Source organism: Phocoena sinus, chromosome 2 (assembly GCF_008692025.1).
Source record: "Phocoena sinus isolate mPhoSin1 chromosome 2, mPhoSin1.pri, whole genome shotgun sequence".
Lineage (NCBI taxonomy): Eukaryota > Metazoa > Chordata > Mammalia > Artiodactyla > Phocoenidae > Phocoena > Phocoena sinus.
In genome coordinates, this window is record NC_045764.1 from 127,564,675 (window position 1) to 127,636,763 (window position 72,089).

Here is a 72,089-nt window from a genome sequence, read left to right on the forward strand (position 1 = left end):
ATCTTGCCAGTCTCCCATCCCTAGTTATGAACCTTTGTCCTATGGTTAAAATGTGGCTCTGGTACTGCCAAGTGTTACTTTTAGGTACTCGAATGGAAAGTGGGGGAGGAGAAATAGGAAGTTCAGCACACTGCATTCCCTCACACCATATACGAAAATAAACTCAAAATGGTTTATAGACCTAAATGTAAGACCTGAAACCATAAAACTCCTAGAAGAGAACATAGATGGAACACTCTGACATAAGTCATAGCAATATTTTCTTGGGTCAATCTCCTAAGGCAAAAGAAATAAGAGCAAAAATAAAGAAATGGGACCTAATTAAACTTAAAACTTTTGCACAGAAAAGGAAACCATCAACAAAATGAAAAGACAACCCAAGGAATGGGTTCGTATATTTGCAAATGATGTGACCAACAAGGGGTTAACATTCAAAATATACAAAGAGCACATACAACTCAATATCAAAAAAAAAAAACCAAATAATGCAATCAAAAAAGGAGCAGAAGACTTGAATAGACATTTTTCCAAAGATGACATACAGACGGCAAACAGGCACATGAAAAGGTGCTCAACATCACTAATTATTAGAGAAATGCAAATCGAGACCACAATGAGGGACTTCCCTGGTGGCGCAGTAGTTAAGAATCCGCCTGCCAATGCAGGGCACATGGGTTCGAGTCCTGGTCCAGGAAGATCCCACATGCCGTGGAGTAACTAATCCCGTGTGCCACAGCTACTGAGCCTGCGCTCTAGAGCCCGCGAGCCACAGCTACTGAGCCCACGTGCCACAACTACTGAAGCCCACATGCCTGGAGTCCGTGCTCCACAGCAAGAGAAGCCACTGCAACAAGAAGCCCGTGCACCACAACAAAGAGTAGCCCTCTCTAGCCACAACTGGAGAAAGCCTGCGTGCAGCAACGAAGACCCAACACAGCCAAAAGAGAGAGAGAGAGAGAGGGAGAGAGAGGAAGGAAGGAAGGAAGGGAGGGAGGGAGGAAGAAAGGAAGGAAGAAAGAAAGAAAGAAACTGCAATGAGATATCACCTCACAGCTGTCAGGATGTCTACCATCAAAAAGTCTACAAATGACAAATGTCAAAGAGGGTGAGGAGAAAAGGGCACATTTTTGATGGGAATGTAAACTGGCACAGCCATTATGGAAAACAGTATAGAGGTTCCTTAAAAAACTAAAAATAGAACTACCATATGGTCTAGCAATTCTACTCCTGGGCATATATCCAGAAAAAACAAAAACACTAATTTGAAAAGATACATGAATCCCAATGATCAAAGCAACACTATTTACAATAGCCAAGACATAGAAGCAACCCAAGTGCTCACCAACAGACGATATATATATATATATATATATATATATACACATATATATATATAATGGAATATTACTCAGCCATGAAAAAGAATGAAATAATGCCATTTGCAGCAATGTGGATGGACCTAGAGTATACCATGCTTAGTGAAATAAATCAGAGAAAGACAAATACTATTCACTTATATGTGGAATCTAAAAAATGATGTAAATGAATGTATATACAAAACAGACACAGAGTCACAGACATAGAAAACAAACTTGTGATTACCAAAGGGGAGAGGAAATGGGGGAGGAACAAATTAGGGGTATGGGATTAGTAGATACAAACTATTATATATAAAATAGAGAAGCAAAAAGGATATACTGCATAGCACAGGGAATTATACCTTGTATAATTGTATCTATTACAATTGCATAATTGTATACAATTACAATTGTATCTTGTAATAACGTATAATGGAATATAATCTGCAACAATTACCGAATCACTATTTTGTAGACCTGAAACTAACACGATATTGTAAATCAACTACACTTCAATTAAAAAAAAGATACAGCACACTTTCACCTGTGTCCTATTGGTCAAACTGTGTCATGTGAGTACACCATGCTGCCAAGACAACTAGGAAATTGAGTTTTTAACTTTTATGCCTTCTTCAGTAGAGGCAGGCAAGGGAGAAGGGTGTTGGAAATGTTGGCTGGTCGGCCAGCGTGCAGTGTTTGCCACCAGTAGCTTCTGTCATCATAGTAAGGTGGTGATAATATTTAATACTGAAGGAGTGCCTTAAGTATTATGCATACTTATAATCAATTAAGAAAAATTTTTTCAAATAAAAACACTTCCCTCTCAGAATTTTTGAGAGCAAAGTGATGGAAGGCCTAACTTGGAAAGAACTAAAAAGATAATTGGATATACAAAATAATGCTGACTTCTAAACAGTTTTATGTTTAGGTTTCTACTATACCAGATTTGTGGTATTCTACCTATGTTTTAGTATTATCCTAGCGTCATAAAAAACATTTTCTATCTTAATGTAAATGTTACGCTGCACATGAACGACTGCATAATGCTTATATTTATGTCATATTTTCTTCTCTACCAGTAATATCTTAGTCAACGTTTACTGTTGACTGCAATATAAAAATGGCCATTGCCCTTGGGAATTTATAATCTAGTTGGGGAGGTTGTAGGATCATCTGTGAAAACGCATAAGCAAAGGAAATATTACACATAATTGTTTGGGAAAAGATAAGAGTATAATGTTTCAATAAATAAATATGAATAATTTGAAATTAATTTAATATGCATCAATTCTTTGAATTAAAGGGATCAATTCAGATAAGACAGAGACTATGAGGCAGAGGAAAAAAAATAGAAAAGGTGATTTGTATGATCTCAGTTGTAGTATGAGAGGTAATGCTCACAGTCTCTGCTGCACTTCATTTCTCGGGGTTGTTCTGGAGTCATAACCTCTTATATGCCTTTGGATTGCATTGAGGGATGTTATATTTAAAAGGGTAATTTGATACACAATGTATATTTATCATAGAACACACAGTTGAGAGTATGTACTACAGAATCACTCAGGGTCTTCTATGTGAGAACCTGCAGGAGAGATTCCTTATGCCCAGTATCAGGATAAACTCCTTGTCCTGAACAGCTAATAAGTTTTTACCATAAGGACAGCATAAATCCTGTAACTGGTCATGTTTTCCTCTTTGTTTTGGCCACTAAGATTCTCAGAGTCTGATGAAGGGAACCACCTTCAATAATTACAAAGCACTTACTTCATGCATTTATTTCTTGGTACTAATACTTCCTGGATTCATCATACCTATGGATGCTTGTTCTTTCTTCACTCTGATTTTTGTGTTTGCTTTTTCATCTTAAATGGATTTTAGTCACCTGCAAATACTTTTTGGAATAGGAAGAATATTTTAATTAAAAAATAAAATTGCTTACACACCCACCAAAATGCTATAACTAAAATAACTGACAATACCAAATGGTGGTGGTGATGTGGAGCAACTGCAATGCTCAAATATTGTGGGTGGGAATGAACAGCCTTTTTGGAAAAGGTCTGGCAGTTTCTTATAAAACTAAACATAGCTACTTGGGTCCCAGAAACATGAAAACATATTAATAAAATGTTCAGAGCAGCTTTATCTATAATGGAAATAGCCTATATATCCATTAATATGAGAATGGAATAATACACTGTGGTATTAGCAGAATGCAACTCAGCAATATAAAATAAATCATTGATATATAAAACATGGATGAATCTCAAAAACATTATGCTGAGCAAAAGAAACCATACACAAGAGTACATATTTTATGATTCCATTTATGTGAAATTCTAGAAGAAGCAAAACTAATCTATGGTGGAAAAAGTCAGAATATTTATAGCTTCTAAGGGCATGGAAGTGTGGATTAACTGGGATGGGGCATGAGGGAACTTTTGGGGGTAATATTAATGTTATATATATATATATATTTTTTGTTTGTTTGTTTGTTTTTCGGTACGCAGGCCTCTCACTGTTGTGGCCTCTCCCGTTGCGGAGCACAGGCTCCGGACGTGCAGGCTCAGCGGCCATGGCTCACGGGCCCAGCCGCTCCGTAGCATGTGGGATCTTCCCGGACCGGAGCACGAACCCGTGTCCCCGGCATCGGCAGGCGGACTCTCAACCACTGCGCCACCAGGGAAGCCCAATATTCTATATTTTGATAGAGGTTGGGTTACACAGGTGTATGCACTTGTTAAAACTCAGTAAATATATGCGTTTGTTGAAACTCAGCAAACGTTAAAGTGTGTATTCGTTGTGTATAAATTTTACATAAAAACTATAAACAAATACTGAATTCTAGTTAATAATAAGGAGGAAGTATTTAGGGGGAAGTGTACTGTTGTCTATAATTTAAAAAAATGCAGGGGCTTCCACTGAATGCTTCCACTGAATTTTCATGGGAGGCCTTCAGAGGAGGTACCATTTGAACTAAGACCCAAACATGGAGGAGGAATCAGCCTTGGGGAGATCTGGAAGCAAAGAGTTTAAGGAGGACTCAGCTAGTGTAAAGATCCTGAGTGGGGAGAAGAGCCAGCATGTTCCCACTATGCAGCTTTGAGATTGGGAGAGAGATCTTTTTTTTTTTAATTTATTTATTTTATTTATCTATTTTTGGCTGTGTTGGGTCTCCGCTGCTGTGTGCGGGCTTTCTCTAGTTGTGGCGAGCGGGGCTACTCTTTGTTTCGGTGCTCGGGCTTCTCATTGCAGTGGCCTCTCCGGTTGCGGAGCGTGGGCTCTAGGTGCGCGGGCTTCAGTAGTTGTGGCTCGCGGGCTCCAGAGCACAGGCTCAGTAGTTGTGGCGCACGGGCTTAGCTGCTGCGTGGCATGTGGGATCCCCCCGGACCAGGGATTGAACCCGTGTCCCCTGCATTGACAGGTGGACTATCAACCACCGCGCCACCAAGGAAGTCCCAGGAGAGAAATCATTTTTGTCACACTAAGGAAGTATTCATCTATTCCTATTCTAGGGAGAGTTTTTAATCAAGAGGTGATACTGCATTTTTAAATTCACCAATCTCTACTTTTATCTTTATTGCTTAATTCTGTTTTCCTCAGAAAAGAAACAAACAAAAATAAATAAACCTAACATACTGAGTTGTCAGAGTTTAAAGTTTTTGTTTTTTCTTTCCTTTTTATTTAGGCATAACTGTTATCAAAGACTATGAGATTCCCTGGGACCACTGTTTTAGTTGTACCTCTAAGATCTGATTAGTAGTGTTTTCATTATTGCTATATTTCAGGTATTCTGAAATGTCAATTTTTATTTTCTTTTTGATTCAAGAGTTTTCTATTAAGGATGATTAATACTATCCTTAATCTTCTATTTCTTTAGTCAATATCTGTTAATTCTCTACTGTGAACACTGGTAAGATTATGATACTGTACATCCTCTTTATCTCCCTTCCCTTTCTTTTTCCACCTAATTTTAGTTAAATTATCTATTATCTATATTATATTATTATAAAAAGATTATATCATTTTTTGGGGTAACAATTATTCCTATATTCTCATTAATTGATTTCTCAGTTTAAAGAAATTTTGTGGCCCTCAGCTAGAAAAAATGGAGAAATTAATATTCTTTACCTCCTACCTTTTTCCATTTCCCTCTCAACTTTTTTATTCACATTGTTTCCCCTTTGGCAGAGTTTTTAGCACTTACATTCGGTTCTATAATCATAATTCCCACTTTTGTTTTAGTTCTAGTTCCACAACTAAATAGATTTAGGGCTCACAGGTGGTTCTTTCCTACAGTTTTTCCGTTTATGTCTTGGTTGACTGAAATTTGTCCTCTGATAGTTTCTTCAGAAAGAGCTCTTGGAAACAGTATTTCCTGAGTGTCTGCATATTCAAAACTGCTTACTGTCTTTAGAAGTGAATGACAGTTTGGAATATATACTTTCCTTCTGGGAGAAATTTCCAGGTATCGCTACACTCTCTAATATTAAACGTTGTCACAGAGAAATCTGGGGCTAATTTGATTTTTCTCCCTTATAAATGTCTTGATTCCTCCCTTTAACCCCCAACCCCCTTGGCTGATCAAATAATATTTATTTTAAAATCTTTAAATTTCAAAGTTTGGTAAACATTCTGAGTCAAGATTTTTGTGGGATATGCTATGCAATTTCAATTTGTAAATTCGTCTTCTTTTCTTACAGGAAAGTTTTCTTGAAATATATCTTTAACTGTCTGTTCTCTTCCATTATTCATGTTGTTGTCCTCAGGTCCTTTTATTTTGTGAATATTGAATGCCTACTCCTGCTCTGATATTTATAAAGTTCTCTCTGAACATTTTGATCTTTGTTTACATTTCAATTTGTACCTTTTTCACATTTCTGACCGCTATGTTCCATACTGTATCTTTTTACCCTTACCCTGTTTCCGGTTTTGCATACATTTCTACCATGGTTTTATTTTTTCTTTTTCATTCACTTCTTTCCTGAGCTCTGTCAGCTTATGTTTCAGCTCCTTCAGTCATCTCACCTCCCACTTCTCTGAGTGTTGTTTCTTTATTTCATGCTTGCTTTCTGAAAACAACTGCTCCATTACATTTTTTAAAAATTTAAGGCAAAATATGTATTCAGAATTTTCATCTGCTCTGAGGTACCATTTTCATGGTGACTATTCATCAGCATTTGTTTTTCTGCTCATTTTTTTTTTCTTTTTTGTCATTTTTCATTTTTTCCCTTATATCTTTGTTGGTTCCTTTTTCATTCCTTGTCTTTGAGTGAGGAGAATTTTTCCTACATTAAATATTTATTTATAGGAAATAAATAAATTTATTTATTCACAAATAAATAAATATATAAATATTTATTTATTTGTGAAGAGGCCAAGGACACCTTCTGTATCATGGAGAATTTTTCTTTTGACCCAGGGTTTTGCATGTGAGATATTTTAGCCTTTTCTCCTCCCCAGCCAGTGAAGATAGGCAGTGCAGAGCTGTTCACAGTGTAGTCTCTTTTCTCTCCTTATGAACATATGACTTCTTGCGAATATGGCTTGTTTGTGGGATTCTAGTTTAGTTCTACCTTCTCTGCTACTCAAAACCAGACTAGGTTGGGACTTCCCTGATGGTCCAGTGTTTGGGACTCTGTGCTTCCACTGCAGGGGACATGGGTTCAATCCCTGGTCAGGGAACTAAGATCCCACATGCCACAGGGTGCAGCCAATAAATAAATAAATAAATAAATAAAAATAATAGTTAAAAAAAACAACTAGGTCCAGGGAAACTCACTCTACCAGCCTACCCATCTGTATTAGACAGCTAGAGTTCCCATAACAAAGTACTACAGATCAGGTGGCTTAAAACAACATAAATGTATTGTGTCACAGTTCTGGAGGCTAGAAGTTCGAAATCAAGGTGTTGGCAGGGTTGGCTCCTTCTAGAGGCTCTGAGGGAGAATCCATCCCACGCCTCCATACTAGCTCCTGGTGGCTGCCAGCAACCCTGGTGTTTCTTGGCTGGTAAATGCATCACTCCAATCTCTGTCTTCACCTTCACATGGCTTTTTCCTCTCTGTGTCTCTGTGTCCGAACTTCTATCTTATAAAGACACCAGTCATTGCATTAGGGCGCACTCTAATCTAGTATGACCTCATTTTACCTTGATTATGTCTTCAAACTCTACTTCCAGATAAGGTCACATTCATAGGTACCCAAGGTTAGGAATTCAGCGCATCTTTTGGAGAGACACAATTCAACCCATAACACCACCTTACTTCCATTGTTGTACAAACAGAGCTATTGATTTTTTACCTCAGTACGTGCATCTCATTGGTTGCACTATTAAGCTATTTCTGAGATATGTAGCCTTGGGTGCCCTCTCTCAGCTTCCTTTCATGTCTTTGCTCAAACTCCACTGCTTTTGTACCCCTTCCACCTATTTTGTGGTTAAATTGAAAACAGGTGTTTTTTTTTTAAGATGAGATTTTTATTTCAGTTTCTCCTTTCCTTTGTTTTTTGTTGGGTGGTTTTTGAGAGATGATGGAAATGCCAATTTTTTTTTTTTAATTTATTTTTGGCTGTGTTGGGTCTTCACTTCTGTGCGAGGGCTTTCTCTAGTTGTGGCAAGCGAGGGCCATTCTTCATCGCAGTGCGCAGGCCTCTCACTGTCGTGGCCTCTCTTGCTGCGGAGCACAGGCTCCAGACGCGCAGGCTCAGTAGTTGTGGCTCACGGGCCTAGTTGCTCCGCGGCATGTGGGATCTTCCCAGACCAGGGCTTGAACCCGTGTCCCCTGCATTAGCAGACAGATTCTCAACCACTGCACCACCAGGGAAGCCCGGAAATGCCAATTTTATGTGACATCTTCCAACTGGAAATGACTTGGGTCTCCCTCATTTTTTAGGGGTCACTGACATACTGAATTGAACAAGAAAGGAATGTACATTATTTTTAGTACTTATTTCAGTAAAATAGTCTTCTAGTATCCTAGTCTCAGACTAGCATGCCAGTTCTACCAACACTGACTCACAGGTAGGAACTAATAGAATTTACTTACATCAAGACTTAAAAATCTTTCATAAGGATTATATTGAGCTGATATGCAATTGTCATTATTTTTTACTTTTATATAACAGTGTCACATGTCTTTATATGATAATTAGAAAGTTAATTTTTATTTTTCTCATTATTTAACAAGTCTGTGTTGTATCTTTAGAACAATGTAGTGTTGAACAATTTTTTAAGGTTTAAATTATTTTTGTTCTAGTTGAACCGTTCTAAAACTAAACATTTTAAGAAAACTAAAACTATTCTGTCAAAAAAAAACCCCAAAAAACAAAACACCTATTTTGTCAACTTAAGGGATTCATTTCCAGGAATAACCACCACTTATATGTAAAATACTTTAAAAATTCTTAGCCTCCAAATATTCCTGGAATCTGCTGATTTACTGAGATTCATTCTTGTAATACTTTCTACTATGGTTTATTAAATACTTGATGCCATTAAATGCTAATGATATGCCTGGCTTTTCAAGTCTCTCCAAGCTTGTCAATTTTGAATTATTACCACTTCAGCTTCAGTGTGATTCTTCTGAATGGCAGAGTCAGCAGTCACATTCTGCCAAGTAATGGATGCACTCAACATACAGAGCTGCTCAGAATTACAGAACACATGAAGCAGCTCATTTTAACCATTTCTTTGCTCATGACTATGAGAGGTAAAATATAGTTTCATAAATGATTTTTGCTGGGGTTGGCATTTGGGGAAAACATTTGTCTGCTTTTTAAATAACAACATTCCTGGGCTACCATTAACCTAATCATATGAGAATCAATGTAGCACAGTGTTTAAGAATGTGGACTTGGAACCTAGCTGCCTGGGTTCAGATCTTGGTTCTACAAGCTGTGTGAGCTCAGGCAAGTATCTTAACCTCTCTGTGCCTCAGTTTCTTTAACTGTAAAATGAGGGTTGGTGTTGAATCAAATGGTTTAACATACATAAAGCCCTTGGAACTGTGCCTGGTCCTTCTTAAGCCCTGTATGAGTGTCAGCTATCATGATGAGCATTAGTTATTTTATTCATGTACTCCTGGACCTGCAACCAAACTAGCAGAGTAGCAGTTACTGACTAACTAATTATATTGAGAATTACTAGCCTGGTGCTTAGTAGGTGCTCAGAAACCACTGTTGAAACAAGTCAATGACTAGAGAAGTTGTATTTGAAGGAGGGACACCAAACTTGAACCCTTACCTCAATATCTGCCAGCCAGGAAGTTGCACTCAAGAGAGGAAGCACCTCAAATTTCCAAGAACAGTGTCTGGCACATGGGTGCTCTATAGCCATCAGGAATCTGAATAGTTAACGACACTGTTTCAGAGTAGGAATGTTTAAACCCCTCATTCCAACTACAGAGAAGGAAGGGTAAGTTACTGAAAACCAAGGAATGGAGAGTTTCTAAAAGGAACGAATCAACTGGTGACTCTGTAAGCAAAAAAAAAATTGTTGGCCCAGGAAATAAGCACCGGAAAAAAATGAAAGAGATTAAGTAATAAGATTAAGCTACTGTATCTGATCTGTTCTATGACTATTTTAACTCTTGTGAGTAAACCTTCTCCCTTCTTTTTTGGGAAGAACTTATGAGTTTTTAATAATTAAACATTCTAGGCAAGGTGTTTGTCTTCCACTTCTGTCTGCATGGAAAAGGCTGAGTGAGGTGTGCTGGCTGTGTCTGTGCGTCCCCTCTAAGGCCTGCACCCTGCCCACAGACCTCAGCTCACTACTGCCTGTGAGATGTTTCAGTTTTCTTGTGGGAGGACAAAGACCTGTAAAGCTATTTTGCTGCAGGTAACAGGAGGCCTTGAGATCAGATGGAAAATAAAAGCCCTGTTTAATAGGCCAGGTGGTGCTATGAAAAGAACAAAGGCTTTGGAGGTAAAGAGTGATCTTCCAATCCAGGCTCCAGGACTTACTTACAAGCTGGGTGATTTTAGGCAAGTTACTTAACCCCTCTGAACCACATTTTTCCTATCTGTAAAATGGGGTTAATATTACCTTCTAAGTCTGTTGTAAGGATTAAAGATAATCTATGTAAAATGCTAGGTACAAAGCAGGCCCTAAACTATTAGGGTTTTTCTCACTATTAACTGAAGACAGAAGCATCTGACCTGATTCTGTTTAAGCCAGCTTGATATTTCCTGTCTCCAGCAGTGAGGTGAAAACTAGAAATAAGACAAAATTTTATGTACATAGAGATTCTATTCAAGGTCTCTATGCATTATAGAATAATGGAGGATCTAAATTTTTAGAAAATCATCTATTTTATCAAAAGATCAAAACAATATGGCCACTTGCTCCCAATGAAACAAATGAGTTTTGATGTTAGCTGAGTAGCAGTCTAAAGTCAGATTTAGACGCTAAGGGTGGAAACTATCTTCTTTAGGGTTCCTGGAAACAGCTGCTCTTGTGTGGCGTACACAGGAAGTGCCAAAAGTGCTTGTAAAGTATTTTACTAAAGTGCCCTTTATACATATTTATACACACATTTTTATAACTCATTTCTGAACCTTTGAGAATGAATCTTAAGAGAAAAAAATGTAGTCAAGCAAATCCTTTGCTAGGATTGTCAAGGCTAGGCTTGAACATTGATTCATCCTTTGTCATTGTCAAGAACTCCTGGTGCTGTACAAACAAGCAAGACTGGGTAGGCAAAAAGAGGCAAGGGAAGTAAACAACAATGTGAATTCCTGTTCTGTGAGGGCCTGGACTTCAAGTAATTTTCTTCTACCTATGTTTTAATTTTCTTTCATGAATATGCTTTTAAACTTTTAAACCCTGATCTTTCCCCTCCAATCATGCATATATAAGCACATATGCATCGCCCACCCACCTCCTCAATACACACACACGCACACACACACTACACACTACACAAGAGTGTGAATACCACCAGGCAAGAGTCACTGATGTCACCTTGGAGGCTGGCTACCAGAGTTCTACAAAGTTTGACACAAAAATATCATGTTTTTTAAAATATCTGTAGAGTAGAGATGGAAGTAAGGGGTATGTGGGGAGAGATTTCCTTCTTTCCTGAGATAACCATTTATGCTTACATTTGATACAGATTTTCTCTCTCCTCTACTTTTTCTCACTACCTGTCCCAGTTTCTAAAATACTTTCCCTACTCTTCTTATTCTTGTTCTAGTCTTCTTGGATCTGTGGGCAAATAAAAAAATATGGGTGCTGATGAAGGGACTGAGGTGCCCTTCTTTCTTTTTTTGAGGTGCGCTCCTTTTTTTTTTGAGGTGCCCTTCTCTAAGTTAAACATTTAAGTTCCAGGGGATGATTTCTCTGGAATGATATCTAAAATAAAACATTTATAAATTGGACAGTGTTTATAATAAGGATGTACAATTGGCTCATCACAGAAAGAAACAGAACTCATTATCTATGTAATAAAGACATTTGGGCATTAAGCACTATATGACGCATTATGAAGGTAGATATATTAGATGTGATTCCTGGCTTCAAAACCACCACCTAGGGAAGAGCCAAGATGAACTGAGATATTTTTAAGGACAGTTTGATGATTGCATATTCATAAAAAAGAATATCTACTTAATCCCCACATAAGCTTTTTAGTAGATTCACATGTTTGCCAACGCTGCAGGGCTGTACGCTGCCCCCAGTGCACTGGAGGACCCACTTCATGTGATGATGGTGCCCTTCAGGGTCCATGGAAGGTGGGCTCCTTGCTCTGAGGGCTGGCTGTGAATCAGGCAATGAAGAGCCGTGGGAAGGGTGGCGCTGGACACATCTAGAGTTCCCGTGGCTCCTTTAATAGCTTTTCAGGCTCCTTCTAACTCCCCCAGTCAGCTCTCACTGTTTTCTGGGCTCGGCCTTCACCTCACAGTTACTTCTAGGTTTTCATTCCTTTAGAATTGCTGTGGACCAGGAAGCAAAATAACCAAGCATATTTTATTTAAGTCTAAAAATGGATATTAATACTATTGATAAAATGAATAATTTAATGCTGCTCCGGCAATATTAAATGATCCTAGCCACTGAGATCCCCTGGGATCTGGCTGTGGGTTGGAGGAGGTCCAGTGGTGGGTAGGTCACAGTAGAAGAGCTTTACGTTAACTCAGTTAAAACGCTGACCTGCTAGCACTGAGTTACTTGTGCAAAGCAACTCCAGTGGAAGCCTCATTGGGGCTTTCCAAGAAGGCAAATGACTGCTCCCTGGTGTGTGGGTTAGGGGGTTAGGGATGGTAAGAAGGGTCTGTGGATTCAGTGCAAAGACTTCAGCCTACCAGCTGGGTGACCTTGAGCAGATTATTTAACCTCTTGAAGCGTTAATACCCCTTCTTTAAAATAGGAGAGAAAAAGTACAGCACATAAGGTTTCTGTAAGGATTAATGAGAAATTCATGTAAGGCGTTCAGCACACTGCCTGGCATACAATAAGCTTTCAAACGCTAGCGCTTATTAAAAAAACACATGCACACAGCTTGGATCCTCACTGTATTTCACCATGGGGGTTCATTTTCAAAAGCTAGGACACTTTAAAATGAGAATCTTCTCTTTTTTTCCACCAATTAAAACCTCTTGGTTAAAGAACAATGATAGAGCAAGAATGGGTCTTATGGAATAGCACTTAGGATATGATTATGGGATGGAATATTTTCATGTAGGCATACATCAAAGGCTGCAAGGCTTTGGTGAGTATGTGTTAATATAGGAAGTGTCCCTTTAATAGTTAGATTCTGACCTGAGTTTAAAGGGCTGGAGGGGAAGATATGGAGAATTTTAGGCAAAGACCACAAAAGGAAGGAAGATAGTCATCTAAATAAGTTAGGCAGAAACTGGGGAGGGGATGAGATTAGGTGTTTACTAGTAGGGAGGCTTTCAGGTAAAGAACCACATCCTATGTAGCTTAAGCAAACATGGGACTTGATTAGCTCATGGAAGTGAAATCCAGGCTCCAGGCAGGGCTGGACGCAAGGTTCAAATGGTGTGGTATGGGAAGGCCCGCGCCTCCACCTGGTAGATAGTTTCTCTCCAGTGGTAAGCAAGACTCACATTCTTTTAGCTCAGTGCAGGGAGAAAGCCTATCTGAGAACCCAAATTTCAAGAGGTTTGGCTTGACCTGGGTCACAGGTCCAAATTTATCGCAGTCACTGTGGCGTTGGAGAAATTGGGTGCTCTGGGTGGAGGTGGGGGGCTGGTCAGCTGACTGAACCACATGGATGGGTTCACCACCACCAAGAGGAGATTTGCTCGCAGGAAACAGGGCAAAGGTGCTGGGCAGGCAAGAGGGACATGGCCCCAGCTGGTAGTGCTCGGCCTAACCTCCCCTCACCATCTGCCAGTACCCCATGGGCATCTATACCTTCTGCTTCAGCTTGACACCAGCCCCCTGAGCCAAGGAGACCCCCTGAGGTGACTGTGAAGTCACATGGGTTCCTGGAAACCCCATCATATAGCAGATAGCTGTCAAGAGGACTAAGTGTAGACAGTTTCTTTGTTCCAAGAGATTTGGAGCTATGACACAATTCGCTGAATACAAGATCAACAGAGTGAAGAGTGGGGTGAGGTTATTGCTCAGGCAATATTAAATAAGCGCAGCCACTGGGACCCTGTGGGATACAACCGCAGGTTGGAGGGAGTCCAGAGCTGGGTAGGTTATAGTAGACAAGTTGTGAGCTAACCCAGGTGAAGTGCTGATGTGCTGGCACTGAGTTACGTGTGCAGCCTCATTTCTACTGTCCTTCCTACGTACCATATGTGGTCTTCAGTTCAATGGAATATTATTCTCTCTAGTAGGACAATCTCAAGGACATTTTTGAGAGTTGTTTATTTACGTTAAGAATTAGCACACATCCTGTTCTTGATATGCATGGTTCAAAGGCTTCTGGGTGAGGAGGCACATGGGGCTGGGGTATGGACCAGAGGAAAGAACGAGCACAGGTTACTAGAATGCTTTAGAAATCCTTTTCTGCTTCAGATAAGTGGCTAATTAAATTTGGGGTTGGCTACTGGAAAAGTGCCAATTATGGAAACGAGCATCTGTTGATCACACTTTGCTTCAGATGCTTGGCTCCTGACTGGAGCCGTGTTGGGGAGAAAGCGGGGAGCCGTGCTAGCACCACACACAGGCGTGGTAGGAGGAGTGATTCATCATATTTACTTTCAGGCTTTCATCTTGTAACAAGATTAATTCAGTAGAATTTAACTTCCAGAGAAAAATGGACCATTTATTGTTTCAGCTTCAGGCTTAGGCACAGCAGGTGGATTTTCCAAATAGCCTCATCTGACATTTCCTAGAAGTGTAAGCTAACATGATTCCATTTTTTGGCAAGTGGAAAGTTATATTTGAACATTCTACAAGTCAGTTGGCAGGACTGTGAATTTCAAACACTTAACTATCTTGCTTGAGCTGGAGCTTGATTTTGTCGAGTGATTTTGCAACTGTGTGACAGTCCTTTTTTAGGTCTGGAAATCGTCTCAGAAAATTTAAATCATTTGCCAAAGGTCACTGAATAATGTACACGTTAGAGCTGGGGACTGGTGAATATTGATGAGAATCCAGTTCTCTTATATCTCGGAGTCACTTGTAGAAAGTGACTGTCATTTGTGACGTGTGTAACTTTGTTTGCACATGGAGTAAGTAAAGATTTTTGACACCCATCTTCTGCTGGCTTTTCCCCCTGGTACTTCTAGGGCTTGCTTACTATGGTGTCTGCTCTTACCGTAAGTGAGCATGGAAAGCTACAAATCACATTTACTTTTCTTCTAGAAGCACATGTTCCTGCTGTGCTGGGCAGATTCGGCAGGCAAATCCACTTTGCCAACAATAATACCATATTCCATGTAACGATGTCCTTTGATCTTTTCAATTGGAAATGGTAGGCCTAAGCAAATTAAATCCAAGCAAGTACCATCAGTTAATGACTTCTTAATTATTAGATGTCTCGTCTTCACCAGTTGTCTCTAAGATACCATATTAATTCACTATTCTAATATATTTGTCCATATTCCTTTGGGGGTTTCTTTTTTTTTTGTAATTCATGTATTTTTGGGGGGAGAGCTTAAAATTACTTCATTTTATTCCAGATTGCATCCAAGCATAAACACACAAAGTATTGCCTTTATAGCATAAAGGAAATCTATCAACAAAGTTTAAACTATCAAGTTAACCTTTAAACTCCTCCAGAAAGAATCAGATACAGAAATGCAAGCAATACCACAAAAATGTGCATATGAATTGCTATTAAATTTTTTTTTACTATGGTAGTATATATATTTTTTTATACAGTAGGTTATTATTAGTTATCTATTTTATACAAATTAGTGTATATATGTCAATCTGGGGGGTTCTTTATTCAATAATCCTTTAGGTTATTCTTTAGTGTTTTGCTTGTTTGTTTTTATGGGTGTCACAGATTTCCCCCGTATTCCTCTATATCTTTGGGATTATTTAACATATGTAGTCTTTTCTTGTTTATAGAATTTCTTTCTTTTTTTAAAAAAAATATTTATTTATTTATTTGGTAGCACTGGGTCTTAATTGTGGCACGTGGGATCTTTGTTGCTTCGTGCGGGATCTTCGTTGCGGCATGTGGGATCTAGTTCCCTGACCAGGGATCGAACCTGGGCCCCCTGCATTGGGAGCGCAGCGTCTTAGCCACTGGACCATCAGGAAAGTACTAGAACTTCTGATATTTGGAAATAACTCAGGTAGATAAAATTCAGGCATTTTCTGGGGGTGTGGGTTTGAGAAGAGATGAGACAGTGGATGAGTTTGGATTTAGACTTATTTCTTAAGGTGCCTCTGGTACACCCAGGTGGATATGACCAGTATGCACTTAGAAATGGTTTGGAACTCAGACAAGACTTCAAGGCTAAAGGTAGATCTTTGGAATTATCTGTTTTTAAGTAATATGTGACTCCATGAGAATAGATGTAAACATCCAAAGGAGAAAGTGCAAGTGGGAAAAAAGCTAGTATTAAGGGCAATCAGTGTGGTATGAGTGGCAGGTGAAGAGACAGGAAGACAGTGGATTCAAGGAGATTGGCAGAGAGAAGGTGAGAAGTAGTACTAAGAGGTTTTTTAGGATGGAGAGCGTTGACCATGTTTCTCAGGGAGAAGAGGGAGAGGGGGAATTACTGACAAGGGAGAAAATGAAGAAGGAAGAGGATGGGGGCTGTTGATGGTTTGAGGTGTCCAGGTGGTGGGGATACTATCAGAAGCACCATGTGGGTCTTGGAGGGGGGTACACATTCCTTCAGCTAGAAAGAAGGAGGTGAGTGAAAATGCAAGTTAGGAAGTAGAAAGGAGAGAAATGGAGGGAGATATCACTCCTGCTGCCCTTTCCCTTCTTTATGAAGCAGGAGGCTAGGTGATCTGCTGAGCAGGAAGGGAACGCTGGTAAAGTTTGGGAGCATCTTTATAAATTAAAATATGTAGTGTACCTAGATCTTGTTGAACTCATATATTACATTTCCATTTTGGAATCGAAGTCATTTTTCACTTCCTTCTGAACCTCATAACATCATGATGAAGAGACAACAACTGGGCTTCCCTGGTGGCGCAGTGGTTGAGAGTCCGCCTGCCGATGCAGGGGACGCGGGTTCGTGCCCCGGTCTGGGAAGATCCCACATGCCGCGGAGCGGCTGGGCCCGTGAGCCATGGCTGCTGAGCCTGCGCGACCGGAGCCTGTGCTCCGCAACGGGAGATGCCACAACAGTGAGAGGCCCGCGTACCGCAAAAAAAAAAAAAGAGAGACAACAAATTACAACAAAAGCCATGGAGGCATGAGGGTCCCAGCACTGCTTGTAAAACTCACCCTGGGAATTTCTGACCAGCTGAAGGCTTGCCCTCAGATGTGCACCTTGGTCTAATATAGCAAATCTATGCAGATCTGATTGATGGCCGAGTAATTTATATCTTAACTAAGCCCATAAATTGACTCACTGTTTGAGATTGTTCTATCTTCTTTGGAGATGGAGTAAAAACTCCTTGGGGTAGGAAGGTCCCCTGAGAAACGTTAGTGTTCCTGAAGTAATAATACGCTAGAAAGCCTTTTATTGTGGGATGAGTGTGACAGCTAAGAAATGGAAAGAAATAAATGTGGGTCACACAAAAACCTCATTCCATGACCTTCAGTGCATATTTAAGAAAATGCTGTGAGGAACTTCAATATTAGATATTTTATTTATATTTTATATATATATAATATTTATAATTGCTATATACTTTGGCTTCACCTGGGATGAAAAATCAGCCGCACATTGTTTCACTTTCCTCCTGTTTTAACATACTTGCTGTTGCATGAGGCAGAATCTCCTTTAGCAGAGTGATCAGCCATGACGAAAGGGGGCGGGGAGGACATACAGGCTTCTGTGTCTCAGTGGAGCCCTTAGAATTTTCAGACTTGCTCTATTTTCCTTCAGGACTCTACATTTGCCCTGGGTTTCCCGCTTGGGAGCCTAACGTGGAGTAAGCCCAGAGCAGGCTCCCTGCCCCCATTCATCCACAGAACTCGGCAAAAGCTTGCCTCATCTTGTCCGGACTTCCCACCCCACCTCAGGGCTAGGTACAAAGCAGCTGTCCAAACCTGAGGGAGGCCTGGCTAGAACCTGTTCATTGTTGGCCAGTGGGCAACTTTGGGGCCACTGGTGCTGTGGCTCTCAAGGCCCTGCTAATAGGCACACTCAGTTACACACAGGTTGGGGAAGGTGGAGGGAAGCACAGTCTGGGGTGACTTAGCCCTCTCTTCAGCCCAACCGACAACACAAGACCCTCACATACAGAGTGAACCGAGTGAAAAAGTTAAGGAAAATTAGAACAGGAAGCATTGGAAAGATTTTGCCTTCACTTAAAATTTCCCAGCTTTTCTTTTTAAAAGAAAATCAATGAATTAGCATCCGTTAAGCGTTGGTATTCACGGCTTATAAATACTTTCTAAGACTTTGTAGTGCTCACTGTAGGTGTGTAGCGTAGCTGTAGTTTTGAACAGTGCCCTTAGACCTCACTTAATTTTTCCCTTTCCAGAGGGTGTGTTCCCCTCTCACATCATAATGAACCTCTTGAAAACAGGTTGAAAAAAGGAGATTCTTTGGTCAGACACAGATCCTGAGGCTTTTGCCCTCCAGCGCTGACAGATGTGAGAGAGGTCTTGACCTCTAACAGAGGCTTTGTCTGCTCACTATGTCCGCCGGCCCAAAGCTGGCGAAGCAGCCAGGAGCAATCATAGATGTGGGGACGCTATGTCCCCAGCCATTGTCGTGACCCTTTGGACAGACTCTTCCTCCTGTGTGTGTGCATCTTCCTTCCTGTTTTTTTGTTTTGTTTTTTAAATTGAAGTAGAGTTGCTTTACAATATTGTGTTAGTTTCAGGTGTACAGCACAGCAATTCAGTTATAAATATATATTCTTCTTCAGACTCTCTTCCCTTATAGATTTGTTACAAAATATTGAGTATAGTTCCTCGTACTATACAGTGGGTCCTTGTTGGTTACCTATTTTATATATAGTAGTGTGTATATGTTAATCCCAACCTCCTAATTTATCCCTCCCCTCCCTTCCTTCCCGTTTTTATCAAGTGTTTTCTGTTTTCTCCTGAATCTTCAAACACAGTTAGTGTCTTATTTACTGTTGGATGTATCGAGGATACTGTTTTCCTGACTCTGAAGAGCCTAAAAAACAGGCCATGTTCCTATTTTTCTGAGAATTTAGTTCTGCTTCTAAGTAGGGAGATGAAAATACTTTCTAATTCTATAGTCCTTAAGCTTATCCTCCCTCTTAACTTTACCAGGTAGCCAACAGGACTCATGTGCATCAGGGTAGAGGTAAGAGGGGAGAGATAAAGTGAAAATGTTGTTCTGAATGTGGGTGCTTGGCAGGTATCTCTGTCCCTGAGCCGAGGAATTGCTATAGTAATCTAAAATCAACAGGAGAAGCGATCCAGGGCCAAGTACTGGGCAGCAATCAGGGTCATGGGTTGCAAGTTGATCTGGGAGTGAAATTACGAGCCTGCGTAAAGCTTTTACAGGGCTAGATTCCAGGAAATAAGGCAAATATATTTCCAAGGTAGCTCATTTAAAGCCAGAGCTTACAAAACTTTAACACCCTTTTGTTCTCCCTAAGTGGCTGGGAATGTAGTGGACCATGGGCTAGTTTGTTTTCTGCTCAGCATCTCCCTTTCCATCTGGAGGCAATGCCACATTGTGTGTCAAGGTGTAGTGCTCCACCCTGTATCAAGAGTGATCCCCCCTCCCTACCCCAGACATTCAGGGTAGGAACCAGTCTCAGCCAGTCAGACCCTTCTCTCTGGGACATTGAATATCAAGGGAGTGAAGCAAAGATTCAAAGATTGTTCAGAAACCACTTGTGGCGATGATGTTGTGCTGTGGGCAACAGTGGAGTACTAACAGGGGCAGACAGTCCTGTGGCATGACCTTGGCTGTGGTCCCTACTGCCCATCCTCTCTTGGTGTCCAGCCCGTTTCCTGAGCCTTGGCCTCCAGCCCTCCCATTCATCCTATGACCTCTTCAATATCCTCCCAATACACTCCAGCTGAGAAAAAGTGAGCATGGCTGTCTTCTGTTGCTTGCAATCAAGCATTAGATCGGGCCATCTGATGTTCCGGTCCTCAAATGCAAAGAGGTGTTTCTGGTGCTGCTAGTTGGTCTCTACCTAGAATGGTCTGGCACCACGTGTGCTGTGCCCCTCCACATGAGAGCCGCTGTACTTAGAGATTTTAAGACAAGTCTAGAGTCAAGGGTTTCTGGCATGTTACCAAAGTGGACACAACTAACTTAATGTAGAGAGGAATTTCACTGAGTAAGGGCCCTAAATAGTCAATGTTTGCAGGTGTGACTCCCAGGCCGCACACCTAGGTGGCAAGGGATACTGAGTTTTTTCATGTATTTAAATCAACTTAATTTCAACCTCACCTTTTCCTACACAGCAAAAAGGAAATGTACCCACAGGCATACCTGACTGCCCCCCAGAGCCTCCTCACCCCAAGGGTTGTTTGGAAGCCCCGGGTCTCATAGTGCCAAGATACAGGGGAAGGCCCTCTGGTCTTCAGTCCCTGGACTGTATTGGTGTCCTCTGAGACACCCACTGCCCTGGCAAGTACAGTCCCTTCAAACCTACTGGCTCTGTTTTTTACCCCTGTGGCACTTGAAGCCTGGGGACCTTTGGCAAAGCTACTGCCTAGAGTTCTATCTCTTTAGGTGTATTATAAAGCTGAGCATTTGAACATTTGGTCACCTCCTTAGGGCACTATTATGGAGATGGCTCTGGGCCCTGATGCGTGAGGGGCCCATAGACCTCTGTCCTCGCCTCCTGTCTCCTGGAATCTTTTAGTTTGACGAACATTCCACTTTCTTCATGTTTCCCTTACAGGTCCCCCCAACCCCCCTACCATACACGCACCCCACAAATTAATCAATGGCTTAAGCTTTTGAAAACAAAAGAAGGAAAATATATTGCAGGCAACTTGTGCCTTATGCTCTGCCACAAGCATCCTTTGCTCAAATGGTAGAAGGGAGAGAGGAGTCATTGCATGGGGTGGGAGGGGAATAAAAACAAATTAATAGGTTAAAGAAAAGTCTTGTCAATAGCATTTAAAATTAATGAGGGGAAAAAGAAAACGGAAGTGCTGAAATGCTATCAGCTGCCAAATAGAAGGGTTAATTGGCTTTGTATTTGGTGTCACTATCTTCTTTGATTCCTTAAAGTTTCATGAGTGATGCAACCTCATCTCTAAGCTATTCTGGTATGAATAATGTCACTCCCTCCTTTACCCCTCTAACTTTTTAGAGTAAGGAATGAGGAGTATTTCTTGTCTACATTCTGTAAATCAAGTCAGCAATTCTAGCTCTAATTAATATGGGACTTCTACTCCAGCTGGAAACAAATATTTGTGTAACAAATGAAAGAGCATGTAATCCACAATCAAGCTTCTTACTGAGCCCCTTGTCCCAGCTGCTTCTCTGAATAGAGTCCACTTATTATTATAGTCTCCAATCTTGAGTGGCAAGGCAGCTTAGGTGAGGTATCTCTGTTGGTGTGTGAGCCTAGTAATTTACTGATACATTTAAAACAAGCATATGCTAAAATCTTTTATTCATTATAGATGCTGATTCCAAGAAGCAAAGGATCCACATTTTGGGAATTTACAGGTCTAATTCATCCCACACATGTGAAAACTGGATTCTGGTAAAAATGATGAATCACTAGATGAGGGAAGGTCAGGTCTTCTTAAACCCATAACCATGATTGACTTTGAGTCACAGAAACTCTGATGCAAATGGGCTTAAACAATAGGGGGATTTATTGTTCCATTTAAAAGGCCAGAGATGGGTTGGTTCTAGAATTGGTTAATCCAGTGGCTCAGTGACATCATGGTAGACCTAGGTTCTAACCAACTTCCCTCTCTGCCACCCTCTAGGCATCGGCTCCTCCTTTATGGTCCCAAGACAGCTGAAGCACTTCTAAGCACTGAATCCCAGCAGGATTTCCAGAGTCAGAGGGAAGGAATGGTTACTTCTTGCCTGTCACTCCTTATTAGCAAGAGAATTTCTCCCAGAACTATGCCCCTACCCAGCAGATTTTTTCTCATGTCTCACTGGCTAGAATTGAATCGAGAACACCGCCTCAGGGCTTGACCATGGTGCCCTTTCCGTGGCACCTGGCCATGGGGACCAAATTTGGGTTTTCTCAAGAGAGGAAGGGATAGGTTTAGTCGGGTGACCAGCAGTGCATATCATGCCAGCTTATCCCCCATGAGCTAATAAATGGCTTGTAAATATGTTTTCTGGAATGTAGTTAGAAGTAAATATATGATGTTAACAATGCTCTATTAACTGCCTTTTAGTTTTGGCCTCAATTTTAGTTCCCCAATCAGGGATTGAACCTGGGCCCCCAGCAGTGAGAGCACGGAGTCCTAACCCGTGGACTGCCAGGGAATTCCCTAGGCTATTAACTGCTAAATGTTTCATTTGAACTTTCATCAGCTTTTGGAAGACACAAAATAATTTTTAGCGAGCACCTTTAAGGATCTAATCCAGATCATTTTCACTTATTTCAGAGATGTGTTAGGAGTCAGGGAGATGTTATACGATGTGGAGGCTCCTACTTCTTGAGAGTCATCCTGAATTCTAAGATGTCTTCCCCAGCTCCTCGTCAGACTCATCCAGTCATTGTCTCCACATCTTGGTCCTTTGCTCTTTGCTATGCCCTGTACACACCTGCTCCTCTAGAGAGGGCATCTACTCATGTGATGCTCCTATCACAACCATGTGAATCATGCCCAACTTTACACTTTGGTTCTTTCTTCCAGGTGCTAACCTCACATTTCCATATGACTGGTGGATATTTCCAGTTGCATATATTGCTAGTAACTCAAACTCAGCACACTTAATATCATCATACCTTCCCTCATCACCTGCAATTTTATTCCTATCATTTAATGAAGGCCAACCACTCAAATTCCATCTTCTTTGTAAAGAACTTTCTGATTGTCATCTGTCCAGTGAAACAATATGTATCAAGTGCCTATCGTGGACCCAAGTATAAGGTGGTGAGCAAGCCCCCATGGAGCATATGTTCCTGTGCAGTGATAGATCAGATAATGAGTGACCAATCGTCTCAGCTAGAGCTGATCTCTTATCTCTGATCTTCTAAAACTGTCATTGTCTATATAATAAAGATACAGTGATAACAAAGGTGTACCTTGGAGAGAATTTGGACAGCGTGCTGTTCTAAGTGCTTAAAACGTAATAACTCTTTCAACCTTCACAACAACCCTGTGAGGTGGCACTGTTTGCCCTACCATTTTTATAGAGGATGAAACTAAGACACAGAGAGGTTAAGAAACTCAGGTTTACAAAGCTAGTAAGTGATGAGTTTGCTTCCTCGAAAGCCAGGAAAGTAAAATCAGAATAAATTCTATTTTGAGTAAAAATAAAATATTGAAACTGAATGTGATTTTTAATACACCTACTTTTTCATTTTCAATATTTCCTCAACCACATCAATGTCCCAGAAAAAAAATAACAGTTAAAAAATACAATGAGGGCTTCCCTGGTGGCGCAGTGGTTGAGAGTCTGCCTGCCAATGCAGGGGACGCGGGTTCGTGCCCCGGTCCGGGAGGATCCCACATGCCGCGGAGCAGCTGGACCCGTAAGCTATGGCCGCTGGGCCTGCGCTTTCGCAGCCTGTGCTCTTCAATGGGAGAGGCCACAGCAGTGAGAGGCCCGTGCACCACAAAAAAAAAGAAAAAAAAAAAAAATACAATGAAACATCTATGTAGGGACACACATTTTTTTCTTTTGCTTTGGACTCCACTATAACTTGACACAGGATTGTTGGAGCCTATCTGTATTTAAACTTTTGCTATTTTGTATTAATTTTGATTTTTTAAAATATTATTTATCTCGATCACCAAGTTTTTGGCACCCTTGTAAATTTTGTGCCCAAGGTGTATCACTCTAATCCTGGCCTTGAGTGGTAGAGCTGGGATTCAAACTGAGGTGACCTGGTTCCAGGTCTGTACTTTTAACCACTGCACAGCTCATGTCCTAGAATTGTTGATTTTTGTATCTATATCTACATACCACTGTTCATTCCAATTAAACTAAAAATGCCTTGAGGGCATAGACCATTTGTTATACTGCCTTCCTGTATTCCTAAAGCATCTGGCATGGTGTCTGTTTGGCACATAGAGTGCCTGATAAAGGCTGGCTGAGAGGGGGTCAAAAGACCCCCTTTTCTAGTGGGCTAAAATTTACCATCACCACCAGCTACTTTTACCACAATTTGCAGTTTTGCTTTCTTAACTGCACTTTCCCTCTTACATATGGTATTTTAATTTTATAAAAATAATTAACTGAATAACCCATTTCATATAAAGATAATGAACACATGTTAACAAAAACATTATGAAAATAAAATGCTTCCTTCAAACTAGTATTCTCTTTTTAGTCAAACTTTCTGCATTTTTCAGAAATATATGGCCTTTGGGAAGAACATCTATAAGTTTTAGTTTTGTAAGCAAACAGATGAGTATAGTAAAGAGAAGGCAGAATGTTCATTGACATAATTATCAGCTCTTTGGTTACAATGTAGCAGTTTCTGAAGTACAACGGTTCTGTGATTTATGCTTCCCTACAAACTAGAGCTCTGCTCATTACCTCTTACACCCGGCTGGGGATCCGCTTCACCTGTGGGTGTACCCTTCTCAGTGTAATAATACCCTTCTCAGTGTAGTAATGACACGCCTGGGTGGTTATATTTTCTCCAGCACTACTTCTGGGAATGACAGGAAGAGATGAGTTTTTTCTCTCCTGCCACTGAACTTAGAAATGTGGCTTTTGTTTTTGGAAGAGGGAATCAATAATGAACGCAGCGATTTCTTCATCATATAAAAGCCGTTGACTTGTTTTTCTGTACTTTAACATCCTCTGAGCAGGTTTTAGCAGCTTTTGAATTTTATCTTTGCGTATTCTATAGTTACCAAAATTCTATAGTATACTATACAAAGGTATAGTATATTCTATACTTCACTATCGTAAATATAGAATTCTATACTTTCTAGTTTATTTACTGATTTTACAAAAGAGCCCTTCCAGAGCAGAGCCAGGCAAATTGTCACTTGCTTGACACCTGGGAATCACATGGATCCTCCCTTATGCTCTGGGGTTCTGCAGGGAATACAATAGTGTACTCAGGCTGACTTGGAAATCATACTGTTATACGATGCAGTATGAAACACTGTGTAATTACCAAAATTCTGCGGCTATTAATATTTGCCTAATTTTATGAGGAAACAAGGTGTGAGGAGAACTGGATAGAATTGTGAGTTTGCGCTAAAGGCAGTTTTACTGAATGTCATCCTCCCCATTAGATCTGTGCCCTGAAAACCTTGCTCTATCTTTGGTGCAGACACAACCTCATGCATTTTAGGGGAAGAAGACATGCTCCTGGAGAGCATATTATTTTCTCGGCATAGCCTTTAGCTACTCCAGGGGCACATCTGTGTTCATTACTTAGACCAGCGTAGACTGTTAACGGATGGCAGCAAACTTAAAGCTTAACCAAGACTCAAGTCCATTGTAACTTCTATTTTAATAACCTGAGCAGAGAAAACAGTTTAGTAGGTCATCTGAGTGAAACTGGCGAGAGACAGTTTCCAAATACATGAAGGAGAGTAGCAAGAAGAGTTGGTACAAAATGAGAAAAATAGTTACAAAGGGTGGACAGTGGTAGGGCCCAGTGCCTAAGTCCTGGTGTGGATGTTACCTCTCTGAGTTCTCAGGAAAGGCAGGAACCTTTAGAAAATAAGGCAGCCAGAACTCTATCTGAGGTAAGCCAAGCTTAGACCAGGCACAGCAGAAGTCGACGAGCATCCTTTCTACTCCTGCATCGAGGCTGGTTCTATGTACCACGGCAGGGTGCTTGAAATTTAGAGACATGAGGGTTTAGAGTTCACTTCTAGTCTTAGATTTAGATGTCAAATGGCTAAGAAAGTAACAAATGGGGAGTTCTGGAAGGATGTGATTCAAGAAACAAGAAATGGGGGTCCGATCGCACCGGCGCGGGGGCCATGGCGTCGTTAAGGCCGCCGCCGCCGCTCTGCCTGCTCTTGCTGTTGGTGGAGCGGCGCAGGCCGGCTTCCACTTCCGCCCGGGCTGTCAGCCCCTGCGCGGGAAACAGCTCACCCAGTCGGGGCGCAAGACACACCCCCGGCCTCGTGAGTATCTGTCCCCATCGGATGTGCCCAAGAGCTGGGACTGGCGCAACGCGGATGGGGTCAACTACGCCAGGGTCACCAGGAGGCAGCACATCCCCCAGGACGGCGGCACCAGCGCCACGGCCGACCGGAGCCCCAACAAGCGCAAGGGGGCGTGGCCTTCAGCACATCATCGACGGCGGCAACGCCGGCTCCTGGGAGGCAGGCGACCACCTGCAGGGGTGGGAGCACGCCCGCCTGCTCCGCATCCCCGACGAGGCCCGCAACAACGACCAGGCCAAGGACCAAGAGTGTGACAAGTTTAACCAGTGCGGAACCTGCACCGAATTCAAAGAGCGCCGTGTCATCCAGAACTACACCCTTTGGAAAGTTGGCGACTATGGCTTGGTCTCCGGGAGGGAAAAGGTGATGGTGGAAATCTACACAAACGGTCCCATCAGAGGCGGTACGATGGCAACAGAAAAGAGGTCTAACTACACTGGAGGCATCTATGCTGAATACCATGACAAGGCCTACATAAACCACATCATTTCCGTGGCCGGGTGGGGCGTCAGCGATGGGATGGAGTACTGACTTGTCCGGAATTCATGGGGCGAGCAAGGCTGGATGAGGACAGTGACCAGCACCTACAAAGATGGGAAGGGTGGGCTTCCCTGGTGGCGCAGTGGTTGAAAGTCCGCCTGCCGATGCAGGGGACGCGGGTTTGTGCCCCGGTCCGGGAAGATCCCACATACCACGGAGCGGCTGGGCCCGTGAGCCATGGCCGCTGGGCCTGCGCGTCCGGATCCTGTGCTCCGCAACGGGAGAGGCCAAAAGATGGGAAGGGTGCCGATTACAACCTTGCTATTGAGGAGAACTGCACATTTGGGAACCCCACCGTTTAAGGCAGACGTCTCCAACGAGCAGTTCTTAAAGAAATGATCTCATGAGCCGTAACCAGAGGGGATCCCATCATCATGGGCACTGGGTTGGTACTGCCATGGTTCGAAAGAACTGGGGGTTGATGTTCAAGTATCTGACGCCTGGTAACGGCACTGAGCACGGAGGAGAGACACCCGTCAAAATGCCTCATGGGCTGAAAGAGCGATCCCAGGGGAGAGTCTGAGGGGGGCGACTTAGCACCTGCACAGGACTGCTTCCTGTCATGATGATGGCAGCGAACCATCTACCTGGAGAAGAGTGATCACCAGACAGTGAATGATGTGACCTACGTTTTCTTCAATAGATGATTTGGCAGCTATGGTTTGTGATGTATTTAAGAGGTAAAACATTTCAGACTTATCACCAGTTCCTTTGTCACCTTGAAATCAATGGTGGGGTAGTGGGGGGAGATGGCAATTTCAAGATGCCAAGGGATGAATAAAATACACACTTCAAGAAGGAAAGGAAGGAAGGAAGGAAGGAAGAGGGAGGGAGGATGGGAAGGAGAGGGAGAGGGAGGGAGGAAAGAAGGAAGGAAGGGAGGAAGGAAAGAAGATAAGGAAAGAAAAGAAAAAGAAAACAAAAAAAGAAACAGGAACTGAGAGCCCATCATGGGGCAAGGTGTTTGCCCCAGGACTGGAGACATGGGCTTGATTAGACACAATGCTGCCCACATGGAGCTGTGGTCTGTCCAGGATTATGTGTCTTACATTCCAGCCCACTGTAGGTTTCCAAGATTGGATGGGGTTGGATAAAGCACAAGTACACTTTCAGAACCACGTGCTAATATGTGTGGAAATAATAACTAGAAAAGTCTGCAGTGATAGGACTCTGTTTTCTTCCCCTACTTTAGTGGTATTGCCCACACTTCAAATAACCTTTGTACTATGCATCTTCCGTGCTGTGTTTCTTCAATACCTGCCTTGGCTTCTCTCCTGCTAAGCTCTGCTCTACCACACACTTTTGCCTCCCTAGAGAGCTAATTATAAGCCTGTATTTTAGTGTCTACTTACAAGGAAAGCTTGTGTCAAAAGCAGCACATATCTATATAGAAATTGCAAAGAGTGTAAGTCCAGAACAGTGATGAAGCAATGCCCATGGATATGTTCACCAAGTAATGATTCAGGGAAGTCGAAATTGGTCTGGTTAGGATAGTGCTGGCAACTGGATGCCTAATAAGTGTTTACTGACAATAATCATCATGATAATGATAAAATGACCTGGTGTAAGTTTATTTGGGACGTTTTCTACCAATAATGAGGGGGCAGAGGAACTTCTATGCTCATCAAGATCAGAGCTTAGAAAAAAAAAAAAGATCAGAGCTTAGGCTACTTCAGCCTTGTGGGTAAGTTTACACCTTTGCAGGCCTATAAGGTTTTTCACTAGTCCTTCCATCTTGAGAAATAATGCTTCTGACGTAATCGTAGCTTAGAATATTTGAGCATTAGGTCTTAAGTGACGTTTAATCACAGGCTTTCTTGCTAACGTTACAATCTCTTTTAGGCCTTTGGTCTCTTGAGCCAGTTCTGCATAGCTGGGGTGCTATTATCACTTTCTCTTCTCTATTTCAAGGGTATAAGGTGTAAGGGGGAAAAAAAGTAGAAATAGGAATAGTTTAAGTGTGCATTTACATCTTGGATTTTGAAGAGGAAACTCAGATCTTCCAAATTGTCTTTTATCATCTATTCAAGGTCTAGAGCACTATAGAAGTTCCCCTCCCCTTAAAACAAAACAAAAACTTTTTTCAGAGCTTCCATGCACTTTTGTGTTTATAGATGGAAATATCTGTGGGACTACACATTTTCGAGCCTTACTGCAGATCCCTAGTTCTAGTGGGATTATATAAAACCTGGTATTGTTGAAAACCCTCCTTCTGTCTTCCATTCTTGAAGCAGGATTGAACATTTTATCAAATTGACAGCAAGGGAGTGTTTTACCTGCTTGAGTTAGTCTTACTATTTTATTTCAGTGCAGTGTGTCTACACCCTGCTGGGTGTGGAGGCCATGACTCACCCGGAGAGAGGATGTTGTTCACTGGGGGCATCCAGGGTGTTGCAGGATGACTGAGGCACTTCTCATTTGGACTTGGTGCCATTTTGTTCCTTCCCTTGTTCTGGCTTGGATATTTACTTGGCTACTTGCTCCCAAGGAGAACCAGTCCGTTGAGTATTCAAATATTAAATCCTCTTTCTACACAAGTGGCCAAGCAAGTTTTTACTGGAAATGTAGCCTGGTGCCTGAGGAAAGATGGGGTGGGGAGAAGAGAGATTGAGGTTAAAAGGCAAAGGGACCTGCAGAAAATAGCTTTTCTGTCTGATTACAAGTTTTATGACACTTTTCCATTGTCCATAATCTTTGTGCACAAGCTTCAGAAACATTTAGTGAGAATAACCTCACGTTAATCAATTTGTGCCAAGAAGCTTCCTCTTCCTGCTGCAGCACCATCCGCTTGGCCCATTAGAGCTCAGAGAAGGACCTGACCCCCTGGCGGTCTGACTCCTGTGAGTCACATTTTGTACATAACACCTCCTCCCTTCATCACCTCTCAGACTAAGCAAGTGCCCAGAGCTCTAGTGGTTACAGGCCAGGTAAAGCTGTGGGGAGAAGCTATCTGGACGGAAACAGCTGCACTCAGGTGAAGGGTGGAAGCTGTACACCAGGCACCTGGTTCCTCCTGAGGTTGTCAATACTCTCCTTGTTCTCAGAGGCTCACTCACCCCTGTATCCTTCTCTTTCCCTCCTGTGGGCACTTCCGGAGCTGGGTAGCTTGAGTACAATTCTTACCCAAAGCTTTTCCTCTCTTTTAAAAAATATAATGTGACTAATTTATCAAGAGTTATATCCAAGAGTGTTCAAATTGGGTATTTGGGGTAGTTAGTCCCAAACCCAACTGTATATCAGAAACATGGGAGCAGGGAAGAGGGGGAAGTTGGTTTAGAAATACACATTCCAAAACAACAAAGTCCTACTGTATAGCACACGGAACTATATTCAATGTCCTGTGATAAACCATAATGGAAAAGAATATGAAAAAGAATGTAAATGTGTATAACTGAATCACTTTTCTGTACAGCAGAAATTAACAAAACATTGTAAATCAACTATACTTCAACAAAATAAATTAAAAAAAAAAGAAATACACATTCCAGGACTAGATAGCTTTATTGGAGAATTCTACCAAAAATTTAAAGAAGCATTAACATTACTCTTTCTCAAAATCTTCCCAAAAATTGAACAGAAGGGAACACTTCTTAACTCATTCTATGAGGCCAGCATTACCCTGATACCAAAGCCAGTAAAAGACACAACAAGGAAAGAAAACTATAGACCAGGACCCATTAAGAATATAGATAAAAAAAAAAAATACTAGCAAATCAAATTCAGTGACATATTAAAAGGATTATATACCGTGACCAAATAGAATTTATTCATGGAATGCAAGGATAGTTCAGCATTTAAAAATCAATCGGGCTTCCCTGGTGGCGCAGTGGTTGAGAGTCCGCCTGCCGATGCAGGGGACACGGGTTCGTGCCCCGGTCTGGGAGGATCCCACATGCCGCGGAGCGGCTGGGCCCGTGAGCCTTGGCCGCTGAGCCTGCGCGTCCGGAGCCTGTGCTCCACAACGGGAGAGGCCACAACAGTGAGAGGCCCGCGTACCGCAAAAAAAAAAAAAAAAAAAAAAAAATCAATCACTATAAGAACAAACATATAGACACCAAGAGGGGAAGTGGCCGGTTGGCAGGGGGGGTGGGGGGGGCGGTTGATGGTAGTGGGATGAACTGGGAGATGAGGATTGACATATATACACTAATATGTATAAAACATAACTAATAAGAACCTGCTGTATAAAAAATAAATAAATTTCAAAAATTCAAAATAAATAATTTTAAAAAATCAATCACTATAATATACCACATTAATACAATAAAGAAAAAACCCCACAGAATCATTTCAATTGATGCAGAAAACCATTTGACAAATTCAACACTCAATGACAAAACTAGAAACAGAAGGAAACTTCCTCAACATTATAAAGGCCATATATGAAAAATCCTCAGCTAATATCCTACTCAATGGTGAAAGACTGAGAGGTTTTCACTTAAGATTAGGAAAAAAAGAAGGGTGTCTGCTTCCTTCAACATAATATTGGAAGTTCTAGCCAGAGAAATTGGGCAATAGGAAAAAAGGCATCCAAATTGGAAAGAAAAGAGTAAAATTATCTCTGTTCACAGACAACAGAATCTTTTATGTAAAAAATCCTAAGGATTACACACACACACACACACACACACACACACACACACACAACAGCTAGAGTTAATTTTAAAAATGTAGCAGTTGCAGGATACAAAATAACATACAAAAAATCAGTTACATTTCTATACACTAGCAATGAAAAATCTGAAATGGATATTAAGAAAATCATTCCATTTATCAGGGTGTCAAAAAGAATATAGTACTCAGGAATAAATTTTTAATCAAGGAGGCTAAATACTTGAACACTGAAAATTACAAATCATTGCTGAAAGAAATTAAAGAACACTTAAATAAATGGAAAGACATCCTGAGTTCATGTACTGGAAGACTTTATATTGTTAAAAGGAAAATATTGCCCAAATTGCTCTACACATTCAATGCAATCTCTTTCAAAATCCCAACAGCAGTTTTTTTTTTCCAGAATAGAAAAATCTATTTTAAAATTCATATGGAATCTCAAAGGACCTGGAATAGTCAAAACAACGTTTCAAAAGAAGAACAGACTTGGAGATCTCACACTTTCTGATTTCAAAGCTTACTACAAAGCTACAATAATCAAAGCAGTGTGGTACTGGCATAAGGATGGACATATAGACCAGTGGGATAGAATAGAGATCCTAGAAACAAACCCTTGTATATGTGATCAAATGATCTTTGACAAGGGTGCTAAGACCACGTGATAGAGAAAGGACAATCTTTTCAACAAATGGAACGGGGAAAACTAGATATCCACATGCAAAAGAAAGAAATTGGACACTTTCCTTATACTATATACAAAAATCCGTTTTGTTTAGGAACAAAGACCTAAACTTAAGAGCTAAACTATAAAACTCTTAGAAGAAAACACAGGAGAAAATTTTCATAACATTGGACTTGGTTATGATTTCTTGGATATGACACCAAAAGCACAGGCAAGAAAAGAAAAAATAGACAGACTGGACTTCAACAAAATTAAAAACTTTATTGCATCAAAGGACATTCTTAAGAGAGTAAAAGGACAACCCACAGCATGGGAGAAATATTTGCAAGCCTGATAAGGAGTTAATATTCAGAGTATATTAAAAACTCCTATAACTCAGCAAAAAATCAAAACAAAACCTAATTTTAAAATGGGCGCATTAAATGATGTATTTTAAAAAATAAAAAATAAAATGGGCAAAGGACTTGAACAGACATTTCTCCAAAGAAGATATACATATGGCCAATAAGCACATGAAAAGATGCATGAAGATCGTTAGTCGTGAGGAAAATGCAAATCAAAACCACAAAGAGATACCACTCCACACCCCTTAGGATGGCTATTACCCAAAACAAAACAAAGTAAAACACAACAAAAAACAAGCAAAAACTCAAAATGAAAAAACAAACAAAATAACAAGTGTTGACATAATTGTAGAGAAATTGGAACTCTCGTGCATAGCTGATGGGAATGTAAAAAGGTGCGCTGTTGTGGAAACCAGTTTAATGGTTCTTCAAAAAGTTAAACAGCATTACATGTGACCCAGCAATTCCACTCCTTGGTATATACCCAAAATAACTGAAAGCAAGCACTGAACCAGAAACTTGTATACCATTCACAGTAGCTGAAAAATAGAAACAACCCAACTGTTTTACCAAGAGATGAATGGATAAAGAAAATGTGCTTTATACATACAATGGATATTGTTTAGCCATAAAGAGGAATGAAATTCTAATACATGTTATAACGTAAATGAACCTTGAAAATATTATGCTAAGTAAAATAACAAAATGACAAATATCATATGATTCAATTTATACGTGGTACCTGGAAAGTAGAATAGAGATTACCAGGAGCTGGGCGGGGCAGGGGGAGGGAGGAATGGAGAGTTATTTTTAAACCCTTGCAGAGTTCCTGTTTGCGATGATTAAAATGTTTCAGAATGGATAGTAGTGATGATGGCACAATGCTGTGAGTGTATTAGTGCCACTAACTTGTACACATAAAAATGGTTTAAGTGGTAAATTTTATATTATGAATATTTTATCATAGTTTAAAAAAAAACCTTTTTTAAAAACAATACACATACCAGGGCCCCATTCTTGAAGAACTGAGAGGCTGATGTGGTAAATATGGGGTGGGAACCTGGAGTCTGTATTTTCTTTGAAATGCCTTCTTGTCTTTCTCAGGCATAGACAGGTTTGGGAATTTAGGATTTACTCTCTGTCAACTCTTTCCAAGGGGACTGATGCCATTCTGTGAGGAAATGCTCACCAGTCTATGAGGAGTACGTGTTTTTCATGGATCTAAGTGTATTAAACTTAAAATGCTGCTTTTAAAATCTGAGATTGTCATGATCACATTGTTTTGGTATTGAGGTGCCCACTCATTTATGGTAGCAAGAGCCAGTTTGTTTTTTTAAAATGTCTGTACTTGGGTAAAATAAAAATGAGCAATTCTTTGTTGGGTTCCCCCCCAAATTGTGAAATTTTAATGGTTTGTTGAATTCCAGAGGCTGGAAACCTTCGCTCCAGATGCCAGCCATTTGAAAATATGGTAACAGAGACGGCTCCTGCTATTTATTTGTACAATAAGAAATTGAAAGGATCTATACTTTTTCTGTTGTTCGCAGGATCCTTGAGCAAAAAATGGGAGAGTTGAAACTGACAGTACTAAGATGTTATTCCTCCTGCTGCGTGTGGCAATGTTCCTCCTCCATAGGTGGAGATGGGGCCGGGAGGGTATAGTATAACTCTTCCTGGAGAAGATGCCTTCTGGTGCCCCCCAGTTGCCCTTGAAGGCCCCCCCTCGCCTCCCCTGAGTTTGGGGGCTGAGGAAGGGCAGGGGCTGAGGAACAGCCGTTGCTAAGGGATGCCCTTGCGTTCCAGAGGACTGCGTCTGACGGGAATGCAGTCTGTGGGAGCCACACCCACCCCGCCCTTTAGGCAGATTAGTTAATTATTGAAAAGTGCTTGGGAAGCACAAAGGGCTGGAGAGACTCCATGTGCTGTTGCTCAGGCCTGTGTGGGAGCTGGCATTTCTGAGACACTGAGGCTCCTCCAGGAGTCTGTGGAACGAGAAACAGTTCTTCGCTGTCGTGGTGCAGGCTTCTCAGGATCTGTCCCAGGAAACAGCCAGACGGTTCCAGGGAATTCTTATACGGTGCATTCTATCTCCAGAGAGAAGTTAAGTTTCTTTTGTGACAGGATTTGTAAGATATTTAGATAAATGAGCCACATCAGACTCCAGTTTTGTTTTCTTGTTTTAAATTTTGTTTGTTTTAAAAGTTTACATTCAGGTCATTTATACATAAACAAGATCATATAATATATTCTGTCCTGTGACTTACTTTTTTTTTTTTTTAACTTAACAATGTACCCTGGAGTTCTTTCTGTGTTAGTACATAGAGGCTTCCCTCATTTTCTTTAACAGCTGCCTTCTTTCCTGATTGTGGGTACATAGGTGTTTGCCATTTTTCAGCATCACAAACAATATTACAGCAAACATACTTGGACCCAAATTTATGTGCTTATGCATAAATATTCTGAAGGATATATTCCTAGAGGTAGAATTTCTGGACTAAAAGGCATGCACATTTGAATTTGGGGTAAATAATACTAAAGCTTCTCCCCAAAAATTCTGTTCTAATTTACAAAGACACCGAAATACTCATCAACACTGAACATTATCAATTAAAAAAAAATTGCTAACATTACATGCAGAAAAATCCGTGTCATTTAAAATTGCATTTATCTGATTTACCAGGTTAATTGTGCATCTTTTCATATGCCTGCTGACCATTTGGATGTGGGGGAGCATTTTCTTGTAGTATAAAAATACAGAAAAGTACACAAGTCGTAAGTGTACCACTGAAAGAATTAACACAGCCTGAGCTCTTCTTGTAACCACCACCCAGGTCGAGAAATTGGAATATTATCAGACCTTTTCCCCACCTCCCCCAAAGAAATCACTATCCTGTAATATACCTCCTATGGATTAGTTGTGCTTGTTTTTGAACTTCATAAAATGGAATCATACAACATGCACTCTTAGGTCTAGCTTCCTTCATTCAACATTGTGAGTATCCACGTACTTGCTCGTAGCTGTAATATATTAATATACATTGCTTATTATATTCCATTATGTGAATATACCACAATTTATTGATTGATGGACATTTGGGTTCTTTCCACCTTTCAGCTATTAGCAAATATTGATGCTATGAACATTCTCGTGCATGTTCTTTAGAATACATGTGCATACATTTCTGTGGTGTGTATATATCTAGGAATGAATTTTGGGGTCATGGGTAGTATTATCAAACTGGCTAATTGCGAATTTCCTATGACTATTCCTTGTATGTTAATTATTAGGTGGTTTGTATGTGTTCTGTTTATTCTGGATGTTAATTCTTTGTATAGCTATTGTAAATATTTTTTCCTGGTCTTTATTTAGATTGACTTTTAGTTCGCAAAGTTTAAAATTTTTATTTAGTCAATGCTATAAATCTTTTTCTTTATGGTTTCTGAGTTTTATATCTTGCTTAGAAAGTCCTTCCCTATCTCAAGATTGTAAAATATTCTCTCATGTTTCCTTTTAATACTCATTTTGATTTTCACATTAGGCTTTTTAATCAATCTGGAATTTATGAGGGTGACAGACAGAGGCTAATTTATTATCCAACACTTAGGGCATGAAGAAAATTGTACCATTGGCTGCCTAGATTTTTAAATATTTATTTTTTTTGAATTTCAAGACAGGTGATACATCAAAGAGCTAAGAAACTGTCAAAAATTAAAAAAAAATTTTTTTTTTTACTTTGGTATAGTTTCCCCTAATTTACGCCTCAGTTAGATCTTAAATGGGGCAAATGTTCTATATCAGTGGTTGCCACCCCAAATGCCATGCATATAAATGGTCAATAACTAGTTATTCATTTACTGTGCATTTATTTAACTTAAAGGTGTGGTTCTCATGGACTTTTGTGTCTAATAAGGAGGAAGATTCCATGCTGGAATCTTCAGGCTAGCCTGATGCACACTGAATCTGGGTTCTTGGGCTAGGATAACCACAGCTGCTTCTTCCCTCCTAAAGCCCCAGCTCCTCTCAATCTGAGTAGATGCCCCAAAATAGGTCATGTGCTCTGAGTCCATGCTCAGTATAAAAAGGGGTCCAATTTGAACTTTATCACAAATCCCCAGGGTCAGCTTTTGTTTTTAGACAGGACTTCCTCAAGCAAGGCTGCCCACTTAAGGGGAACTATTTTCCTGACCAGCTGGATGTTGGGTGTAGGGTCACATAGGGAAGAGGTGTGTTTGAACTCAGTCTGTTCTCCCCCTTAGCCTGACGTGGCGCATCGGCTCCTTGTCGTGTCTGTTAACTAGTGGTGCTCAGCACGGGCTTGTCTGGTTGTTCGCAGACTTTCCAGCTGCTTGTGACGTGAGCTGGTTTTGTTCTGTCTGCCCCTCCTCTTTGAAACCTTTTTCCTTACACATTTTTGGGAAGGCGGATTACTTGGGATTTAGTTAACACGTTAGAGAACGGGAGCTTGAGCTGGGATGAGGAGAAGAAACATCCCCCTAGCTTGACAAAGAGCTTGGTTTCAGGCTGGTGAACTGCACATTCCACGGTGAACCACCTGAGCTGGTTTGCTTGGAATCTGCTCTGCTGGCCAAGCTCCAAACATATAGTCAAAAGTGGCCTGAAATCACTCATTTTGCCACTTGCATTCTTAGCTTCACAATGTAAGGATTTGGCTGGTGCCTGTCCTGAAAGCATGGACTTTTCTACTGTGTGTGACACATGGCATTATGTGTGCGTGCGTGCGTGTACGCATGTGCAGTGTGCACAGGCTTGTCTGAACAGGCACGTTTTCAGCTGGACTATTTATACCTACAGACAGGCAGTGATTAAAGATCACAGTGTATGGCAGGTTTTCTTCGATTTCCAGAATCGCCTGTCTGTATTTGTAGGTTAGTGTCTTTGGAGAAATGCGATGGAGCATCTTGCATGTGCGTGCAGCCGATCCCCTAGGTAGAGGACCTTGCCTTGGAAATATCTGAGGATAATTTACTTAGAAGAAGTCAGTGTGCTATTTTTTGGAGGAACAGGTGTATTTGACCACACATTGGGGGAAGTGAAGACCTGAGCTCTGAGAAAGTCAAGTGTGAGGCCCTCGGAGGTGGTTATTTATATCAGAGTGATGCGTACTGAAAGCCGAAGTCTTTCATTCCACCAGCATCACAGAACTAATTTAGAGAAGAGGAAGGGCATGCGCTTTGCCTTGTTAAATGTCTACTGTACTGAAACTTCTGGTGTGGGTCAGACTTTTCATGATCCAAGCACAGGCTCTGTTGTAGAGGAAAGGGCGCTCACACGCGCTTGCTTCAGCTACTTCGTGGATAAAATGGCTCACTTTCCATTGGTTGATAGAGGTGTGACTTCATTCTTGCTTCCTTTCCTGAGATGTCTCCCCCTCAGCCCTGCATGTGAGCAGCCTGGTGTGCATGTATGCGGGGGGAGGGGAGAAAGGACCTTAACATAATCTCTCAGCTCTAAATAAGAACATTGGACTCTAACAACCGCCCAAAACAATACATTAGAAACTCTTGTGTTCACTGTTGTAGTAAATGAAGTCTCATACAACTAGCTTCCATTTTTATCTCTCTTGAATTGTAAAGTCCCCTCCCTCACCCCTGCCACTCGGGCTCTTTCGGTTATGGGAAATGAATGTGTTTCAGAACCAACATGTCAGAATTATGAGGAAGAAGTTGGCAGTGGAACAAACTATGCGACATGCTTGACAAGAACTGAGAAACAATACATCTCAGATTTTCTGAGGCAGTCTTCCTTTCGTTCAGAAATATGACCCAGAAGCCACAGAAAGGGAAGTACCTTTGTAGCACCATTAGGGTCACAAAGAGTTAGTCTTTGTTAAGGAACCAACAGAGGATCTTTCTGCACAGAAAGATGAGGTGTCTGTAGGAGGAGAACACAGTCCTGCTTCCACGAGGAGTAGGTGGAAATTGCAAAAAGAGAACTTGTGATCATTTGCTTCAAATGAGAAGACCAACGTGCAGAACGCCCAGAAGGATGGAGCAGGAAGGAAAGGCGAGGTGGTAGGAAACCTGAGCATGTTTACATAAATGTTCAGCTCCTTCTGGGCTTGCCTAATCCCCGTCCTTTGGAGTTTGCCTTTTACGAGGGTAAACATGGTTTAATAGTGAGCAAATATTCGTTCACATAATTAAAACCTGTTGTGTTGAACAGGAAACATCCAAGGGAAATCTGCAGGTGCCTGCAAGCAAGGGTGACTCTGGAAGGATCTTGGTATGTCGGTGCCTTCTCTCCCAAGGTGAGTGTCCCTGGAATTAAGCCACCAACGACAGGAGAGGAAACAGACAGCTTGTAAAAAATTGGAGCAGCGTGGAAAGGTTCTGAACTGATTAATAAGCTGCTAGCCCTGGGGAGGGTGTAAAAGGCATCTGGGATATTTGCATTTTTGTTTACTGAAGGGAGGAAAGCGTCTCACAACTGTCTGCCGCCCTAATTCATTCAGGACATGATATATTTCCAAGACTACTGCCATCTCAGGGTTTGAATCTGTTTTCAGTTTCACTCCAGGTTTCGCCACACATGTATAATAAAAAAAAATAATACGGTTCCAGTATAACTTAAGAAAGAAAAGCCAGCCTGACTTCTAAAATCCAATTTTGCCCCCTGAATGCATTTTCTTCCTGGAGGGGGCCATGTGATCTCTCCCCTCCTTACCATGCTGCATTCTCTTCATTCCAAGTCCTGGTCACAGCCAGACAGAAGCCCTTATCCTCAGGCTGTCGGTGATGAATGAGAGGTATGCCTTGCTCAGCTCTAGAGTGGAGACGAATGGGTGTGTAACTCACCATAATCCGTGGCAAGAAATGATACGTGCCGTGCCGTGAGAGGAAAATAAAGTGCTGATGGAAAATTAATCTTATTAAGGAGATTTGTTTGCGGTGACATTTGAAATGAGCCTGAAAAATGAGGATTTTGACAGATGGCAAAGAGTGTCACTGGTATTATTACGGTATTAACGTTCAATAATATCTAAATGAAGCTGAATCTGTTCAGAACTCCAGAAGATTTTGTGAGGCCGGTCTGGGCACACTGCTCTGCTGGCAGTAGCACCCCAACTATCGTCTGGCGGACCATCTCTCTCCCATTCTTGACCTGAGTGCTTTGAATGGGGCTGACCCCACCTCCTGGCTCTTGGTATGTGACCCAGACTAGCCAATAAGAGAACCACATTCCCTTAGCACAGTCATTGGCTCCAGGCTCAGGCATGTGACCCAGACTAGCCAATAAGAGAACCACATTCCCTTAGCACAGTCATTGGCTCCAGGCTCAGGCATGTGACCCAGACTAGCCAATAAGAGAACCACATTTCCTTAGCACAGTCATTGGTTCAGGGCTGAGCATGTGACCCAAGTTGGTCCAATCTTGGAGGTCTTTCAGGAACCACTGGGGAAAAGGCATCCTCTTTCTGCTGGGGATGCTGAGCTGGTGGTTGGTATTTAGGAGCTGCAAGGGGCCTGTTTTGTTACCACAGAGGGAGAACCTGAGAAATGGAGAGATTCCTGAGCACCTGGAGCCAGCTGTGCCTGAAACTCTACTTTGGACTTTTTAGTCACTCAAGGCAATAAATTCACTTTTTAATAAGCCATTTTATGCTTTTCCCTTGCAAACAAAAATGTCCTAACCAATACAGAAAATTTTAGATATACTGCTTAAACAAACAAACAAGAAACCCCAGTGGAGCAAGGGGAGTTGTAGATTCACAGAGCAGTTTCCTAGCAAAAAGAAGTCTTCCTGTTGCTAACATTTCCAGGTCCCAGTGACTAAGAATTTGCAGACTTTATTCTTAACTCCCCTGGTCTGAGGCTGCTCACCAATCTCACTGATTCCTGTGTGCTAGATATTTTTCCATGAATCAGAAATGAAATATGCAGCTCTGTAGCCACAAAGCAATGAAAACAGCTCATTTGCCTTGCGTGTCTCTCCAAACAAAAAGCTTTGCTTTTTTCTGGGTCACACGTTGTAAGTGAAGAGTCATAATGATAATCCTGTTTGGATTTATTAATAGTTGAATAGACTATTGAGAAAAGATTTGTTAATCATCAGAAGCAAATTCACCACAGAAGCACTGCAGACAGAGTGGGACAATTGCCTTGAGCCAACTAAATCTCTGCCCCTTCAGGGAAAACTCTTGGATGTTTGAATTAAGTGCCACATCTGGAAATGCAGAAAGATCATTGCTTCTATTGAGTGCTTACTGTGTCCTTGGTACGAAGAACAGTATTTTGCCTACATTCTCTCTCAATTTCATCAACTCTGTGAGGTAGGTCCTAATCCTGTTCTATAGGTGGGGAATGAGACAGAAACTACCAGTTGCTACCCAACATCCATCCTCTCCTTGTTCCTTACAGAAGGGTAACCCCAAGCAGTTACTGCTTCTACTTCAGAGTTTATGATCCATGGGCAATTACTGCAGACATTTATCATTTTGCAAACATCTTATCATGTCACTCTTGCAGCTGTGGATGGCCATGTGATTGGTTCTGGCTAGTGAGACTTGAGTAGAAGTCTTCCGGGGATCTCTGGGAAAGTGTTGCTGTCCTTATATGGATATTGCCCCTTTCTCCTTGTTCCTTCCTTCTCCCTGCTTGGAACGTGGGTATGAGGCTGGTGGTGGAGCAGCCATGTTGTGACCTTGAGGCAACCATAAGGAGGACAGCCATATCCTAAGGGTGGTGAAGGAGGACTATAGAAGGAAACTGAGATATTCTGACATTGTAAAGCGACTCTTTCTGCCCCAGAAAACCTACTTTCAGACTTGTTGTGTGAAAAAATAAACCATTATTTGGTTAACCCAATGAGGTTGGGTTTCTGCTACAGAAAACTGAATTCTATCCCCAATTGACACGGGGAAACTGAGCTAAAGAAGTTTAAGGAACTTGCGCACATTTCCATATAAAGTGGTGTCTCAAAGCTGAGTGAGACATAGTACCCAACCTTAAAGAATTCAAGCCTAGTTTGGGAGGCAGATACATAAATAATTATAGTATAATGCCATTAGTGTAATGATGTGATTTGCCTAGGGTATCATGGACATCTACAAAAAAAAAGAGAGTCAGATGTGGAACAGCAGTTAGCCAGGCAAAGGAGAGAGGTGGGAAAAGAGATTATAGCTTGAATAAAAGGTATGGAAGTGAGACGCAGCATAGCATACGCAGGGAGCCACAAGCTGCTTTGAGTTGTTGGAGCACAAAGTATGAGGCAGGCAGTGGTGAGAAATGCAGCTAGAGAGGTGTTTCATTTTGCTATTGCTGCATAATAAGCCACCCCCAAAACTTAGTGGCTTAGAACTACATTTCATCATTTCTCATAATTCTGCAGTCTGAGCTGAGTTCAGCTGGGTGGTTCTTCTGTTCATGGAGTATCTGTTGGGGTTGGAATATATTTTTTTTTTTTTTTTTTTTTGCGGTACACGGACCTCTCACTATCGTGGCCTCTCCCGTTGCGGAGCACAAGCTCCAGACGCGCAGGCTCATCGGTCATGGCTCACGGGCCCAGCCGCTCCGCGGCATGTGGGATCTTCCCGGACTGGGGCACGAACCCTTGTCCCCCGCATCGGCAGGCAGACTCCCAACCACCGCGCCACCAGGGAAGTCCCCAAGAAAACTTCTTAACTCCCAAGTTTGGTGCCTGGCTGGAATAAATAGAAGAGCTAGCTAGGGCTGGCTGGGCCTCTCTCTCTCTCTCTCCCTCTCTCCCTGGCCTCTTCATGCGGCTAGGCAGGTCTTCCTCACAGCACGATGATCTCAGGGTACATGGCAGATGGCTTCCAATTGAGAGGAAGAGGAAGCTTCCAGCACATTTAGGGTCTGGGTTCAGAAGTACCAGAACATTACTTCCACTGCACTCTGTTGATCAAAGCAAGTCACAAGACCAGCCCTGAGTCAGGGAGAGGAAATAGCTTATACTTCTGGATGGGAGGAGCAGTTTGCACATACAGGGAGAGATGAATTAATAGTGGTCCTCTTCGGAGACTACCTACCACAGAGGTAAGAAGGGTACAGATGAGGAACAACCTCGTCTGCTTGTCAGGGAGGTTGATGTGAACACCAGACCTGGGGCGTTTGCCCTGCTTCATATTTGAGATCAGAAAGGAAAACACCTCTCAAACTGCCCCAACTTATCAGCGTGAAACAGAGTAGTGCGATTAGGCAGAGGAAGGGATGGAGCTTGGCTTCCTTGAACCCCCTTCAGTTCCCATATCTTATGCGAGATGGTCGAGTTGAGAATCAGAGAGCCTACTCTGGGGTGTGCAGTGGTGAAGGGGGCAGGGGGGAGCCCGCAGCAAAGCCTGGACCTCTCAGGCCATGGGCTGGAGGAGAGGATGGCATAGCACCCCTGGAGTCAGAGTGGCAGGGGAAGCTGAACAGGCTGAGTCCAGCCACCCCACAGCGGGATCAGTGAGGATCTGGAGAACGTGGTATGGATTTGAGCACATTGCCTCCTACCCTCTCAATTCCCACACCCCTCCCACCCAGTGAATTACTCAAGCATCGCATTGCAGAGCTGCAAGAAGAAGGAGAGACGACCTGAGAGCCTGAGAATGTGCCTGAAGGGGCAACTTTTTAAACGGTCTCTTCATAGCATTTTCTGGACTTCACTGAAATCTAACCAGCAAGAGAGGCTTCTGAGGAAGAATGACAAGTTATAATGAAATAAAGAAGCCATGTTAAGGAAAATTACAAAGACATCATAGGAATAATGGCAGTTACCTCTGGGGAAAAGGAGGGAGAGGAGGGGTCCATGGGGAGCTCCGGCTGTTTTAGAGATAAGGCTTTATCTCTAAAGTTAGGGGATGGATAGGGGTGTTGTTATATCCTTTATGCCTCTTTGTGGGTTTTAAATAGTTCATAATGTAACTTTTTAAAAAGCTGCCGTTCTGAATAGAATTGTGAGCCGCCAATGCCAAGTTTAGGTTGTGAACATATTGCATGGGAGTGGGGAACATAGAAAGAGGCTTGAAATGGAATCAGATTTGCTGGTTCAAAAAACCATCCGGGCCGGATTTGAGGAGGACAAGAGTTGAGACAGGGTGGCCAAGGAGGAGGCTGCCTCTCCAATTCCCTGAAAGGTGAAGGTGGCCTGTAGTCTCAGGTGGTAGTCAGGGTGGCTTAGGAGTCAAGCTGGCAATGAGGACTTGGTAATTGACAAGATGGGGGAGGGTGGCTGGGTGGGCAAGCTTTCTGGTGTAAGTAAGCAGAGACCCCACGCCCACTGGCTGCGATAAGAGGATCCAGGTGGAGGGCATATTTAGATGGAAAGGTGAAGAGTTCGCTCAGGACAGGTCGGATTTGAGATGCCTAATGGGATGTCCCGGTGGAGGGTGTATGCAGGAGTCTGGATCTGGGAAACGCCAGCACTAAGGCAGATTGGAGCTGGAGAGGTAGGTGAGATACCCTGATGGGGAGCTAGTAGGAGAGTAGCAAAGAGGATCCAGGACAGATGAGTGCAGCAGCCACGCAGCCAGAGAAAGGGAAGTTCCAGCGGTTCCCACCACCCTTCCTTCCCCTGCGCATCCCATGCTCTATTTGCTGTTCAGGTTTGCCTGCCTGGGGGATCGCTTTCCTTTCCCTCCAGAATTATTAAAAGGGCGAGAGAGGGGCTTCCCTGGTGGCACAGTGGTTGAGAATCTGCCTTCCAACGCAGGGGACAAGGTTTTGAGCCCTGGTCTGGGAACATCCCGCATGCCGCAGAGCAACTAGGCCCGTGAGCCACAACTACTGAGCCTGCGCGTCTGGAGCCTGTGCTCCGCAGCAGGAGAGGCCCGCGCACCGCGATGAAGAGTGGCCCCCGCTCACCGCGCACAGAAACGAAGACCCAACACAGCCCTAAATAAATAAATAAATTTTTAAAAAAAGGGCCAGAGAGAAAGGCCCTTCCACAACCAGATCTGCATTGAGATCCTCACCCAGGGAGCAGAAGGCCCGGCCACCCCCTGGACCTGTCTCCTTCAAGGACAGAGTCCAGAAAGAGCTGATCCCGGAGACTCCTCGGAGGTAGGGGCCTGGTGGAGGAAGAGTATGTAAGACGGGTTACAGACTAGTCGGCCCCTTCCCTTCAGTCTCCCATCTCCCTTTAGTTTCTGTTATGATAAATGCAAGACAGTGTCAGCCTTTGTTTGTCTCCATTGACAACCTAAGCATCCTCTTTTCTACCCAGCCCCTGTCTTTTTGAACAGGAAATCTCTGTTTCTTACAACTTGAATTTCGATTTTAAGTTTAGACTCTGATTTGGGCAGCAGTGGCTCTGAGCTGTAGGAAAAAAAGTGTTTCTGTCTTAAATTGGAATTAAGAGAATTTTGGAAAAGTCAAAAGAACAAAGTTCCATTTCAGAAATATCAGTCTCGCACAGCATTTCTCCAAAAACATAGATTTCAATTGTGGTATGAAAGTATACTGGAGGGAATGTAGAGGGTTTTGCTTTTCTAAAAGCAGCCCTAAGGTCAAAAGTAATACAGCTATGAAATAAGATAATCAAAAAAGGAAAGTTTTCATACAGAAAACATTTTAATGAGTCAGTTTAATGCCAACTCTCATAGCATCTATCTACTCGGAGATCTCAGAATTGCTTTCAGAGTGATTTACTTACCAGCCCTTTGGAGCTCACTTGTATAAACGATAACCTTCTGCTCTAAAGTATATGCCAAGAAGCACAGGTGTGTGCAAGTAAGCAATCTCTAGTCTCATGATCTTTCTTTTCACCCAGTAATTGGCTTTTCATAGAACTGTGCAGGAGGTATCAAAAGGTCCATTGGTTCATTCCTCTGCCCCCAGACTGAACATCCACCATCTCAGAGAGCAGGCAGCCATTCCCTCTCAAGCACTCCTCTAGAAACCTGCTCATGGCTTTGGTTTTTGGTTTCCTTTCCTTGAGCATCTGATCTTTTTTGCTGTGCCTTCTAGCTCTTGGGACCCCCACTGCCATCACTCTTATTGTGGACTTGTCCTTGCGGGGGATGGTAGCCCTGCCCCAGTCCTTCCATCTGTCCTCATTCAGGGCCAGGATCAATCACCTGGGGGAAGGGTGTGCTGCTGATCTCAAGTTGAAAGTGGTGCTTTTCCCAGGTAATATATTTGCATTTTAATAGGAGTCTCCTGGGAGAAAAAATGTTAACTTCCAGGCATTAAAACAAGCTTCTTCGGGCTTCCCCGGTGGTGCAGTGGTTAAGAGTCACCCTGCCGATGCAGGGGACACGGGTCCGTGCCCCGGTCCGGGAAAATCCCACCTGCCGCGGAGTGGCTGGGCCCGTGAGCCATGGCCGAATGCAGCAAGAACACAGAGAATACCCAGAAATGACCACTGCTAATATCTTGGTATATATCCTCCCAAGCACCTAGTGCTACAGATATGAATAAACATCCTTATCTCTAGCAGTCAAATTTAGACACTTTTATAAAACTGGAAAGTTGTACACATCGTTTCTATATATCCCATTTAGTAACACGTACACTCCTGTTCCAGTAATCCCACTTCTAGGAATTTATCCTAAAGACAAAACTAGAATGATAAGAATAACATTAGCTCTTATGTATTGAATTTTAATTGTGTACCAAGGTTTGGTGGATTCGGCATAGAGATGTATTTTTTCGGAAGGAAATGAAAGTAGGGGAGGTGGAAAAAGTGGGACTGTGGGTGTGGAATAACTGAAGAGGGTGTAATTTGAGAGCTTTTGCAGGAGAGTAAATGGGACAGGAAATGGGCTGAGTTGGGAAGCCCACTTTGGGGTGCTTTGAATGCTACCGGTAGATATTCAGTCAGTATCTTTCCCCTTCCTTTTTGTTCCAACAGATACATACTTTAGTCCCAGGAATTTTTTTTTTTAAATCTGGACTTTCAATGCCAGAATGAGTAATGGTGTATAAAGTGGGTCACAAGGAAGTGATAACTAATGCACAGACTGTTTTAACTGCTGAATCAGAAATCTCTATGCTACATTATGAAATATGCAGGAAGGAAAATAAGCAGATGATAGGAGTGGAAGGAATCCTAAAATAATATTTTCACAAACAAATTCTGGCCCAACATAAACCTGAGGGGTCAGTGGAGGGGAGCTGCAATGATATGCTCTCCTGAGCGTTGAAGCACTGAAATAAAATTGCCGAACTAGATAGCGTTCCAAACGACATAAGACCTTCTGAGGCACATGACCACTCAAACCCACAGCCTGAGAGGCCATGGCAATGTCTTGGGGGCATCTTCGTCACTACGCTTCCTAGCATGGGCAGGCAGGGCGTAAAGAGAGCAAAGACAGAGAAAACGAAACTCACACGGAATTTAAAAATCTGTTCTATCTGCTCTTCCTAAAACAAACAAACAAAACCCATCTTTTTGGTTTAATTTGTTTCATAGATTTTTTGGTTTTTTTTTTTGCTTGTGGTAAAATATACACAACATAAAAATGACCATTTTAACTATGTTTAAGGGTATGTGCTGCTGTCACCGCTATTTCCAGAACTTTTTCATCAATCCAAGCAGAAACTCTGTACCCAAACAACTTCCCATCCCCACTTCCCCAGGCCTTGGTAACCGTCATTTTACTTTCTGTCTCTATCAATTTGCCTATTCCAGGGACCTCATATAAAGGGAATGATACAATATTTGTGGTTTGGGACAAAAATAATACAGTCCTTGTCCTTTTCCACTTAGCATAATATATTCAAGACCCCCCCATGTTGTAGCATGTATCAGGATTTTCTTCATCTTTATGGCTGAACAATATTTCATTGTATACCTTTACTACCTTTTGTTTATCCCTTCATAGGCTGGTGGACAGTTGGGTTGTTCCACCTTTGGCCATCGTAAATAATGCTGCTATGAGCACTCGTGTGCAGTATCCGGTTCAATTCTTTAGGAATGGAATTGCTGAATCATATGGTAATTCTATGTTTAATTTCTGAGGAACCACAAACTGTTTTCCATAGCAGCCTCACCATTTTACGGTCTTACCGGCACACACAAGGGTTCCATTTTTTCCACATCCTGCCAACACTTGCTATTTTCCATTTTTTTTCAAAAATAATAGCCATCCTAATGGGTGTTAAATGGTATTTCACTTGGTTTGGAGAGATATTTAAACAGAAATCATACCGAGGACACATATATAATTTCATATAATTTAGGTTTGGAACTGAAACTAGGAATCATAACATATACTGAAAATAATACTTAGGATATTTGTAACTCATCGTGCACAGTTATCTTTTGGTTTATTCTATTTTTGGTGTAAAGTACTAAATTGCCCTCCTATAGTCTCATCTTATGTACTGGTTGATTTTTCTACCTGACACAAGTTTCTTTCTTTTTTTCTGGTAAGTTTTCTTTTTTTTAAATTTTATTTATTTTGGGCTGCATTGGGTCTTCGCTGCTGCACACGGGCTTTCTCTAGTTGCAGCGAGCGGGGGCTGCTCTTCGTTGCGGTGTGCGGGCTTCTCATAGCGGTGGCTTCTCTTGTTGCAGAGCATGGGCTCTAGGTGCGCGGGCTTCAGTAGTTGTGGCACGCAGGCTCAGTAGTTGTGGCGCAGGGGCTTAGTTGCTCTGCGGCATGTGGGATCTCCCTGGACCAGGGCTCGAACCCGTGTCCCCTGCACTGGCAGGCGGATTCTTAACCACTGCACCACCAGGGAAGTCCCCTGACACAAGTTTCAAATTTTATCTAATGTTCTAAAACTCATTTGTGTACATGACATTCAAAGATGTGCTAATCTCTGAGGATGATTGGTATTACTTCTGGTATCCTATTGCACCAGTTTTCAAGGTTGAACAGATTCTCTGGATTCCATTGTTAAGTTATGCAGCATTTTATAGTCATAAGGAACAAAGATAAGAAGCTGTTTCTTTGAAGTTGACCTGTGGTCTTTTCTTAAAACGCTTATTATAGTCAAACGACAGACCTAATATACTGAAATACTCTGTGTTAAATCTTAATTTTGCGGGGGCATAACCAACACATCTGATAAAGAGAGACCTTTCATGAATACTTGGTTAATACGAATTTGAGGGCCTGCTATGAGCCAGCCATTTTGCTGGGTGCTGGATACATACTGGTGACTAAACAGACCTCATGGCATGTGGTAGATGTTTCCAGAAAGAGATAGTCCTATTGTTTTTACTGGCTTCTTGACAAATAACTTAAGGGATAATTCATAGTTCAGGGATAAATGTGGCCCAGGACTAAGTTGTACTTACTGAATTGACTTTTCCCTGATTTTCCCAAAAGGATTTGAATTAACTTATAAAAGATACATGTAATAATTTTAATATACAGAAAGGTAGAATCTGGATCAAGAAGTAAGGAAGGTAGCAACATACGTGCCCTAAGTTGGGTATGTTTGACACAATTACTATTATGTAATTACTATATTTGATACAAACTCCAGGGATGCATTTGCTTGGAGAAAAACTACACTGACTTCAGTAAGTAGAGGCTCATTCATCTCATATAACAAGCCTGAAGTTATGCAATCCAGGGCTGGCACAGTAATTCTCTACCAGGACCCAGGTTCATCATCGTTTTGCTCTGCCATCCTTAGCATGCAGACCTGTGTCCTCATGCTGTCACCACGTGGTCCCCAAATGGTTGCTGTACCTTAGGGCAGGAAGAAAGGAAGAGGGCCACGGGGCAAGAGCTTTCTCCTACTTTTCTTTTTTTATCCAACCAAGAAAAATGAAGGGCCTGAGGTTTCATCCTGTTTGCAAGCTAAGAAGTTAGCCTGCCATGGTTGCTGGCAGAAGTCACGAGACTCCTAGGTCAGCGGCAGCCAGCACTATTACTCAGTACACAGCAAGCAGCACAATTTGCTGTAGTTCTCCTCACCCTCAAGTCCCATAGGGGTGGCACAGATAGGCCCACAGGAATGCCGGTGCACTCAGTGGGTTGCCTCACGGGAGAGGAACCTTGAACTCAGGTTCACTTACACAATTGGCAGTAGGCAGGCCTGCCCTTTGCTCTGGAGTGAAACACCATCCCTATCTTCCAAGGTTCTAAGCAAGCCTCCCCTTTGCTCTGGAGAGACAGCATCTCTATCTTCCAAGGCTGTATGCTATGCAAGCATCCTTGGGAAGATACTCTGCTGCTATCAGTAAGCGCCTCTGCTTGCAAGGTATATAGAAATGAGAGAGACCACAGAGAACTGTCTCCCAACAATATCCACCCCCGGGACTTCTGCCTATCGTTACTGCCCAGAACCGCATCACCTGGCCACCTCTGACCGCTAGGGAGGCTGTGAAACTGGGTATTCTGGCTGGACACACTGCTGCTCTAAATAAAATGGTGGTTCTGTTCATGAGGAAAGGCCAGCGCACATGGAGCTACGCAAAAGCAGGGCAAAAACTGTGCCCGCGTGTTTTTAGCTGTGTGACCAATATCTCTTTCCCATTGTGTAGCACATTTTATGACACTTCATTCATTGGTCCTGCCAGAAATAATTTGTACAACTTAGAAGAAAACTCCCAGTCAAGTACCATTCTGCAAATTTCAGACAAACTATTGGTAGTTTAATGCAGAATTTTAATGTCATAACTGCATAATATCTAAGTGTATAGGCCAATCACTCCTTAGAACGCTCCGTTTTTTAAAAAAAATCTGTATTCGTTATTTTTACCGACCATTTTTAGGGGGTGAGAATAACAATTCTTTTAAGAAAATGTTTATGTCATGAAATTTCTCCCAATCTTCTAGTATCTGTAGCTTAAGGAAGAGGTTCTACTTTGCATACAGACAGGTGTTTGGTAAGAGGTTGATAAATATACCTTTTCTGGTTTCATTTATTTTAAGATAATTTTTTCACCTCATGACAGTCATTTGGGGCTGACAGTGTTACCATGGTAACCATGCTCCACAATGCTGGTTGCTGGTGAATATTGGTCCTCAGCACCTTTCACTACAGTGCTCACTCCCTTATGGGAAGGGAAGCCTTGCTCACAGCACATTTAGGTCAAGGAACCCACTCCCAGTGGCAGTTGGTACTATAACAGAAACCTACTGGCTTTTCCTCCCAGGAACCAGTCTAAAGATTCCATTGAGAACCCTGGCTCAACCCATATCATCATGGCTTACATTTCCATTGTAACAGATAGAGGCAAAACGGCTTTGTTTCCTTTTCGGCTGCACCGTGAGAGGTCAGAAGCCCAGTCAATGCAACACCTAATGCACTGAGGGAACATTTCGGTCGTGAATGGACGTGCCTTCCCTAGAGGCAGAGAAGGTTGCAAACTACTTTTCAAATCTCTCATTGTATGATTTTGAAATAAAAATGCTTCTTTCCTGAGCGGGAAGGAGAGATTTTTAACTCTGGGTGGTGCCCTGGGAATCTAATGATGGAGCACAGTCCAGGGCCGTCCTGGAGATGATGACTGTCAAGGCTCTGGCGGGGTGATCTCTCTCGGGGTGACCTGGATGGGATTGACCTCTCTTCTCCACAACTGGGGGAGAGCCTCTCCCCTTTAACAAGGTTTTGTGTATGAGAAGCGGGGGTGGGGAGTGGAGCTTGTTAGAGAAAGCAGCTTTGAAAACTTGATTCTCCTTGCCAAGAACTAATGGACTGTCTTCAACATGCATGAAATCTGTTCGGCATGGTGACCAGGGAGCCAAAATGAGGCCTCCACAGACCTAATTGGGCGTCAGCCTACATCTGTGTGAGAAGGCCTGGATGTGTTTATTTTATTCTCTGCTGTAACTAAGAAAAAAACCCAACAAAAACCCTGCGAAGGTTCATTGAGACAACAGTTGGCCACAAAAAAGGAATTTGAACCAAGATAACGCTGGTTACATTTTATCCACATGTTCCTGAAGCCTGCCCTAACGGCTGAATACATAGCCTTTCACCATTAGATTAAAAAGTAACCAAATCAGCATAGTCTTTAGGAAATTAAAGGAATCTACATACACACACATAGATATCTTTTGATAACTCAGGAACCACTGACGAAATGAAAGGATTCCTAGACCAAGTGAGACATTTCACTTTCTTATCATCTTTGTCCCGTGTTGGGAGAGGCAAACGTGTGTTGCAGTGGATACCCAGGGAGAAACTGCTCCCCTGTCAGTTGCAGTGACAGCCAGCCTTTGTGGAGCTCTATGAGCCAGGCACTGTTCCTCAGCACTTTCCAGTAGGATTTCGCTGAATGCTGGTTAACAGTAGTTTCAGGTGAACGCAATCATAATCCCCACTTTACTGTTGTGGCAACTGAAGCACAGAGAAGTTAAGTGACTTGCCCAACATCGCACAGCTAGTTGTACAGGACCTATGCCTCTTGTGTAAAATGATATGCACACACACCCCCTTAGCTTTGTGGCTCAAGGTCCTCGGAGCAAAATGCTACAGCAGGAAGGGGAGAGGAAATCTGGCTATGGTATACTGGAGGGGAAAAGACAAGGGAGGCTCTTAAAGTCTAGGCAAGACAATGTCTCCAAGGACAGTGCAATTTCTCATCGGTGAGCTATTGGTCAGACTCCCCAGTCTCAGAGGCCTGTCCAGGGTTTCTGTGCTGCCAGGGTGACATTGCTCAACTGCCTGTAGGGGAGCTGCAGCCCTGGAAAGAAGCCCAGGTTGTAGGGCTGCCGGTATCAGGCTGGTCTTCTACTCCAAGATAGAGGAGAATGTCATTCCTGGGTAAATTTTCCTTCAAATGACCTTTCTGAGATAAGCCCTCTCCACCTTTCTGAGATAAGCCGTGTCCATTTCAGCATCTGCCTTCCTCAGTATGCCCTCTCCTGCACCAAAAAGACACGTCCTCTGAGATCCAACCAGTTCCCCTGACATCCTTGGGTACTGGTGACCGTGCTTCTAAGGGAGTGAAGTCACTCCCAGCATTGCTTTTCCGTGGGGATCCTGTCACGCTGATGGTGGTGTGACACCTGAGTACAGACTCGCTTTTCAGCAAGATGCATTTCTTTTTAGTTTATGCTGGAGAATCAAGTTCTGTTTAATCCAAATGGGAAGTGTTTGGAATGGTGATGTCACTGTCTGTCATTGGAAATTAAAAAGCAGAGGGGACATATGCCGACACCTTCCCTTGGAATTTCTTTACCTGACCTTTCAATATAGTAACAGAGTGTCTTAGATCTCAAATCTTTTCTCAAATCTTTTCATCATCTTGGTCGTCAAGATGATGAATGCTTCTGGCCCTAAAATATGCATTACTACAATTCTTTGGTTTAAAAATATATGGAGGGCTTCCCTGGTGGCGCAGTGGTTGAGAGTCCGCCTGCCGATGCAGGGGACATGGGTTCGTGCCCCGGTCCGGGAAGATCCCACGTGCCGCGGAGCAGCTGGGCCCGTGAGCCATGGCCGCTGAGCCTGCGCGTCTGGAGCCTGTGCTCCGCAACGGGAGAGGCCACAACAGTGAGAGGCCCACGTACCACAAAATAAATAGATAAATAAAAAAAAAAAAAAAAAAATATATATATATATATATATATGGATAGCTTTAATAAAAGGGATGACTGGATCAATTAAATTTTCTAAATCCAAAGTCAAGCCCTCTTGGTTAAACCTATAATATTGTGTCTCATAGGTTTAGTTTTAAACCAAGGATTTAAAGAATAACCTACCCATTCCTCTGAAGAACTTAAAAAAAAAATCCAATTGGGGATAATTGTTCACATCTGCCTAATGATGTTGCTATTTGAAAAGACATAAGAGAATGTACATTTTTGAGTTACAATAGCTTTCAGTTTATAATTAAAATCAAAATGGAAAAATTTAATTTTATATGAGGACTCAAGGTAACTTTTTTTAGCATTATCAGACATTAATTTTTTTTTCTTGTTTTTTTCTGCTTTTGTGCAGGTGATATACGGAGGAGCAGATGTGTTGCCTCTAGCAAGGCAATAATTCACTTCATTATTATTGTTTGATTTGCCTTGTGTGTGCTGTTCATTGCTAACTGAGGCCTGCAATGCTGTCCGTGGGATCTGAAATGTACAAGAACGGGTCAGAAGGCCTTGGGAGAACTGAAAAAGAAGTCATTGCCCTGGCCTCAGTCACCTGTCCCCAGACAAAATCACACCCTGTCACCCATGAAGATTTGCAGACCAGCCCCCACTCAGCTGCTGTTTTGACCATAGCCCTTGCTGCCCTAGGCTCTTACCCATGGGACCGAGAACGTTAATGTCAGAAAGAAGTTAGAAACTGATACTGAAGAGCAGACCTGTGTCGGAAAGAACATAGTTCAAGGGAGACTGGTGAATGAAGAAGGGTAAGTACGAATGGGTCTGACTAGAGCAAGACTCTAGAGAAGAAGGTCAAGTGTGCTATGAGTTAAACTGAAGCCAAGATGCTAATGAAAGACTAAAGTGTTCTAATTTACTTATTTATGGCTCAATAAGTGCTTCTCAACTGGATAAATCAGAAGATGCTGGTCAGAAGATCCTTGGCAGGTGGAGGGCAGGGTGGAGGGGGGACCAACTTGGGATGTTAAGGGTCTGCAGAGAGAGTAATTGCAGCTTGAACCAGGGGGTCTCTTTGGAGGAGCAGGTACCGAGCGACAGAAATGAACACCGGAGGTGGTGGTGGTGGGATGAATTGGGAGATTGGGATTGACATATATACACTAATATGTATAAAATAGATAACTAATAAGAACCCGCTGTATTAAATAAAATAAAATAAAATTCAAAAAAAAAAGAACCGAACACTGAAGCCAGGTTTGGTTGTTAAGTGGGGTGGGGCAGAAACTGCTAGTTGCCTACCCAGTATCTACTCTCCCCTTTTTCCTTCATAACACAACCAAGATTTTAAACTGGATGACAATGTGCCCAGCTGGAAGATGACATTTGTCAGCCACATTTGCTGCTGGGTTGGCCATTGAGATACAAGCAGAAGTTGTTGGGTTGATCTTCTGTGAAGGTGCCTTAAGAGGGGCTAGACTACTGATGTCATCTTTTTTTTTTTTTTTTCCCTTCTCCCTCCTGTGCCTTCCTGGAACAGGAAGATCAATGTGATGGCTGGAGCTCTAGCTGCCACATTGGACCGTGAAGTGAATTCAAGATGGAAGCCATATGCTAAGTATGGCAGAACAAAAAGACAGAGGAAACCTGGAACTTTGATGACACTGTAGCTCTCATACCAGCCAGAATCCAGCCTTATTTTGTATGAGAGAGAAATAAGCTTCTATCTTATTGAAACCACTGTTATTTCCTCCTTCACCTGGGACATCACAGGCCTAGGGAATCTTTGGAAGGCTTTGACCAGAGAGTGAAAAATTAGGGATTTCATTTGTTTGTCTTTTGGTATGTTTATTTTTTTAAGTTAAGTAAGCTGTAAGATAAGGGTGATGTAACTTGACAAAATAGTCTCTGAGCTCAATCATAAAAGGAATCAAGGGGTTATGTATTATTGTATTATGTATTCATTATGCTTAAACAAAAAAGGCTTTGTTTGCTTATGTAATTGAGAAGACCAGAGGTTTAGTGGGCTTAGGTAAGGCCAGATGTAGTAGCTGGACAAGCCAATGTAGACCCAGTGTCTTTCCATTTCTTCTTAGTCTCCCATGGTTTTATTCTTAGACTTTCCCACCTAATGATCACAAAAGCAAAATCTCCTTATATCTGGACCAGGTGGCCATCCCCAAGCCAATCACTGTGGCTAGGGTAGCTAGGACAATGGAACCGACTGGATGGCTTGAACCGACCGAGGTCTGCCCAGAGAACTGCAATTAGGTTAATCCTTCCCAAGTGCATGGCTGGGAATTATGGGGCCCTGCTAGGAAGGGGAAGAAAGAAATGCATATGGGAAGGCCACCATGTGCTCTATATCTCTCCTGGTCATCCTTCTCAAGTAGTGTTATTTCAAGGGCTTCAGTTTTTTAAAAGGCAACGGTCTTTTGCTCCCAAATTCATTTTTATTAGCCTGAAAACCAGTATTGAACTTACTGGTTGGGAGTAAGGCATGGGATTGCCAGAGAAACTGTTAACTCTTACTTTCATTCATTAATTCAACACTAAACATTTCTTGGGTGCTGGTTACGTGTCATAGTCAGTAGGTCTTGCCTGAGAGGATGAGCACATATTAAGCCATGAGTATCAGTGGCACGAGCACACAGGGATGCACATACTCTTTAGGAAGGTCAGGAAGCAAGTATGAGGGCATTGGAAATAGGACAGGGAAGACTTGCTATGACTAGGAATTGGGCATCGGGTGATGCCCAGAGAGCGTGGACCTGCGTGGTCCCTCAGCATGGCCCTGGGTAGATTGCTGGTTCTGTGCACCTGAGAAAGGGAAAAGCAGGATGGGGGGTGCATATGGGGGCTTCAAGCTGTGCCTGTTTTGCAGTCTTACCAGTGCTGGATTTTGACTGGGGTTCTGAATCCTCCTGGTTAGGGAGTCTCTAGGAGGAGGATGGATAGAGTTGGCAGTTCTTAACTAGGGTTTTGGGAATGTTTGGGGGAGAAAGTGCTAGGAAATGAGGGTGAAAACCCTGAAACTCTCAGGAAGAATCTCTGCCAATCCAGCTAGCCTGCTGCTCTCCTGACCCTGGAACAGCTTCTTGGGGGTTTTCAGTTTATCAGGGCACAATTCTTTTTTCCTGCAAGAGTTAGAGAATAAGGGCTCCCGTGACCCAAAATAGTTCACAGCATGGTATTGTCTCTATTAAAATCATCTCCCAAGGGGTTCAGCTAACAATGTACATGTCAAATTATGTCATGCCCATTAGATGCTCTAATTTGGTCAGGCTGGGTCAGGCAGTCCCTGAACGGAAGGAGCTGTGAACATCCCAGCAGACAGTCACAGCTGCAGCGCCCAAGATGCCCTTGGCTTGAGCTGCATTAGGGCGTGACATTCCACTGGCAAGTACAAGGCAGTGTCATGTGGAGGGTTAACCTCATGACGACAGTGACCTGTTCATCCACCCCCTTTATCAGAGCTTTGCCCCTGGAGACTGGAGTATGTGGGTTTGAATCACGGCTCCGTCACTTAGCAGCTACGTGATCTTGGGCAAGTTAACTTTTCTGAGCCTCATTTTCCACGTCTGTAAAATGGGAATACTCATAACACTTCACTTATAGGGCTGTAGTGAGGATCAAATGCATGTGAAGTGTTTGGCAGAGTGCCTGGCACTTAATAACAACTCAGTGCCAGCTATTCACTGCTAGTAGTAGTATCTAATTTTTTAAATCTTGTTTAGTCCTTCAAAACTGGGGCTCCTCCCAAGATCACCCACAGGAAATATTTCACCAGCCCTCCAGAGACCAGGAGGAGACGAGCAGCCCTTCCTGGAGGGCGTGCAGGGTAGCTAGAGGAGTCACAGTGGTATTCTGACATAGAACTATTTAAAATGTGGCAAGAGTGGCCTTGAGTTTAAGACTAGCTCTGTGTGGATACGGAAGGCTTCTTTCTCTGCCTAGGGGATCACAGGGTGCCTTTGTGTGGTCATGCAATAGGTCTGCAGAGCTCCAAAGAGGCAGGCGTAAGGGTGCCGCCATTCTCTCCATTTTCTATAGAGGTAAACGGAGGCACAGAGAAGTCTATACACACATGCACAGTTCTTTCTCTGACCTCTCAAAGGACAAGTGAAACTGGTGTAATTATAGAGCCAGAAGCAGAATCTCCTGCCCAGATGACATGAGACTATGGCATCTGAGTCATAAACCACAGTGGGAGCCAATATTTGGGAAACTATCTGGGGTTACTTCACATGCACAAAGACTATGCCTCTTAGCCTTTTCCTTACCCAGACCCTCTGGGGTCGTCTGGCGTTCCCTTCATGGGTACATCCAGGAGGTGGTGTGTTGTAGAAAAAGCCCTGGGTTATATTCAAGAGACCCGTACTTTAAGCCCAGTCCTGCCAAACCAGCTGTGTGACCTTGGAAAACTTACTTAACCCAGGATTGTACTTCAGAAACAGAAGTGAAGGGTTCGGACGATATCAGTGGTTCCCCAAACCTGACTGGTCAGCAGAATCACTGTGTGTGTTTTGGGGGGTAGGCTGCGGAGGTGGGATCTGGAGCCTCAGAATCTGGGTTTTGTGTTCTAGGTGATTCTGAAGAGCAGTCTCCGTTGGGAACCCTGGAGCAGATGCTATCTAAGACGCCTCGCGGGGCTCCAGTGTTTTCTGACTCCAAAGCCCCCTGAAGCATATTCTGCGTAGTTCCACGCAGTGCAGCCCAGAGGAGACGGCGGCCCTCACCGTGAAGCCCCGTGAGAGAGTCGGCGTGTACCCCGGGGAGCAGCCAGCACGGCAGAGCGTGTGACTTGCATGGCGTGGGGGAGAGGGCGCCGGAGCCGTGCCTGTTTCTTAGCTGGTTCTGCTCTGGAGCCAGTGAATTGGCCTCGCCTGGGGCCAGCGGGACCTTGGCCCAGACGGTGACTGTCCACCGCCTTGTTCCCGACGGCCCGGTACTTCTCGCCATCGTGCTGTGGTGTGGAACACCCAGCACGCCTGCCCCAAGTCCGAGGAGCACGTCAGGAATCCCACAAGTTGCGTCCTCGAGGCCGGCACCCTTCACATGAGATTCTGAATGCAGTCATGTGTCTCCAGCTGTCCCAGAGTCACAAAAAGTCCCCGTTCTAATGAGGAGCTGTGGAATGCTAAGGCTAAAGCTGCCTTGAGCTCCTCTTTCACAAGTTTCAATCATGGGTTAATGCTGACATTCTTTGGTTTTAGTAAATGGGGAGGAGCCTTTTGTGTTTGTGTGAAGGCAGAGGCAGGAATAAATCGTGGCTCTCCGGGCTGACTTTGATCCAGAAGTGTGTGTCTAGACTGCTTCTGAGTGGCAGGGAGAACAGGGGTGCGGTGGTCCATGGTGGGATCCTCCCTGCCTGGAGGGCACCCAAGCAGGAGGGGGGATGCACGGGTACGTGTGTAGAGGGGAGCGGGTGTGCCTCAGCTAACGGGTCGGCCAGCACCTGCTCTCGCCTGCTGTTGCCATGCACCAATGACAGCCTAACGTTGCCAACACTTCTGCTTCTTTAGAGAAGTCAGAAGTCTCCGTGTTACCTGAATTCTCCCAATTTTAACATGATGACACCTTGAATTTACAAAATTCCTCAGACCAAGCAAATCACAACTTCTAGCCACAGTCTGAGACTCTGAGTAGAAAACCTGTCTCAGAGGACTGGTCTGGCTGTGCTCCAATATTCTATTCCCAAAAAAAGCAGAACCCCCAAAGGAGGCTATTAAGTCTTAAGAGTTAAATCCATCTCCTTGGTGATTTCCTTGGTTGGAGGGGAAGGAAGTTCTCCGGCTTTCTAAGACCCTCGAAATCCCCTTTCTTTACTGCTGTGTAACTCCCCCCCCCCCGCCCCCCGCTGCAGGGCCAGGGATCGGCAGTGCTCACCTGCCCTCTGCCTCTGTCTGCCCTGCTCCCAACCACCCCTAATAACACAGCCCACTCCCTGGACTTCCTCGGGTGTGATACCCAGTATACAGACTGTAACACCATCTCCTCTCCCACCTAGAAAAACCACCAAACCCAAGTAACATGGGAGTAACTTATGACATGGACAACCTTGATGTTTCATTTAGTTTTTAAAGGTTAATCACTTCTGCACTTTGGTACTCCAGCAGAAACAATTTATTCAGGACATACATCCCAGTAGATGAGTAGTGGCTCCAGAATTTCTATGTGGGAAAATCTTGGGGGTGGCATTTTGTTGGGAGCAAGGAATAGCTAAAGGATTTCTTCTAAAGCTACATTATATATCAAACCCTCTTTATCCTTAAACTGCACATTTATCTAAAACACAAAGGAAAACCTCCGGAAGCCAGGCTTTGGCCCTGCCATTGTGGTGGGTCAGGACACATGCAAGAGCAACAATATAGGTAGAGACCCCCCTCCTTGATAGGTAGAGGGATGGGCAGGACGTAGTCGCAGAACAACCCAGGTGCAGCATACGCCCCTAGCGCTCAACAAAATATTCAACTTGTGGCCATCACCAAGAAGTCTACGAATAATAAATGCTGGAGAGGATGTGGCGAAAAGGGAACCCTTGTACACTGTTGGTGGGAATGTGAATTGGTGCAGCCACTGTGGAAAACAGTTATGGTTCCTTAAAAAACTACCACACGATCCAACAATTTCACTCCTGGGTATATACCTGGAAAAAACCAAAACTCTAATTCAAAAAGATACATGCACTCCGACATGCAAAGCAGCGCTATTTACAATAGCCAATACATGGAAGCAACTCAAGTGCCCATCAACAGAAGATTGGCTTAAGATGTGGTATATATACACAGTGGAATATTACTCAAGTAGCCATAAAAAAGAATGAAATATTGCCATTTGCAGCAACATGGATGGACCTAGAGAATATCATTCTTAGTGAAGTAAGTTAGACAAAGAAAAATACTATATGATATCATTTATATGTGCAATATAAAAAATAAAACAGATGAATTGATGTACAAAACAGAAACAGACTAAAGCACAGACAACAAACTTATGGTTTACCAAAGGGGAGAGTGAAGGAGGGAGGGAGGGACAAATTAGCTGTATGGGATTAACAGATACAAACTACTATACATAAAATAGATAAGCAACAAGGGTTTACCATATAGCACAGGGAATTATACCCAATATCCTGTAATAACCTATAACGGAATATAATCTGCAAAAAAAAAACAAACTCAAATCACTTTGTTGTATACCCGAAGCTAACGTGATACCATAAATCAACTATACTTCAATTAAAAAAATAATTACAAGAAAATATTCAATTTGGAGGCTGAGGATTTTGAGCCTAATCCCTGAAAATGTCCTGGACCGAGATGATGTATTCTCACCACCAGGCTGAGCCATTCTGGATAAAACCAAAGGCACTCCTTGGCAAAGGTCAGTGGTAATGTCAGTAACATCTCAGACACCTACTCCCATGGGCTCCTTCTGCCAGGCAGCCAGATGGCTCATTATGACCAAAACGCAGCCCTCCAGGTCCAGTCCCCTGGCTTGTTGGCAGCAGATGGCCTGGGGGACAGGGACTCCCCATTGCTCAGAGTGGATCCCAGGGGATCCTGCCCTTGAGTCCCTTCTTGGGATCAGCAAACTCAAGGATGATCAGTGAAAAGTTTACTTTGATGTGACTTCTAAACTCACTCTAGCAAAGTAGAATAAAATGAAGTACTCATTACTTACCAGGAAGTGGTTGAATTCTGTCTGTCACCATAATGCTACTATTTGCTATGATTTCAAGTAAGGGATCCAAGTATAACTGAGAGGGTTTCAATATTTAAAAACAAACAAACAAACAAACTACTGACCCTTCACTAAATTGGTGGTTGTCATCACACTTAACAACTGCCTCACCAGCAACTGGCAGGAACTCAAGCCGTTCTTGCTTAAATTTATCTGTTCATAGACGGTTGGGCTGAGCTTTTTTCCTCTGACTTTTTAAGCAGTAGTAACTCAGCAAGGAAGAGGCATGTGAGGCTTGTAGCTTATGTTTCTCCCCAGGAACAAAGAGATATGGTAGGACATACACACAGGTATAGACATACACACACGTGTGGGCCTTCAGAATTAGGCACAATTAATATTTTTTAGTTGGAGAGCGTGTTTGGGAGACGAGGGGGCCAGAAAGTCGCTTCTGCAGAGGGGGTCGTCCATCCTGTGCTTTCCTCTGTCCTAAGTCTCCTCCCTGCAGTCACCCCTGGGTGTGCACTGTGCTCCCCCCACCTCACCCACAGCACTTCCTCCTCTGCCGCCCTCGGGCCTGGCTTGCCAGGAAGTCCAGCCACAGCAGAGACGCCGAGCTGAGCATCTTCAACGGCCCCGAAGGCCAGAGGCACTTGGTGACATCCGAGGCAGGTCTGAGGCTTGGGGCCACTTTACAACAGGACCGTCTTTCTGCTTCTCATTTCCGTTTAGAACTCTATTGGATTTCTTTGTCTCAAATGCCCTCAAATGTCTGCAGGTTTCCCGAAAGTTCGTCTGGTTTGCTATGTCTTAGTCTGCTAAGCACAGATGATAAGACGGTGGATGAGACAAGAGGTTTGGTAACATCAGGACTTGGCGATACGAGATGAAGACGATATATGTGCAATTTCTCAACATGTATGTGGCCTGAACACTTACACATGCAGCACCTTGAGAGCACAGAGTGACTTCTTTAATCTTTTTTTTTTTTAAGGAATGACAGTAACCTAACAAACACATATCTTCTGAGAACAGTTACTGTTTTCCAGGCATTATCACAAGACCATGAGGTTCCATGTCAGAGAGCCCCTGCCTTCTAGAGTTTTACAGTTTCAGTGGAAAGAGATCCTCGCTAAAAAGTAAAAATCCAAATTACCCTTGCTTCTCATGTCCCGGTTGTTATATCCCAGTGTAAGTAGCAGCCTGCCAAGGCGGGTAACCGTCAGAGAGCCATGGGCTTAGCATGGTCCACAGCTTCCTGCAATCAAAGATCCTCAAAGATTTGGAGGGAACATTAATTTTTTTAAAAAATTAAAATAACCACAAACCTATTCTGGAATAGCATACAGAAATCATATAGGGGCTTCCCTGGTGGCGCAGTGTTTGAGGGTCCGCCTGCCGATGCAGGGGACACGGGTTCGTGCCCCGGTCCCACATGCCGCGGAGCGGCTGGGCCCGTGAGCCATGGCTGCTGAGCCTGCGCGTCTGGAGACCGTGCTCCGCCACGGGAGAGGCCGCAACAGTGAGAGGCCCGAGTGCCGCAAAAAAAAAAAAAAAAAAATCATATCGCCCTCTAACCCCCAACTGTAACTCCTCTTCCACCCATGTCTCCTCAGTGGAAAAGGGGCTGCTGCTTAAAAGAGGGATGCAGGAGGGATAGAGGGCAGGTAGAGAAGACGGAGGATGCAGGGGCAGCCAGAGGGCCAGCCGGAAAGAGGGCAGAGGCATCAAAGAGGCGTAAAACACAGAGAGGATCCCTGCCAAGGGGAGCTTAGGGACCTTGCTGTGCAGACGCAGGGGCCCTCTGTTAGAGGGACGCACACAGAAATGTCTCTGGGGACCTCGTAAACTTCAGCAGCTCTTCATTTTGTTTCAGAAGCAGGGAGAGACATTCACCAAGAGCTCCAGACCCGGAGGAGACACGGTCTTTGAAGCAAGCCAGCTCTTCTCAGCTGCGGCCTTGTCAGCTTTGAAGTTCTCATCCACTCTCCCCAGGAAGTGGGGAGGCTCTCGAGTGCCTGAAGCAGAGGAAGCACACCATGCCTTCTAGCATGTCAGCCTGGCGGAAGCGCTGTGGAGTAACTTTGGTTTTAGTTGGAAACCTTTTGTCATGTTCCCGTTGGGGCAGCGGGTGGGGCGTGTGTTAGATTTCCTCCTTCCTTGCAGTGGACAGGGATGGTGGGGTGGGGAGGGGGGATGGAGCAATGGACAAGTGGAGAAGTGACCTTGAGAGGAGGTGGAGGTCACCGCAGAGGGCTTTACATTCACAAAAACATTCCTGCTGTGGGGAAGAGCGAGAGACATCGCCCGTGGAACAGGCCACTGGAGGAGGTTCCAGAGGAGGGGCCTCAGGTCTCCTGACTTGTGGCTTTAATTACCCAGTTAGTCATTGGTTTACTGTCATCCAAGTTTAAGAAGCTTGACTGTGACCTGTGAGCAAAAAAGTCGCCCAGGCCAAAAAAAAACCCTAGCCACTCTGTGCGGTCCAGCACACTGCGAGTCAGGAGGCTCGCAGCCCACCAGCCCTGGAGAAGTGGAGGCCACCTACCTTTTCATTTCCTTCCTTTCTTTAGAGCTGGGATCTTGAACACAAGGCCTCAGGCACGGGCCAGGCCAGTTAAACTGGAAACATTTAGGAGCCAAGAGCTTGTAGCTGTTCGGAGAGGTTTGCTAGCACAGAGCACCCTCGGAAAACAGAGCCCAGATTTCCAAGCCTGGGAGGCTGTAGCTGAAGTGCTGGGCCCCTGACAGGTGCTGGGCTGCTCTCCCAATTTTTCACGGGCAGAGGCAGATCCCTGCTGGCCCTGGCCTGGGAGGAATGGGTGTGTTTGGGTGGCATCCTCCTGGAACGGAAGAGGCAGGGTTTTGTCCCCCGACCTTGGAGGACGGCCTGAAGCTCAGCGCACAGCTCTGGCTTCCATTATGAGAAACCTGATCCTGGGATCTGAACACTCTGCTCTTTGTCTTTTGCACAACAGGATGGCCCTGCTCCTTGCTCAGCTCAGTGAGTCTCCTGGCTTCAGCTTCCCCCCTGAGTACTTGACAGCTGGCGCTTTACTGTGACTCACAGCCATTGTATCTGCTGGGCTTGTATTTCCAGCATCTCACCGGAGTGGCCGGGACCCATCTCCCAGGCGAGGCTTTCCACGCAGAGGCTGCCAGGCCAGCAGGAGAGGAGACCTCCAGCCCACCTGTCAGCATTTGAATAATTTCACGCACACGCACTTCTCTTCCAATCACCCGGGCTGTTTCAGCTTCCTTGAACTACGCCAGCCAAAGGCGCTGGCGACCTTCTCTCTCGCAGGCAGGATGCGTCCCCTTGAGCACTCTGGGAGCCCCACCACACTGGTTTCTTTGTGAGGTCATCTTTGCAGTGGTTTCCAGACACTCTGGCCTCCTTCCTGGTAGCTTCACACGTTCTGGTTTGCCAGAGTTCTGAAGGTGTTCAATTCAGTCAAAACGTAAGGGCCTTCTGACCACTCAGCTCTGGGCTTCACACTGTGGAACATACAAAAGTCCCTGGGGGTGGCTAAGAGTTGTCCAAGGTGTGTCCACCCAAAGGGAGACCCAAAGAGAAAGAATTCCACTGTCAGTTAGATTGGGGAAACTTGATCATTCAAAACACCTATTTTTATATTAACGTTTCTGAGAAGTCCTTTTCTCAGGAACTCTGTTGCCTAGTTTTTAACCCCTCATTTCCCAAATTCAGCCTGATATTGACTATGGACTCTTTTCATATCATTCCTACTGACATCTCAAGGAACGAATTAATGCCTCTTGGAATATAGTTTAGGAAATGATTTAACTGGTTTTCAACCTAACGATGCATAATCTCTGAGGAGTATTTGGACACAGGTGGTGGCATTTTGAGTTGTTACAAAGAGAGGGAGGTGCTACAGCATTAATGCATTTGTGTGTGTGTGTGTGTGTGTGTGTGTGTGTGTGTGTGTGTGTGTGATGCTACACTTCCTGCGGTGCAATGCCAGCCTCACTAAGCCAAGAACAGCCCTGTTGGACAAGTGCTCAGTTTCCAAACCCCCTCTGCAGGTTCAAAGCCCTCCGGGCCATCTGCTTGGGCCCCTGGTTCCTTGCTTGTCTTGTTGGGATGCCTGCATGGCGTTACTGGAGAGAGTTCACTCTTGGCCTTTCTTGGGTCTCATAGAAGCAAGCAGAGAGCAGGGCTCCACAGTTCCATCTACTCTGGTGAGGAAAAAAGGGTGTTCAAGGGGGTTTATCCCTGGGGGATAAAGAGGAAGGGGCTCGCCTTCCTGAAAATCCTTTCGCCTCACCTCACCTGCCAGGGAAAAGGGTGCCCCCGTGGCTCAAGCCTGAGCGGAAACACCTGGCGCTTAGCCAAGGTCAGGTGACTTGAAAAGGAATGTGAGAAGGGCGGGTGCAGCCCTCCATCCTTCCGGGGTAAAGGAGACACCAACGTCCACAATCTGCAACTCAAGAGTCGGGGGATTCGGTTTGTCCCTGCTCCTGTCAAAACAGAAAACGCCCGTGGCAACCGGCTAGCGTTGCCTGAAACCGCAGAGTGTTTCACAAAACAAGGGTGGCTCATTGATAGTCCCCCAGGGAGATTCTGGCTCCGTGCCCACGAGGCGGGAGGTCGTCCCTGGGATCGGCCGGCGAAGCTCTGCCGAGCTGGGGGGTTTCCGGCACCGCTGCCCCTGCGGGGTGGAGTCGCGGGGCGGCGGCAGCGCCCGGGAGCCGCGCAGGCTTTGCCGCCGCTGGAGCGAGCAGGAGAGGAGACCCGCAAGCAATCTGACTTGTGATAGAGGAGTGCGATCGCCGTCCTTCTCCTGTCCTACACACAACGAAAGAAGCAACGCCTGTAAATTTGCTCCTTGAGGACCAGCCCCATTTCTGCTCCCCTCATCCGTCTGTAAATATGCATGATTGGGTGGTGTTTTCTGGAGCAGTCACAACGATCCTCTCCCAGTAAATTGCTTCTGGGCCTGTTCTCCCCTTCCTCTTTCTCTCTCAGAATTAGTGTGGGTGATAAGGGAGGGGGCCGGGATCGGGGTTTTTTGTGTCTTTCTTTTTTTTAATTTAAAAAACGACCTTTAGCGCAAAGTCCTGCCAAGTGTACAGTCCAAAAGCCCCATTTTATAGACAAGGACACCGAGAACAAGTGCAATCAAATTTAAGGTCACCCTATTGGCGAGATGCCCAGCCAGGTAGAGAACCCTGGTGCCCCACACCTTGAGCATTTGGCCTGCCAATTAATTCTCTATCATTTCCCCCTCTTTAATACCCACTGAAGCAAAATGTGGTTGATGTTTCTCCCTATTAAAAATAATGATTGGGCTTCCCTGGTGGCGCTGTGGTTGAGAGTCCGCCCGCCGATGCAGGGGACACGGGTTCGTGCCCCGGTCCGGGAGGATCCCGCATCCCGCATGCCGCGGAGCGGCTGGGCCCATGAGCCATGGCCACTGAGCCTGCGCATCCAGAGCCTGTGCTCCGCAGCAGGAGAGGCCACAACAGTGAGAGGCCCGTGTACCGCAAAAATAATGATTAAAACTTGCAGAGGGGAAGGGGAAGGGCAAAAGAACCTTTCATATTAAATGAAAGCAATGTTTTAATGAGCCCATCTGAGGGTCATTTGGCTCTCCAGGGGAAGGTAACGTGGACTGTTTACTATTAATTAGAGTCCAGACAGGCATACTACTGTAAAATTAGATGAGGCTATGTAGCAACTGTTAAAATGTAAATGACTTTTTAGTAGAGATGCAAATGATTTCTATCTGGTAGAAAAAATAACCCCAAAGGTTATAGTTTCGTTGCCCCTGTAGGACATTAAACAGTTTTGTATCTAACTTTGCATTCTTACCTCAGCATTCCTTTTTGTTCTCCTAGTGCACAAAATCTTTGTTCCTACATCCTCTAAAAACCAGCTTTGTCACCCCTCTACATTCTCTACTAAAATAAATGAAATCATGGGCACATGTTCACCCTCTCTGTCAAGGTTCATGTCCCTCTTCCGCTACAGCCCCCACCAATCCACGATCCGCTTGAAAGGCACACAGAACACCCAGTGTTGATACTTTGACCCAAGTGGGGCACACACATGGCATCAGGGGGACCTAGGGATATGTGTTCACCAACTTTGCAGAGTAAAAGAAATATCTATGATTGTCAGAAACACACCAGAATTGTCAAAAGTACACAAACTCGACACGTTACTCCAAGTAGCCTCTGCCCTTCTCCTCTCACACTTTAATCATACCGTGTCTATGATCAGGGGCTGGAGGCTCTGGCCCTCAGGACACCTGCTACACCTACAATCCCTGCAAAGAACTTCTGCCCCCACACAGAGTCATACCCATGAACCCACCACCCTGGGCCCTGCACCTGGTCCAAGCAGCTGCCCGCTTCTCGTTGGCCAGCCGGTGAAGGCTCAGCCCAGTGACCAATGAGATCTTCTGTCTTGGCAAACTTTACAAGGAGACTTAGAGGGAACACTTGCTAGTAAAGGAGACAGAGACAAAACAGGCATTTGAGGTCCTGAAGCAGTAATCATGTAAATAAGCAACAGGTAGAACAGGGGCGGAGAAGGAGTCCCGGAGTTGCCCCACTGACAAAGCATGAAGGCAAGGATGGATGGAGCCTGCTGCTCAGCTGGCAAGATGACAGAGTGTCAGTTTTTTAGGGCTGTGTTTGATCTTGAAAGACCTCTTGGTTCCTGAACTACATCTGGGGCTCTTTTGGACTCCATGCAGGTTCTGTGTGGTTTGTCCTCGGTCGCCATTAGACCTGTCGTTTGGTCTATGGCCCTTACTTCCTTATCTATGTGTGGCCTTAAATTTATTTTATTTACTTTTGGCTGCATTGGGTCTTCGTTGATGCACGCAGGCTTTCTCGAGTTGTGGCGAATGGGTCCTACTCTTTATTGCGGTGCACGGGCTCTAGGTGCACAGGCTTCAGTAGTTGTGGCGCTCGGGCTCAGTAGTTGTGGCTCGCTGGCTTAGTTGCTCCACGGCACATGGGATCTTCCCAGGCCAGGGTTCGAACCTGTGTCCACTGCATTGGCAGGAGGATTCTTAACCACTGCGCCGCCAGGGAAGCCCTGTGTGTGGCCTTAAAATAAACCCTATAATGCTTGAGGGAACTTAGTGGATCTCTGCTCCTTGCAATCTAAGACCTGACTCACTTTCTCACCTTTCCAAATAACTTAATAAGTTAAATAATAATGCAGACTCTTTATTATCTTTTGTTCAGCCAACTCTCTCCATATTCATCAAGGATTTTCTAGGAAAGAGCAAGTTTCCCTGCTTAGAGCTGCCCTTCCCCTCTGCCTCTCTCCATTTATTTCTGCTGGGTTATTCATTCACTCATTCATTCTCTCCACAAGCACACATGGATTCTAAAACGAACAGGGCAACATCCATGCTTTGAAGGAGCTCACAATCTTGCAAGTACAGCATTATAAGTGGGGTCAGTGCAGTGGTGAAGAGAAGGATGGGTGCTGCATGCACCCCAAGGTGGGAGCACTGGAAGCTGGGGTGTCAAGGTTGGGGTGAGGAAGGCTACTCCTTTGCTCCATGGTCTGTACTGGCCGCTTTTCCTCCTGGCTCTCCCACAAATGCTGGCTCTCATGCCTCTGGCCTGGAACCACATGTAAGCAAAGCCATACGTTCAACTTGGATTAATTAAATGGTGGCCTCAACAAATTTCTAGTGCTGCTTCTGATGCTTTTGTGTTATATCATTAATATTTGTTACCGCGCGCTGTTTGTTATGTTTAACCCTGCAGCTTAGATTCTATTAGTCTGTAAAGTTTAAATGTTGAGAGACTTCTGGTCTTGATTTTTTCAAAATCAGGATTATTTCTAATTTATTCCATGAGAACATATCTTCTCTCCTCTAGGTTGGACCTGGGAGGGTCCATAGTCTTAATTTTTCTAAGCGATGACCATAATTCTAACTGACTTTAGGAAATGTTGTAAGAAAAGGTTGTGCTCTGAGCTCATAGACCTGATCCTCAATTCTTAGCCCCAAACTGCAGAAAAACTTAAATTCCCAATCTAGTTTCTAGGTGCAGGTGTCCAAGCACCTAAGATGGCAGGGAGAAGGGAAAAGGAGGTGACTTTTTCTAGGGATGAGCCTCTCAGGCTTGGCTCAGCCCCTGCTCTCCCTGGGGGTCACGCTCAGCCAGGTCCAAGCTGTCAGGTGAAAGGGGCAGTCTTGGGGCAGGACCATGTGGGTGACTGAACCTGCCCGTATTCTGGACCACAGAGGTCTGCAGAGGCAGTGGTGCTGCCGCCCTGGCCATTTGCTACTCTCCCACAAGGACCAGCTTCTCTGCCGGTGACCTAAGGGCAGATTTGGTCATTTTTATTGGGGGGGGGGGAGTGGGTGGTCACAATGATGAAGAGTCCCTGCAACCCTGTGCACATCCCCTAAAGGGCAGGTCTGAGTCTCAGCTTGCTCCTCGGCTAGGCCAGCCAAGTGAATGCCTGTTTCAGAAGGCGACAGTGACAGAGAATGTCGTTAGGGATGATTTCCTTGAGGGAGCGGGCCAGTGGTTGCCTTTCTGATCCTTACAGCCATAAATGTGGGCTGGAGCGACTTTCCGAAGCAGACAGTGCACTTCTGGCGGTGGAGGCCACAGCGCTTTCCTTGAGGTGGGGCATCTAGGTATTTTCCTGAAGCCTCCAGTCCCCGGGCAGGGTTGGGGGAGGTGGTGGTTGTGATGCTGACAGCTGCGCAGGGTCCTGCGTAGCTAGTGCGTAGCTAGTGCGGTGAGACCTACTTGCCCATCTTGTGGGCCGGCTCTGCAGGGAGCTGGGGTTCCCCCTGGACACATCAGCACAGGATCCTCACCCCACCTAACTGCTCTTTACATCCCGCTCTTGGGTCCACGGAGATCAGCCGTCATTTAAAATAAGCAATTAGGATTCAGAAGACAGGCTTATACCTTGTTCCAAGGCCACTGCCCCACCCTCTTAGCTTTTGGCTCAGAAAAAAGCAAATTCCTACCCATACAAGCTCCACGCCCCACCCCACTCCTCAGTTTCCCGTCCTGGGTCTCTCCCTAATGAAGAGCACCGAAATGAGTAAGCCAGGTCGGCCTCCTGGGTAGGAGGTGACCCTGCATGTAACAGATTTAAAAACTGTGCTTTGGCTCCTCAGCCGCGTCGGGATTCTTTTCTTGTAGCATTGCCCCGCCACCGCTCACTGGAAGGTTGACCCCAGCCAGGCTCAGGACTGACACGTGACACAGGCGGGGCCGCACAGCATAGGCGGTCTGGCCCGTCAATCAGCAGTGCGTTCGGCGATAGGCCCAGGCCCAAGTCAGTCATAGAGTTAGTCCCAGGATTTTTACTGAAACCATTGGAAAGGAGGATGTGGCCTTCTGCAGGGCTGACTAGGCTGGAGCTACGTGAACCTGTGGTTCCTGGTGGCCTTCTTGCCACCGCCTGGGGAGGGGGAATCCTTGTAGAGGAGAGCAAAGCTGAGAGAGTCCAGAGGACGCAGTTTAAACCCCCGAATCCAGCTGCGTGTGGAGCCCCTGGACTTTCTAGTTAGATGAGCTGATAAATTATTAATTACTTTGTGTTTAGGTCCGTTTGAATTGGAATTTATTTCACTCTCAGTTTAAAGAGACCTGACTAATGGCTGGCTGATGTGTAAACTGATTTCTAGCAAGTGGAGATGATGTGTTTCTTTAGGTAAAGGAGAGAAAAAAGAAGCAGGGGGAAGGAATAACAGAAACCCGGGTGGAGAGGCGGGAGTCTGTAAAATGCTGCCTTTTTCTCACTGCTTATTAAAACCCTTCCCCTCCCTCCCTCATAACCATGTAATCTGCCTCTACTGTGCTTTTCGCAACACACTCTTGCAAAGGAGTCTCTGAGAGACTTGCTCTGGTCACGCAGAATTTTTGGACCCTAGTGAGGTTTTCTCCCCAAGGATCCCTTGTATGAATCCTTCCTGAGATTGTTTTGAGCTGATGGCAGCGGCCAGGGCAGGAATGGAGATCTGGATCCCCCCCCTATGACTTGGAAAATAATTCTTGGAGTAAGTGTTCGACTTCCAGAAGTCTTCAAACCTTCAGCGGGACAAGCAGCCTCATGCCCTAACCGGGTGCCAGTGAGACTTAGATTCGGTTTGTAATGACCCCACCCTCCACCCCCCAACGGTTAAAACAAGACAAATCTATTTCTCTCTTGTGTAAAGAAAGTCTGGACTTAGGCTTCAGGAAGTTGTCAAGAACCCAGTATCTATTTACGGCACCTTCTCACCATCCTCAGCATTCGGCCTATTCCTTCCATTATCCCGCCCCTGCTCCCCCTTTCCCTCCCACCCCAACACATCACGTTCACTTACATCATTGCCCAGAGACGCGACCAACAGGGGAAGCTGAAAGACACCCTTTACTCTGTGTGCCTGCTAAATATTGGGGGGCCCACTCCTGAGGAAGAAAGGTAAAATGGATACTGGGGGATACTAGGAGTCTCTGCCGTATAGGTTACCCTATGATGGGACAGAGCAAAACCCCTTACAGGAACTGCTCCACTTCTGGGGATGCCAATGAGGCTGAAACCGAGTGTCCCTGAAACCAAGCTCCCCTGCTGAGTTTTTAATTAACCTCTCTATCCAAAACTTTATTTTCTTTCCTGTCCCTCTGTCAGGGAACTGTTGACTGAAACCACCTGCCTTCACCAGGCCCGCTTGCCTGAGTTGTCTCACAACAGCAGGTCCCAGTAAGGAGCAGGGCGCAGCTGCCAAAAACTAACCAGGACGATTCGGGAGGGGCCAAAAGAGGGAGGAGACCGTCAACCTCCCAGAGTCCTTCTCGCTGGAATCCGTCTTGGCTGGGAGATGTGCACACCACCAAGAAGGACCCTGAGTCACACTATGGGCCAAACAAGATGATTGGGCAGAGACAACCTGGAAACTAACCCCGTTACCATAAAACCTGAGACTGGGAGCCACGTGGCAGAGCAGTTCTCCTGGGTTCCCTTACCCTGCTGCTCTCCACCTGGGCAACAATTTCCAGTAAAATCTCTTGCTTTGTCAGCACATGTGTCTCCTCGGACAATTCATTTCCAAGTGTTAGACAAGAGCCCACTCTTAGGCTCTGGAAGGAGTCCCCCTTCCTGCAACACCTCCCCCATTCCCCTCAGGGTTGAGGAGTATCAAAGAAAAGGGGGGAATGGAACCGAGCAGGACCCTGCGGGGCCTTCCCAGGTACAAAAGCCCCTCCATGTGTCCCATGTCTTATTTTTAGAAGGATTTATAGTCTCCTAGGCCTTCCCTGGGCTCCAAAAAGCAGACATAAGGAGTGAGGGAATGCAGAAACAAAGGAAAAGTAGCCAAGAAGGAAAAGTAAAACAGAGTCCTAGTTCCTCCTCAGGGGACATACATAACAATCTGACACATACCTTTGAGTTGTTTTACAGAAACTAAGACCCCCCCCACCCCCACCCAGGTGGAAGATGGTAACTACGGCCGAAACTCCAGACTGGCTGGAACCAAAAGGTTGATGATTGAGATTCCTGGAACACCACCCTGTTACTTCACCACCAACCAATCAGAAGAAAGTCATGTACACTGCAGCCCTCCCCGCAGATGTTGCCTTAAAAACCCTTCCCTGAAAGCCACTGGGGAGTTAGGGTCTTTTGAGCATGAACCGCCCTTTCTCCTTGC

At 44.0% G+C, this 72,089-nt stretch overlaps 1 long non-coding RNA gene and 1 pseudogene across 5 annotated transcripts; both read left to right on the forward strand.

Moving 5' to 3' along the window:
• Nucleotides 1–25,963: 25,963 nt before the first annotated feature.
• Nucleotides 25,964–26,994, forward strand: LOC116749787 (annotated as a pseudogene).
• Nucleotides 26,995–34,217: 7,223 nt separating this feature from the next.
• On the forward strand, nt 34,218–58,041 carry LOC116749928. Of its 5 annotated transcripts, none has more exons than XR_004348737.1 (5): nt 34,285–38,601; nt 40,483–40,623; nt 53,150–53,558; nt 54,290–54,591; nt 57,336–58,041. It is a non-coding gene; the product is annotated as an uncharacterized LOC116749928 (long non-coding RNA). The 5 variants fall into 5 exon arrangements; XR_004348738.1 differs by lacking the exon at nt 40,483–40,623 and having other exon boundaries at nt 34,285–38,365; nt 38,517–38,601; XR_004348735.1 differs by lacking the exon at nt 40,483–40,623.
• Nucleotides 58,042–72,089: the final 14,048 nt, after the last annotated feature.